We start from the raw sequence: 72,089 nt of genomic DNA on the forward strand, positions 1-72,089 counted from the left end.
ACATCTCAGATGATGGCCATGACGAAGACTTCCATAGCAGGTCGGACTGGCCAGAAATGTGGCCCTGAAGGATGTTTGCAGGTTATGGAAATGTAGCTCTCCTTAAGGAACGTGCAGTGTGTTGCCCAACACTTGGCATACGCAGAGGGACTCCGAGGGACCGACTTATGGGCCTCAATGTTGCTCAGCAGGCCCACAGAGGTCTGGAGGTACTCAGTGATCTTCAAGGGAAAAGGATGCACACCCGAGGGCCCTAGGAGTCCTAAAAAGGGTAGTTCCCCTAAAATACAGCAGACAGCGAGTAAGGCCTCATGGAAGCAGCGGCATGCCTCCCTTTCTGCACGGCTACTCAGGGCCTTTCCTCGAGGCACATACTCACGATGAGTTTCCCTTTAGCTGTAGAGCATGGCAGGCTGAGCTCCACCCCGGCCATGGAAGCACCCGGTTTAGCTAGAGGAAACTCATTACCTTCCCAGAACCATGCCTACAGTGGCTAGAGGCCTCTCAACAGCAGAAATTTCAGGTAGCATCAAGGCAGCATGAATGGAGCTTTCAACATGGGAAAGCAAGGCTAGTTCCATCAGGCCACAATTTCCATGGGCACACACAGCCTATATATCCCTTTGGATTCAAACAAGTCAAAAGAGACACAGGTTGCCCAGTGGTTCCTTCCCTGAATCAACTCCTCGAAGCAGGGTGTTCTGCATCTAGTGAACTGCATCAACCAAGGAACACCCTAGCTAGGCCTCGGGCCTGAGGCTCTTCAACAGCCTGCAGCGTTACACGAAGAACTGGGCTTTAGATAGAGTTGGAAGCAAGCCGACTTTCTCCTGCAGGCAGGGTGAATTCAGACAAGAGATCCTAGATGGAATGCAAATCCAAGGGTTTTTGTCAGTTCAGCTCAGACTAGGGCAATGAGTCAGACTTCCACAGCAAGTTGGACGTGCCAAAACAGTGTTCGTGAACCTGTGGGCGTACTGGGGATCTCAAGCTGTCCCAAGAAAGAGTGCAACCTGTTGCCCTACATTCGGCATACACAGAGTGACTCCGAAGGGCTACCGGGACTGGATGTTGCTTAGCAGCCCAGGGAGGCCTGGGGGTACTCCCAACTCAGGCCGGGAATACGGTGCCGACCCGAGTCTCTTAGGTATCCTAAAAAGGGTACTGCGGTTAAGATAATGCAGAAAAGCAGCTGCAGCCTGATGGAAACTGCTGCACGCCTCTGCTTCTGCAGGGCAATTCAGGGCATTACCTACAGGCAAGTGTTCTTGCTGAGTTTCCCGTTAGCGACACAGCATGGTAGGATAGTGAACTTCTCCTCGAGCAGAGTGACTTCAGGTATGAGATCCTCGAAAAATTGTAAGCAAACGGTTTTCTCATGGCAGCTCCCCTTAAGGAAGGTGCAGTGTGTTGCCCATCACTCGATAAACAGAGGGCCCCTCCGAGGGTCCAACATATGGGCCTCGATGTTGCTCAGCAGGCCCACAGGGGTCTGGAGGTACTCAGTAATCTTGCAGGGAAAATTATGCAAACCCGAGGGGCCCAGGAGTCCTAAAAAGGGTACTCCCGATGAAATAAAGCAGAACAGCGACTAAGACCTCATGGAAACAGTTGCGTGCCTCCCTTTCTGCCTGGATACTCAGGGCCTGTCCTCGACGCAAGTACTCACATTGAGTTTCCCTTTAGCTCTAGAGCATGGCAGGCTGAGCTCCACCCCGGTCATAGAAGCACCTGGTTTAGATACAGGAAACTCATGTTCTTCTCATAGCCAGGCGTATAGTGGCTAGAGTCCTGTCCACAGCAGTGAATTTCACGTAGCTTTAAGGAAGCATGAATGGAGCTTTCAAAATGGGAAAGCAAGGTTAGTTCCATCAGGATCCCATTTCCATGAGCACACGTACGATACAACCCTGTGCTTTACAACAAGTCAAAAGAGACACAGGTTGCCAAGTGGTTCCTTCCCTGAATCAAATCAAATCCTCTAAGCAGGGTGTTCGGCATGTAACAAACTGCCTCAACCAAGGTACACCATAGCTAGGCCTCCGGGTCTGTGCCTCTTCAAAAGCCTGCAGTATTACACGAAGAACTGGGCTTTCGTGGCAGTTGGAACACAAGCCGACTTTCTCAAGGAGGCAGGGTGACTTTAGGCAGGATGTCCTAGATGGAAAGCGAAGCGGAGGGTTTTTCTCAGTGCAGATCAGACTAGGCCAATGAGTCAGACTTCCCCGGCATGTTGGACGTGCTAGAACAGTGTTCGTAAACCTATGAGAGTGCTGGGGATTTCAAGCTTTCCCAAGCAGGAGTGGAGTGTGTTGTCCTACACTCGGCATACACAGAGTGGCTCCAGAGGGCTACGGGCATGAAAGTTGCTTTGCAGGCCCAGGGGGGCCTAGGGGTACTCAGTGTTCCTGCAGGGAATACGGTGCCCACGCGACACTCCTAGGTGTCCTGAAAAGCGTACTGCCATTAAGATAATGCAGAGTAGCGGCTACGGTCTTATGGAAACTGCTGCACACCTCCACTTCTGCTCGGCAATTCAGGGCCTTACCTTAAGGCAAGCTCTTCGCTGAGTATCCCGTTAGTGACACAGCATGGTAGGATGATGAATTTCTCCTCGAGCAGAGTGACTTCAGGTATGAGGTCCTAGAAGAATTGTAAGCAGAATATTTCCCCATAGCAGCTCTGACGACAGCCATGACGAAGAATTCCATGGCACGTCGGACTAGCCAGAAATGTGGTCCTGAGGCTGTTCGAGGGCTTTGGAAATGTAGCTCTCCTTAAGGAACGTGCAGTTTGTTGCCCATCGCTCAGCATACAGAGAGGGCCTCCACGGGACCGACATATGGGCCTCAATATTGCTCAGTAGGCCCACCGGGGTCTCGAGGTACTCAGTGATATTGGAGGGAAATGACACACACCTGAGGCACCTAGGAGTCCTGAAAAGGGTACTTCCTTTAAAATAACACAGAACGGCAACTAAGACCTCATGGAAACAGCTGCACACCTCCCTTTCTGTACGGATACTCTAGGTCTTTCTTTGAGGCAGGTATTCACGTTGAGTTTCTGTTTAGCTCTAGAGCATGGCAGGCTGAGATCTACACCCGCCATGGAAGCATCTGGTTTAGATAGAGGAAACTCATTTTCTTCCCAGAGCCAGGCCTATAGTGTCTAGAGGCCTGTCAACAAAAGTGAATTTTAAGTAGCTTCAAGGCAGCATGAAAGGAGCTTTCGAAATGGGAAAGCAAGGCTAGTTCCATCAGGACCCCATTTCCATGGGCACACGCGACACACATCCCTGTGGTTTCTAACAAGTCAAAAGAGACACAGGGTACCCAGTGGTTCCTTCCCTGAATCAACTCCTCGAAGCAGGGTGTTCTAAAGCTAGCGAACTGCCTCAACCAAGGTACACTGTAGCTAAGTCGATGGGCCTGTGGCTCTTTAAAAGCCTGCAGTGTTACACAAAGAACTGGGCTTTAGTGGTGGTCAGAACGCAAGCCGACTTTCTGCTGGAGGGAGGGTGACTTCAGGCACAAGGTCCTATATGGAATGTGAAGCCGAGTGTTTTTCTCAGTGCAGCTCACACTAGGGCCATGAGTCAGACGTCCCTGGCATGTTGGATTTTCTAGAACGGCATACGTGGAACTCTGGGAGTGCTGGGGATTTCAAGTTGTCCCATGAAGGAGTGCAGTGTGTTGCCCTATAATCGGCATACATATTCTGGCTTTAGTGGCAGTCGGAACGGAAGCCGACTTTTTCCTGGAGGCAGGGTGACTTCAGGCAGGAGATCCTAGATGGAATTCGAAGCCGAGGGTTTTTCTCAGTGCAGCTCAGACTAGGGCTATGAGGCAGACTTCCAGGGCATGTTGGACGAGCTAGAACCGGGTTTGTGAACCTGTGAGAGTGCTGGGGATTTCAAGCTGTCCCATGAAGGGCAGTGTGTTGCCTTATACTCGGCATACACAGAGTGGCAGCGAAGGGCTACGGGCCTGGAAGTTGCTTAGCAGGCACAGGGGGGCCTGGGGCGACTCACTGTTCCTGCCGGGAACGGGGTGCCCACGTGAGGCTCCTAGGTGTCCTGAAAAGCGTACTGCTGTTAAGATAATGCACAGCAGAGCTACAGCCTCAGGGAAACTGCTGCATACCTCTGATTCTACACGGAAATTCAAGGACTTAACTACAGGCAAGTGCTCATGCTGAGTGTCCTGTTCGCAACACAGCATGGTCGGATGGTGAATTTCTTCTCGATCAGAGAGATTTCAGGTACGAGGTCCTCGAAGAATTGTAAGCAGAATGCTTTCCCATGGCAGCTCTGACGATGGCCTTGACGAAGTCTTCCACGGCACATTGGACTGGCCAGAAATATGGTCCTGAGGCTTTTCGAGGGCTCTGGAATGTAGCTCTCCTTATGGAACATGCAGTGTGTTGCCCATAACTCGGCATACACAGAGGACCTCCGAGGGACCGACCTATGGGGCTTGATGTTACTCAGCAGGACCACAGGGGTCTGGAGCTACTCAGTGATCCTGGAGGGAAATGATGCACACCAGAGGGGTCTAGTAGTCCTGAAAAATGTACTTCCTTTAAACTACAGCAGAACGGTGACTAAGACCTCATGGAAAGAGCTGCATGCCTCCCTTTCTGTACGGATACTCAGGGCCTTTCCTCGAGGCAAGTACTCACATTGAGTTTCCCTTTATATCTAGAGAATGGCAGGATGAGCTCCACCCCGGCCATGGAAGCACGTGGTTTAGATAGAGGAAACTCATTTTCTTCCCACAGCCAGGCCTACAGTGGCTAGAGGCCTGTCAACAGCAGTGAATTTCAGGTAGCTTCAAGGCAGCATGCATGGAGCTTTCAAAATGGGAAAGCAAGGCTAGTTCCATCAGGGCCTCATTTCCATGGGCACACGCAGCATCCATCCCTGTGGTTTCTAACAAGCCAAAAGAGACACAGGTTACCCAGGGGTTCCTTCCCTGAATCAACTCCTCGAAGCATGGTGTTCTGCGTCTAGCAAACTGTCCCAAACAAGGTACACACTAGCTAAGCCTCCGGGCCTGTGGTTCTTCAAAAGCTTGCAGTATTACACGAAGAACTGGGCTTTAGTGACAGTAGAAACGCAAGCTGAGTTTCTCCTGGAGGCAGCATGACTTCAGGCAAGAGGTCCTAAATGGAATATGAAGCCGAGGGATTTTCTCAGTGCAGCTCAGACTAGGGCAATGAATCAGACTTCCCCGGCATTTGGACATGCTAGAACGGTGTTCGTGAATTGCTGGGAGTGCTGGGGATTTCAAGCTGTCCCATGAAGTAGGGCAGTGTGTGGCCCTATATTCGGTATACACAGAGTGGCTCCGAAGGGCTACGGGCCTGGAAGTTGCTTAGCAGACCAAGGCGGGCCTGGCGGTACTCCGTGTTCCAGCTGGGAATAGGGTTCTCACTCGAGGTTGCTAGATGTCCTGAAAAGCATACGGCCGTTAAGATAATGAAGAGCAGCGGCTACGACCTCATGGAAACTGCTGCACGCCATTGCTTCTGCATGAACATTCAGGGCCTTACCTTGAGGCAACTGCTCACGCTGAGTGTCCCGTTAGCAACACAGCATGGTAGGATGCTGAATTTCTCCTCGAGCGGAGTGACTTCATGTACGAGTTCCTCGAAGAATTTTAAGCAGAATGTTTTACCATGGGAGCTCAGACGATGGTTATGAAGAAGACTTCCACGGCACATCTCACTAGCCACAAAAGTGGTCTTGAGGCTGTTTGAGGGCTCTGGAAATGTACCTCCCCTTAAGGAAAGTGCAGTGTGTTGACCATCACTCGGCATACACAGAGGGCCTCTGAGGGCCCAACCTATGGGTCTCAATGCTGCTCAGCAGGCCCACAGCGTTCTACAAGTACTCACTAATCCTGGAGGGAAATGATGCACACCCGACGGGCCTACGAGTCCTGAAAAGGGTACTTCATTTAAACTACAGCAGAACACCGACGAAGACCTCATGGAAACAGCTGCATGCCCCCTTTCTGTACGGATACTCAGGGCGATTCCTCGAGGCAAGTACTCACGTTGAGTTTCCCTTTATCTCTAGAGCATGGCAGGCTAAACTCCACCCGGGCCATGGAAGCACCTGGTTAACATAGAGGAAACTCATTTTCTTCCCAGAGCCAGGCCTACAGTGGCTAGAGGCCTGTCAACAGCAGTGAATTTCAGGTCCTTCAAGGCAGCATGCATGGCGCTTTGAAAATGTGAAAGCAAGGCTCTTTCCATCAGGCCCCCATTTCCATGGGCACATGCACCATACATCCCTGTGGTTTCTAACAAGTCAAAAGAGACACAGGTTACCCACTGTTTCATTCCCTGAATCAACTCCTCAAAGCACGGTGTTCTGCATCTAACAAACAGCCTCAACCAAGGTATGCCCTAGCTAGGCCTCCGGGCCTGTGGCTCTTCAAAAGCCTGCAGTTTTACACGAAGAACTGGGCTTTAGTGGCAGTACGAATGCAAGTCGAATTTCTCCTGGAGGCAGGGTGACTTCAGTCAGGAGGTCCTAGATGGAATGCGAAGCCCAGAGTTTTTCTCAGTGCAGCTCAGACTAGGGCAATGAGTCAGACTTCCAAGGCATGTTGGACCTGAAAAAAACGTGTTCATAAACCTGTGGGAGTATTGGGTAAATCAAGCTGTCCCAAAAAACAGTGCAGTGTGTTGCCCTACACGCGGCATACACAGAGTGACTCCGAAGAGCTACAAGCATGGATGTTGCTTAGCGACTAAAACCCTATTGCTGATCCAAAAAAGGCACTGATAATATTCCTACGTCATGCCCTGACAGTGTCCCCAGCTAAGGGCCTGACGCTAGGCCTCACTCAGGCCCTGTGGCTCTCCCTAAGTCAGGCACTGGCGCTCTCCCTACCTGCAGCCATGATACTGGTTCTAAATAAGGCCTTGATACTCTCAGTGACTAAGGTCTTGACACTACACCTAGGTCATTTGCTGACACGATCCATAAACTTTACCCTAAACCTAGCGCTAGCAAATGTCCTGCCTCTTATGCTAAATGAAGCCCTTACTCTGTGCCTAACACAGACACTGAATTTAGGCCCAAGGCCATGACACTGTCACTAACTGAGGCCTAGATGCCCATCCTAAATCCGGCCCAGAACTGTCCCTCACTAAAGCCCTAACACTATTCCTAACTCAGCCCCTGACACGGTACCTAACAGAGGCCCAGATACTAGTCCTAACGCAGGCCCTGACACTGCGTCTAACTAAGGCCCTGCTGCCGTCAATATCTAATGTCCTGACACTATCCTGAGCTCATTTCCTGACCCATCTCTTACCACGTTCCTGAAACTGTCCCTAAGTAAGCCCTGACTCTGTCCCTAAGTGAGACCCTGAGGCTGTCCCTAACAGAGGCCCTGATAATGGCTTTAGCAAAGCCCCTGAGCCCGATCCTACCAAGGCCCTTATGCTGCTCCTAAGTCATGCCCTGATACTGTCCCTAGCTAAGGCCCTGACTCTAGAACTCACTCAAGCCCTGTCGCTCTTCCCAAGTCCGGCTCTGATGCTGTCCTTTCCTGAAGTCCTGACACTGGTCCTAAATTAGGCCCTGATGCTCTAAGTTACTGAAGTCTTGGCACTATTCCTAAGTCATGTCCTGACACTATCCCTAGACCTTAACCTAACCTTGCCTTTAACTAATGTCGAGACTCTTATGCTAACTAAATCCCTGATGCTGTCCCTAACTAAGGCCTTGAAATTAGTCCCGAGGCCGTGATGCTGCCCCTAACTGATGCCTGGAGGCTCGTCCTACCTCAGGCCCTGACACAACACCTAACTCAGTCCCTCACACTGTACCTAACAAAGGCTCTGATGCTCGTCCTAAGTCAGGCCCTGACACTGTCTCTAAGGCCCTGCGGCCATCAATATCTAACGTCGTGACATTTTCCTGAGCTAATATCCTGACCCATGTCTTACCAAGGTCCTGAAACTGTCCCAAAGTAAGCCCTGACCCTGTCCCTCAGGGTGGCCCTGAGGATGTCCCTAACAGAGACCCTGAGAATGTCTTTTATGGAGATCCTAAGGCTGATCTCACAGAGAGCCTTAAACTACTCCTATGACACGCCCTGACACTGTCCCTCACTCAGGACCTAAAGATAGGCCTCACTTGGGCCCTTTTCCCATAACTTAGTGAGGCTCTGACGCTGTCCCTACATCATCAAGCCCTGACACTGGTACTGATTAAGCCCCTGACACTGGTCCTAACTAAGGCCCTGATGCTCTCAATAACTAAGGTCTTCACGCTATCCCTAGCTCATTTCCTGACACTATCCCTGGCCTGGAATCTGACTCTGTCCTGAGCAAATTTCCTGCCTCTTATCCTCACTGAAGCCCTAATGCTCTAGTCCTAACTAGTCCTAACTAAGGTCCTGACACTGTCTCTAACTAAGGACCGGAATCTGTCCCTAATATAGGACCTGCTGCTGGCAATAACTAAAATCTGGACACTATCCTGAGTTAAGAATCTGACCCATTTCTAACCAAGGTCCTGACACTCTCCCTAAGAAAGCCCTGCCTCTGTCCCTAAGTGAAAGCCTGAGGCTGTGCCTAACTCAGGCCCTGAAGCTATGCCTACCTGAGGCCTTGAAGCTGTGACCACCTCAGGCCCTGGTCATGTCTTTAACTAAAACCCTATTGCTGACCCAACAAAGGCCCTGATGAAGCTCCTACATCATGCCCTGACAGTGTCCCCAGCTAAGGGCCTGACGCTAGGCCTCACTCAGGCCCTGTGGCTCTCCCTAAGTCAGGCTCTGACGCTGTCCCTACCTGAAGCCCTGACACTGGTTCTAATTAAGGCCCTGATACTCTCAGGGACTAAGGTCTTGACACGACCCCTAGGTCATTTCCTGACACGATCCATAAATTTTACCCTAAACCTTGCCCTCGCAAATGTCCTGCCTCTTATGCTAACTGAAGCCCTTACTCTGTGCCTAACACAGACACTGAATTTAGCCCCAAGGCCATGACACTGTCACTAACTGAGTCCTAGATGCCTGTCCTAAATCCGGCCCAGAACTGTCCCTCACTAAAGCCCTAACACTATTACTAACTCAGGCCCTGACACGGTACCTAACAGAGTCCCAGATGCTAGTCCTAACGCGGGCCCTGACACTGTGTCTAACTAACGCCCTGCTGCCATCAATATCTAAAGTCCTGACATTATCCTGAGCTAATATCCTGACCCATATCTTACCAAGGTCCTGAAACTGTCCCAAAGTAAGCCCTTACGCTGTCCCTAAGGGAGGCCCTGAGGCTGTCCCTATCAGAGGCCCTGAGAATGTCTTTAAGGAAGACCCTAATGCTGATCCTACACAGGCCCTTATACCACTCCTAGGTCATGCCCTGACACTGTCCCTCACTCAGGCCCTAAAGATAGGCCTCACTTAGGCCCTGTGGCCGTACCTTAGTTAGGCTCTGACGCTGTCCCTTCATCAAGCCCTGACACTGGTCCTAACTAAGGCCCTGATATTCTCAACAACTAAGGTCTTCACGCTATTCCTAGCTCATTTCCTGACACTATCCCTGGCCTGGAATCTGATTCTGTCCCGAGCTAATTACCTGCCTCTTATCCTCACAGAAGCCCTAATGCTCTCCCTAACTAAGACCCAGACTAGTCCTAACTACAGCCTTCACACGGTCTCTTACTAAGGCCCGAAATCTGTCCCTAAGATAAGCCCTGTTGCTGGCAATAACTAAAATACGGACACTATCCTGAGCTAATATCCTGACCCATTTCTAACCAAGGGCCTGACACTGTCCCTAAGAAAGCCCTGTCGCTGTCGCTAAGTGAAGGCCTGAGGCTGTGCCTAACTCAGGCTCTGAATTTAGTCCCAAGGCCGTGACACTGTCCCTAACTGAGGCCTAGATGCGCTTCCTAAATCTGGCCCAGAACTCTCCCTCACTAAAGCCCTAACACTATTCCTAAGTCAGGCCCTGACACGGGACCTAACAGAGACACAGATGGTAGTCCTATCTAAGGCCTTGACCCTGTCCTTAACTAAGGCCCTGCTGCCGTCAATATTTAAAGTCCTGACAGTGTCCTGAGCTTATTATGTCCTGGCCTATGTCTTACCAAGGTCCTGAAACTGTCCGAAAGTAAGCCTTGACGTTGTACCTATGTGAGGCTGTGAGGCTGTCTCTCACAGAGGCCCTGATAATGTCTTTACCAATCCCCTTAGGCTGTTCCTACCGAGGCCCTTATGCTGTTCCTAAGGCATGCCTTGACACTGTCCCCAGCTAAGGCCCTGACTCTAGGCCTCACTCAGTTCCTGTCTCTCTCCCTAAGTCAGGATCTGACACTGTCCCTACATGAAACCCTGACACTGGTTCTAAATTAGGCACTGATGCTCTAAGTAGCTATGGTCTTGACACTATCCCTACGTCATTTCCTGACGCTTTTCCTAGACCTTATCCTAACCTTGTCTCTACCTAATGTCGAGTCTCTTATGCTAACTAAATCCCTGATGCTGTCCCTAACTGAGACCCCGAATTTAGTCCCGAGGCCATGAACCTGTCTCTAACTGAGGCCTGGAGGCTGTCCCTCAACTTATCTTTAAGGCCCTCAACTTATCTTTAACTGAGGCCCTGACACTCTCCCTAATTAAGGACTGAGGCTATCTCTGACTAAGGCCCTGAGTCTGTCTTTAACTACTAGCCCCACTCTTTCCCTAACAAACGTCCTGACACATTCCCCAACTAGACCCTGACATGGTCCCTAATAACCTGAGCTGTCTCTCATTAATGCCGTGATGCGGCCCATAAATGATGTACTGCAGATGGCACGAAGGTCCAGACGATGTCACTAATGACCCAAAATGTCTCTTACTAAGGCCCTCAAATTACCTCTAACTGAGTCCCTAAAGATGTCCATAACTAAGGCCCTGACACTATCTCTAACTAAGACCCTCATGTTATCTTTAACTGAGGCCATGACAGTGTCCCTAACAAAGAACTTGACACTGTCTCTAACTAAGGCCCTGAGTCTGTCTTTACCTAACGGCCTCATTCTTTCCCCAACTACTCCCTGACGCTGCCCCTACCCAAGGCCCTGATGGTGTGCCTAATTGCCTGAGCTGTCCTTCACTAATACCCTGACCCTGTCCATAACTAACGCCCTGATGATGTCCCTAACGAACAGCCTGAAGTGTCTCTTACTAAGGCCCTCAAGTTTTTCTCTGAGGCTCTGACACTCTCCCTAATTAAGGCCTTGACACTGTAAGTAATGGCCCGATGCAACGCCTACCTGAGATGCTGATGCTCTCACTGAGACCTTGAAGTCTCTACCTGAGAAGCTGACACTGTCTGTAACTAATTTCCTGGCTTTTTCCTTAACTAACATCCTAATTTTGTCCCTAAATAACGCCCTGACACTGGTCCTACCTACGGCCCTGATGCTGACCCTATCTAAGGCCCTGACGATGTCCCTAATAGACTTAGATGTCCCTCACTGTTGGCCTAACCCTGTCCCTCACCAAGGCCCTGACCCTCTTCCTAACTAAGGCTGTGATGATGTCTCTACCTGAGGCACTGTCACTGTCTATAATAACAGCCGACTCTTTCCCTAACACCCTTATGCTGTCCCTAATAGCCTCATGTATCTCTCAATAACGCCCTGATCCTGTCCATAACTAAGGCCCTGAATATGTCCCTAGGTAAGTCTCTGATGCTGTCCCTAACTAAGGCCCTGATGCTGTCTCTACCTCAGAATCTGAAATTCTACTGTCCTGACTTTCCCTAACTAACATCCTGATGCTGCCCCTAAGTGAGGCCCTGACACTCTTCTTAACTAAGGACTTGTCGCTGTCCCTACCTAAAACCCTGACACTGTCTGTAACTAGTGACCTGACTCTCTCCCTAACTAACACCCTAGTTTGGGCCCTAACTAATGCCATGACACTGGTTCTAATTATGGCCATGATGCTGGTCTAAGGCCCTGAAGATATCCCTAATAACAGCCTGAACTGTGTCTACCTAAGGCTCTCACGTTATCTCTTAAGTGAAGCACTGACACTGTCCCTAACTTAGGCCCTGATGCTGTCCCTTATAGTCTAAGCTGTCACTAAATAATGCCCGGATCCTGTCCATAACTAAGGCCCTGAATATGTGCCTAAGTGCATCTCTGACGATGTCCTGAACAGCCTGAACTCTTTTCAAGTTATCTCTGAGGCTCTGACACTGGCCCTACCTAAGGCCTCACCCCGGGGTTGTCCCAGGCTGCTGGGCAGTTTTCTCTTGTCCGCATCTCTAGCCAGCTGCCTGCCATCGGACACTCTAAGATTATGCAATGCAGTGGTCCCACGTGGGATGTGCCTGTGTAGGCTCACCTGCGGGAGGAGAGTCATGGCCATGCCGCCCTCCAGGGGTCTGCGGCTCACGGTAGGAGCCTCTCAGCCAGTGTCTGGACACAGGGTTCTGTGTCCTTGTTTGTTCTAAATCCCTTGAAGTTACCTCTAACATTTTTAAATGGATATCCCCCCTCTGCATATTTATAATATAAGTTATTTATCACATTAAAATCCAAGAATGACATTCTTAGAATGAGCAGGAGAACACTGGATGCCCCCACAATGATCTATTACTTGGAGGATTTAAAATTCTAATGAGAAAACACTCACTCTCCTCACCCTCTTGGGCATCAGCACAAGGCAGGAATCAGCTGCATCCTTTATTTATCCCTCTGATTTTCCAGAACCTTTCCTTCCAGGAGAAATCTCTGGGCTCTTCGGGAGCTCTGAGTGGTGGCCGTCAGGTAAATCTGAGACTGAAAAGCAAGAGGAAGAGAGACAGAGGAGGAGATGAGAATCGGAGACGGGGAGAAGCAGTGGCGTCCACGTTCAATCGCAGGCTGAGAGTCTGGGTTAGTCTCCAGCGAAGCTAAGGACCACCAGGGTCTGGCCCAACTGGCCTTGTCACCTGGTGTGGGACTGGGGACAGCCAAACCCCCATGGCCACTCTCAGAGAAATCAGGGAGGTGGTAGGGCACCTCTGAGAGCCAGATGGAAAATGGTCATGCTGTGAAATAATAAGATGCCCTTTCCGAAAAGTGAAGACTGTTCTCTTGGTTTTCAAAGACTTGCAAATACTCTGTGTCCATCTGGAGGCATGCTGAAGCCTTCAGCTTTTGAGGGCAGTAATGGGAGTGCATCTGGGCTCAAAACCATCCAGCACTCACTCCCTGAGGGTGCTGAGGATGACCCGTGTCCACCCCTCGGGTGCTGTGGGGCCTGAAATCCCCTGATCACCGAGGACGGGAGGGGCCGCACAGACACTCCACTGGACCACCGGGGGCTTGGCTGCTGGGCTACAGTCCTTTATCAGATACATGGTTTGCAAACATCTTGGGCCATTTTGGATGGTGGATTATCTTATTCCTTGCTCCTTTTATACACAACTGTTTTTCATTTTGAGGAAGTCCAATTCATCTATTTTGTCTTTTGTTGCTTCTGCTTTTGGTAGATCTAAGAAATCATGACCAAATCCAAGGTCATGAAGATTTAGTCTCATGTTCTCTTCTAGGAGTTTTATAATTTTGGTTCTTGCATCTAGGCCTTTGGTCCATTTTGCGTTGATTTTGTATATGGGGTGGGGGGAGGTAAGGGTCCAACTTTACTCTTCTGCATGTGGGTATCCAGTTGTTCCAGAACCTGTGCTATTTGGGAGAAAATACCTGCAACTGACGTGACCAACAAGGGCTTAATTCTTTTTCTTTTTTTTTAACATCTTTATTGGGGTATAATTGCTTTACAATGGTGTGTTAGTTTCTGCTTTATAACAAAGTGAATCAGTTATACATATACATATGTTCCCATATGTCTTCCCTCTTGCGTCTCCCTCCCTCCCACCCTCCCTATCCCACCGCTCCAGGCTGTCACAAAGCACCGAGCCAATATCCCTGTGCCATGCGGCTGCTTCCCACTAGCTATCTACCTTACTACGTTTGTTAGTGTGTATATGTCCATGACTCTCTCTTGCCCTGTCACAGCTCACCTTTCCCCCTCCCCATAACCTCAAGTCTGTTCTCTAGTAGGTCTGCATCTTTATTCCTGCCTTACCCCTAGGTTCTTCATGACATTTTCTTTTCTTAAATTCCATATATATGTGTTAACATATGGTATTTGTCTTTTTCTTTCTGACTTACTTCACTCTGTATGACAGACTCTACGTCTATCCACCTCATTACAAATAGCTCAATTTCGTTTCTTTTTATGGCTGAGTAATATTCCATTGTATATGTGTGCCACATCTTCTTTATCCATTCATCCGATGATGGGCACTTAGGTTGTTTCCACCTCGGGCTATTGTAAATAGAGCTGCAATGAACATTTTGGTACATGACTCTTTTTGAATTTTGGTTTTCTCAGGGTATATGCCCAGTAGTGGGATTGCTGGGTCATATGGTAGTTCTATTTGTAGTTTTTTAAGGAACTTCCATACTGTTCTCCATAGTGGCTGTACCAATTCACATTCCCACCAGCAGTGCAAGAGTGTTCCCTTTTTTCCACACCCTCTCCAGCATTTACTGTTTCTAGATTTTTTGATGATGGCCATTCTGACTGGTGTGAGATGATATCTCATTCTAGTTTTGATTTGCATTTCTCTAATGATTAATGATGTTGAGCATTCTTTCATGTGTTTGTTGGCAGTCTGTATATCTTCTTTGGAGAAATGTCTATTTAGGTCTTCTGCCCATTTTTGGATTGGGTTGTTTGTTTTTTTGTTATTGAGCTGCATGAGCTGCTTGTAAATTTTGGAGATTAATCCTTTGTTGGTTGCTTCATTTGCAAATATTTTCTCCCATTCTGAGGGTTGTCTTTTGGTCTTGTTTATGGTTTTCTTTGCTGTGCAAAAGCTTTGAAGTTTCATTAGGTCCCATTTGTTTATTTTTGTTTTTATTTCCATTACTCTAGGAGGTGGGTCAGAAAGGATCTTGCTGTGATTTATGTCATAGAGTGTTCTGCCTATGTTTTCCTCTAAGAGTTTGATAGTTTCTGGCCTTACATTTAGGTCTTTAATCCATTTTGAGCTTATTTTTGTGTATGGTGTTAGGGAGTGATCTAATCTCATACTTTTACATGTACCTGTCCAGTTTTCCCAGCACCACTTATTGAAGAGGCTGTCCTTTCTCCACTGTACATTCCTGCCACCTTTATCAAAGATAAGGTGTCCATATGTGCATGGGTTTATCTCTGGGCTTTCTATCCTGTTCCATTGATCTATCTTTCTGTTTTTGTGCCAGTACCATACTGTCTTGATTACTGTAGCTTTGTAGTATAGTCTGAAGTCAGGGAGCCTGATTCCTCCAGCTCCGTTTTTCGTTCTCAAGATTGCTTTGGCTATTCGGGGTCTTTTGTGTTTCCATACAAATTGTGAAATTTTTTGTTCTAGTTCTGTGAAAAATGCCAGTGGTAGTTTGATAGGGATTGCATTCAATCTATAGATTGCTTTGGGTAGTAGAGTCATTTTCACAATGTTGATTCTTCCAATCCAAGAACATGGTATATCTCTCCATCTATTTGTATCATCTTTAATTTCTTTCATCAGTGTCTTATAATTTTCTGCATACAGGTCTTTCATCTCCTTAGGTAGGTTTATTCCTAGATATTTTATTCTTTTTGTTGCAATGGTAAATGGGAGTGTTTTCTTGATTTCACTTTCAGATTTTTCATCATTAGTATATAGGAATGCCAGAGATTTCTGTTCATTAATTTTGTATCCTGCCACTTTACCAAATTCATTGATTAGCTCTAGTAGTTTTCTGGTAGCATCTTTAAGATTCTCTATGTATAGGATCATGTCATCTGCAAACAGTGACAGCTTTACTTCTTCTTTTCCGATTTGGATTCCTTTTATTTCCTTTCCTTCTCTGATTGCTGTGGCTAAAACTTCCAAAACTATGTTGAATAAGAGTGGTGAGAGTGGGCAACCTTGTCTTGTTCCTGATCTTAGTGGAAATGCTTTCAGTTTTTCACCATTGAGGATGAGGTTTGCTGTGGGCTTGTCATATATGGCCTTTATTATGTTGAGGAAAGTTCCCTCTATGCCTACTTTCTGCAGGGTTTTTATCATAAATGGGTGTTGAATTTTGTCAAAAGCTTTCTCTGCATCTATTGAGATGATCATATGGTTTTTCTCCTTCAATTTGTTAATATGGTTTATCACATTGATAGATTTGCGTATATTGAAGAATCCTTGCATTCCTGGAATAAACCCCACTTGATCATGGTGTATGATCCTTTTAATGTGCTGTTGGATTCTGTTTGCTAGTATTTTGTTGAGGATTTTTGCATCTATGTTCATCAGTAATATTGGCCTGTAGTTTTCTTTCTTTGTGACATCCTTGTCTGGTTTTGGTATCAAGGTGATGGTGGCCTTGTAGAAGGAATTTGGGAGTGTTCCTCCCTCTGCTATATTTTGGAAGAGTTTGAGAAGGATAGGTGTTAGCTCTTCTCTAAATGTTTGATAGAATTCACCTGTGAAGCCATCTGGTCCTGGGCTTTTGTTTGTTGGAAGATTTTAAATCACATTTTCAATTTCAGTGCTTGTGATTGGTCTGTTCATATTTTCTATTTCTTCCTGATTCAGTCTTGGCAGGTTGTGCATTTATAAGAATTTGTCCATTTCATCCAGATTGTCCATTTTATTGGCATAGAGTTGCTTGTAGTAATCTCTCATGATCTTTTTTATCTCTGCAGTGTCAGTTGTTACCTCTCCTTTTTCATTTCTAATTCTATTGATTTGAGTCTTCTCCCTTTTTTTCTTGATGAGTCTGGCTACTGGTTTATCTATTTTGTTTATCTTCTCAAAGAACCAGCTTTTAGTTTTATTGATCTTTGCTATTGTTTCCTTCATTTCTTTTTCATTTATTTCTGATCTGATTTTTACGATTTCTTTCCTTCTGCTAGCTTTGGGTTTTTTTTGTTCTTCTTTCTCTAATTGCTTCAGGTGCAAGGTTAGGTTGTTTATTCGAAATGTTTCCTGCTTCTTAAGGTAGGTTTGTATTGCTATAAACTTCCCCCTTAGAACTGCTTTTGCTGCATCCCATAGGTTTTGGGTCGTTGTGTCTCCATTGTCATTTGTTTCTAGGTATTTTTTGATTTCCTCTTTGATTTCTTCAGTGATCACTTCATCATTAAGTAGTGTATTGTTTAGCCTCCATGTGTTTGTATTTTTTACAGATCTTTTCCTGTAATTGATATCTAGTCTCATGGCGTTGTGGTCAGAAAAGATACTTGATACAATTTCAATTTTCTTAAATTTACCAAGGCTTGATTTGTGACCCAAGATATGATCTATCCTGGAGAATGTTCCATGAGCACTTGAGAAAAATGTGTATTCTGTTGTTTTTGGATGGAGTGTCCTATAAATATCAATTAAGTCCATCTTGTTTAATGTATCATTTAAAGCTTGTGTTTCCTTATTTATTTTCATTTTGGATGATCTCTCCATGGGTGAAAGTGGGGTGTTTAAGTCCCCTACTATGAATGTGTTACTGCCAATTTCCCCTTTTATGGCTGTTAGCATCTGCCTTAGGTATTGAGGTGCTCCTATGTTGGGTGCATAAATAGTTACAATTGTTATATCTTCTTCTTGGATCGATCTCTTGATCATTATGTAGTGTCCTTCTTTGTCTCTTTTAATAGTCCTTATTTTAAAGTCTATTTTTTCTGATAATGAGAATTGCTACTCCAGCTTTCTTTTGGTTTCCATTTGCATGGAATATCTTTTTCCATCCCCTTACTATCAGTCTGTATATGTGTCTAGGTCTGAAGTGGGTCTCTTGTAGACAGCATATATAAGGGTCTTGTTTTGGTATCCATTCAGCTAATCTGTGTCTTTTGGTGGGAGCATTTAGTCCATTTACATTTAAGGTAATTATCGGTATGTACGTTCCTATTCCCATTTTCTAAATTATTTTGGGTTCGTTATTGTAGGTCTTTTCCTTCTCTTGTGTTTCTTGTCTAGAGAAGTTCCTTTAGCATTTGTTGTAAAGCTCGTTTGGTGGTGCTGAACTCTCTCAGCTTTTGCTTGTCTGTAAAGGTTTTAATTTCTCCATCAAATCTGAATGAGATCCTTGCTGGGTAGAGTATTCTTGGCTGCAGGTTTTTCTCCTTCATCACTCTCAGTATGTCCTGCCACTCCCTTCTGGCTTGTAGGGTTTCTGCTGAGAGATCAGCTGTTAACCTTATGGGGATTCCCTTATGTGTTATTTGTTGTTTTTCCCTTGCTGCTTTTAATATGCTTTCTTTGTATTTAATTTTTGACAGTTTGATTAATATGTGTCTTGGCATATTTCTCCTTGTATTTATCCTGTATGGGACTCTCTGTGCTTCCTGGCCTTGATTAACTATTTCCTTTCCCATATTAGGGAAGTTTTCAACTATAATCTCTTCAAATATTTTCTCAGTCCCTTTCTTTTTCTCTTCTTCTTCTAGAACCCCTATAATTCAAATGTTGGTGCGTTTAATGTTGTCCCAGAGGTCTCTGAGACTGTCCTCAGTTCTTTTCATTCTTTTTTCTTTATTCTGCTCTGCAGTAGTTATTTCCACTATTTTATCTTCCAGGTCACTTATCCGTTCTTCTGCCTCAGTTATTCTGCTATTGATCCCATCTAGAGTACTTTTAATTTCATTTATTGTGTTGTTCATCATTGCTTGTTTCATCTTTATTTCTTCTAGGTCCTTGTTAACTGTTTCTTGCATTTTGTCCATTCTAGTTCCAAGATTTTGGATCATCCTTACTATCATTATTCTGAATTCTTTTTCAGGTAGACTGGCTATTTCCTCTTCATTTGTTAGGTCTGGTGCATTTTTATCTTGCTCCTTTATCTGCTGTGTGTTTTTCTGTCTTCTCATTTTGCTTATCTCACTGTGTTTGGGGTCTCCTTTTTGCAGACTGCAGGTTTGTAGTTCCCGTTGTTTTTGATGTCTGTCTCCAGTGGCTAAGGTTGGTTCAGTGGGTTGTGTAGGCTTCCTGGTGGAGGGGACTAGTGCCTGTGCTGTGGTGGATGAGGCTGGATCTTGTCTCTCTAGTGGGCAGGTTCACGTCTGGTGGTGTGTTTTGGGGTGTCTGTGGCCTTATTATGATTTTGGGCAGCCTCTCTGCTAATGGGTGGGGTTGTGTTCCTGTTTTGCTAGTTGTTTGGCATAGGTTGTCCAGCACTGTGGCTTCCTGGTTGTTGAGTGAAGCTGGGAGCTGGTGTTAAGATGGAGATCTCTGGGAGATTTTCGTCGTTTGATATTATGTGGAGCTGGGAGGTCTCTTGTTGACCAGTGTCCTGAAGTTGGCTCTCCTACCTCAGAGGCAGAGCCCTGACTCCTGGCTGGAGCACCAAGAGCCTTTCATCCACACAGCTCAGAATAAAAGGGAGAAAAAGTAGAGAGAATTAGTAAAAGTATGAGGAAAGAAAGAAGGAAAGGAGGAAAGGAAGGAAGGAAGGAAGGAAGAAAGAAAGAAGCAAAGAAGGAAAGAAGGCAAGAAGGAAAGAAAGGAGAGAGGGAGGGAGGAAGGAAGGAAGGAGGGAAAGAAGGAAAAAAGACAGACAGAAAGAAGATACAGTAAAAATAAAATAAAGTATAATAAAGTTATTGAATTAAAAAATTCTTATTTAGGAAAAAAAAAAAGGGACGGATAGAACCTTAGGACAAATGTTGGAAGCAAAGCTATACAGACAAAATCTTACACAGGAGCATACACATACACCCTCACTAAAAGAGGTAAAGGGGGAAAAATCATAAATCTTGCTCTCAGAGACCACCTCCTCAATTTGGTATGATTCGTTGTCTAAAGGAGGGAAGGAAGGAAGGAAAGAAAGAAAGAAAGAACGAAGGTAAAGTATAATAACGTTATTAAAATTAAAATTAATTATTAAGAAAAAAATTTTTAAAAAAACCATGGACAGACAGAACCCTAGGACAAATGGTGGAAGCAAGACTATACAGACAAGATCTCACACAGAAGCATACACATACACATTCACAAAAAGAGGAAAAGGGAAAAAAAAAATCATAGATCTTGCTCCTAAAGTCCACTTCCTTAATTTGGGATGATTGGTTGTCTATTCAGGTAGTCCACAGATGCAGGGTACATCAAGTTGATTGTGGAGCTTTAATCCGCTGCTTCTGAGGCTGCTGGGAGAGATTTCCCTTTCTCTTCTTTGTTCTCACAGCTCACCGGGGCTCAGCTTTGGATTTGGCCCTGCCTCTGCATGTAGGTCGCTGGAGGGCGTCTGTTTTTTGCTCAGACAGGACGGGGTTAAAGGAGCCGCTGATTCGGGGGCTCTGGAGCACTCAGGCCGGCGGGGAGGGAGGGGTATGGAGTGTGGAGCGGGCCTGCGGCGGCAAAGGCTGGCGTGACTTTGCACCAGCCTGAGGCCCGCCGTGTGTTCTCCCGGGGAAAACAAGGGCTTAATTCTAAAATATACAAACAGCTCATACAACTCAAAAAAGAAAAAAAAAAAGAAAAAAAATAGGCAGAATTTTAGAAGGTCTAAATAGACATTTCTCCAAGGACATACAGATGGCCAAGAGGCACCTGAAAAGATGTTCCACATCGCTAATTATTAGAGAATGCAAATCAAAACTACAGTGAGTTATCACCTCGTAGTGGTCAAAATGGCCATCATTAAAATGTCTAGAAATAACTGCTGAAAGGGGTGTGGAGAAAAGGGAACCCTCCTACACTACTGGTGGGAATGTAAATTGATGCAGCCACTATGGAGAACTGTATGGAGGTTCCTCAAAAACTAAAAATAGAATTACCATATGAACCAGCAATCCCACTCCTGGGCAAACATCCAGACAAAACTATAATTCGAAAAGATACATGCACCCCAGCATTCACAGCAGCACTCTTCACGATAGCCAAGACACGGAAGCAACCCGAATGTCCCTCAACAGATGAATGGATATAGAAGATGTAGTACATATATACAATGGAGTATTACTCAACCATAAAACAGAATGAAATAATACCATCTGCAGCTACATGGATGGACCTAGAGATTATCATACAAAGTGAAGTAAGTCAGAGAACAACACGTACCATATCATATCACTTATATGTGGATTATAAAATGAGACCCAAATGAACCTATCTACAGAACAAAACACACTCACAAATATAGAAAACAGACTTGTGGTTGTCAAGGGGAAGACAGGGGAGAGGGATGGATTGGGAGTTTGGGATTACTAGATGCAAATTATTATATATAGGATGGATAGACAAGGTCTTTCTGCACAGCACAGGGAACTGTATTCAATACCCTGTAATTAACCATAATGGAAAAGAATATGAAAAATATGTAAATATGTATGTTTGTATATATGAATCACTTTGCTGTACGGTAGAAATTAACACAACATTGTAGGAGCACGGACACTCCCGTCAGACTCAAGGTGACATCTGGAGCCAGGACAGAGGCCTGGCCTCTCTGTGGGCAGGTGAACCCACACTGCACAGGCCCTGGTGCAGTGCCCGTTCTGTGGGGTCAGCTGTGTGCACGCAGGTCAGCCAGTGTCTGTGTGTCTCAGCCTGTAACCACAGACCACACTGTCCTGCTCTGTTCACAAGAGCGAGGCCAATGGAGGGACCACAGGGGTGGGAACAAAGCCGGGTCATGGTCCAGTTGGGTGAGAAGGGGTCCAAGGAGCGAGAGCCCGGATGCCCTTGCCTGGTGAGACGAGAGCTGACATCCACCCTCTGGGCAGCTCCTCTCCCCATGTCCCGAGGTAAGGCTGCCTTTCCTGCACCCTGGGCAGTGTCATGCCTGTGTATAGAGCAGGACGCACAGCAGTGTACACAGCAGGCCTGATGCCTGTCCTTGCCATGTACTTGGGGGCTTGATGAGGGTGGAACATCCCGACAGGACACGGGCCAAACTCGGGAAGGATGTAGGGGTGAAGCCTTTGGGAGCCTCTGGAGGGGATCCTCACCTGCCTGCACAGGTGGACTGAGGACACTGACCAAGGGTGGGCAGGTGGGGAGACCCAGAAGGGTCCTAGGACTTCCCAATATAAAGGACTTCCCTTTCTTCCCTGTTGTGGATGACTTGGATGTGGTAGAAACAGCGGGATTTTGGAAGTTCAATTTTCCACATCATTCCACCAAAAAAAAACTGTTAGAAATAATAAATGAATTCAGTAAAGACACAAAATCAGTACACACAGCTCAACTGCATTTCTAAATACTAATAATGGACCAACAGAAAGAGAAAAAAAACCCTATTTCCAACTGCATCAAAAAGAACAAAATACCAAGGAATAAATTTAACTGAGGATGTGAAAGACCTGAAAACTTTAAGACACTCATGAAGACATTGAAGAAGACAGAAGTCGGTGGAAAGACTCCCCGTGCTCATGGAATGCAAGAATTACTGTTGCTAAAATGTCCGTTCTACCCAAAGCGGTGCACACAGGGAAGGCAGGCCGTCCTGAAGTTGCAATGGTGTTTTTCACAGAAATGGAGCAAATCCTCCTAAGATGTGTGTGGAGCCACAAAGGACCCCGAACAGCCAAGGCGACCCTGAGAAAGGAGGACGGGCCGCAGGCATCTCCCTCCCTGACTTCACACTTCATCACGAAGCTACAGTCCCCAAGACAGTGTGGAACTGGCTCAAAACAGGGGCACAGACCAGAGGGACGGGACGGAGAGCCCAGAACCCACCCCGCACGGTGGTGGGGGGGAGGGGGCCATTAAGTTACGACAAGGTGGCCAGGGACACACTGAGAGGAAGGGCAGCCCCACGGTAAACGGTGCAGGGAAGACTGCACACCCCATAACCAATGCGGCTCCACCGCACACCAGCCTGACCAAAAACCCAGCTTTGCACACCAAGCCCTTCCTGGGTCGCATGAAGACGGAATCCCGCAGCCGCCAGTCGCCCCCAGGAAGTTTCTCCCCACTGTTCCTCACTGTCTCCTCACCTGTTCCTCCAGCGTCTCCTGCATCCTCAGGAAACCCAGCTCCCGTCAGCGTGGACGCAGCCCCACGTTGTCCTGAAGCTGAAACCCCAGCGAGTCCTTGAGGAGACCGAGCACCCGTCAGCAACCACAACCCTGCGGTGCCTGAGTAGACACAACTCCCCTCAGCTGCGCTCAGAGCTGGGTCCACGGGGAATGCGCATGCGCTGTGGGTCAGAGAGGGGGGATCAGCGCCACACTGTGGTCGCTGCGGGAAGTGCAGGCCGCCCCTCCCTCACGGGTCACTGGAGACAGCGAGTCATGTGTGACCCAGGACTAGTCCTGTCCTTCCTGGAGGCCTCAGAGAGATGGGGAGGGAGGAAGGGGAAGAGGGCGGATTCTGCTTAAACCTAACTCTAACCCCGACCACTCTCACCACTTTCATTCAACATGGTCGAGGAAGTCCTAGACATAGTAATTACATGAGAAAAAGAAATAAAAGGAATCCAATGGCAGAGGAAAAAGTAAAACTGTCACTGTTTGTAGATGAGATGATGTTTTATATTTCATTTATTTATTTATTTATTCATTCATTTATTCTGGTTGCGCTGGGTCTTAGTTGTGTCAGGTGAGCTCCTTAGTAGCGGCAGACAGGCTCCTTAGTTGTGGCATGCGAACTCTTAGTTGTGGCATGCATGTGGGATCTAGTTCCCTGACCAGGGATCGAACCCAGGCCCCCTGCATTGGGAGCGCGGAGTCTTAACCACTTTACCACTAGGGAAGTCCCGACATGATGTTTTTTATAGAAAATCCTAAAGATGACCCTCCAAAACAAATAGAATTCATTGGAAAATACAGTTAAGTTGCAGGATACAAAATTAACCTATAGAAATCAGTTGCATTCTATCCACTGGCAACAAACTTTCAGAATGAGAAATTAAGAAAGCAAACCCATTGACAATGGTATTAACAAAAATGAAATACCTAGGAATACATCTAACCCAGGAGGTAAAACACCAGTACTCAGAAAACTGGAAGACACTGATGAAAGAAATTGGAGACGACACAGTCAAATGGACAGATATAATGTGTTCATGGATTGGAAGAATTCATATTGTTAAAATGATTCCACACCCCAGAGCAATCTAGAGATTTGATGCCATTCTTATCAAAATACCAGTGGAATTTTATGAGAACTAGAACAAAGAATTCTAATATGTGTAAGGAAACAGAAAAGAACCTGAATAGTCAATACGATCTTAAGAAAGAAGCAGAAACTTGGACATATCACACTCTCTGTTTCAAACTATACTACATATCTAGAATAATCAAGACAGTATGGTATAGGAACAAAAGAAATACACAGAGATCCGTAGAACAGAATTGAGAGCCCCAAAATAAACACAGGCATATATGGTCAATTCATCTATGACAACGGAGGTGAGACTATACAATGGGGAAAAGACAGCCTCTTCAATGAATGGTGGTGGGAAAACTGCACAACTACATGCACAAGAATCAAACTGGAATCCTTTCTTATACCACCTACACAAGCCACCTCGAAATGAATCAAATACTTCAATGTAAGACCTGAAGCCATAAAGCTCCTCAAAGAAAACATAAGCAGTCTGGTCTTTGACATCTATCTTAGCAATATTTTCTGGATCTGCCTCCCCAAGCAAGGGGAACAAAAGCAGAATAAACCAATGGGACTCCACCCAACTTTAAAGTTTTTCAATGGCAAAGGAAACCATCCACAAAATGAAGAGGCAGCCTACCGAATGTGAGAAAATAGTTGCAAACAATATGTCTGAAAAAGGGTTCATATCCAAAATAGATGAAGAACCACACAACTGAACCTTCAAAAACCAAAAACCCAATTAAAACTTGGGACCGAACATTTTTCCAAAGAGGACGTACAGATGGCCAAGAGACATATGAAACTATGACCAAATCACTTATCATCAGGGAAACGCACATCAAAAGAACAATGAGATTATCACCTCACACCTAAAAACTTGGCTATCGTCCAAAAGACAACAAATAAGAAGGCTTGGCGAGGATGAGGAGAACCCTCATGCATTCTCTTGGGAATGTTCATTGGTGCAGCCACTATGGAAAACAGTACAGAGGTTCCTCAAGAAATTAAAAATAGAACTACCATATGATTCAGGAATTACACTTGGGGGTATCTTTCTGAAGGAAACAAAAACACGAATTCAAAAAGATATACACAGGGAGATCAGCTCGGTGCTTTGTGACCACCTAGAGGGGTGGGATAGGGAGGGTGGGAGGGAGGGAGACGCAAGAGGGAAGAGATATGGGAACATATGTATATGTATAACTGATTCACTTTGTTATAAAGCAGAAACTAACACACCATTGTAAAGCAATTATACTCCAATAAAGATTTAGAAAAAAATATAAGAAAACAAAGAATACGGGAATGCATCTAAATCACATCTACAATGGACACTTAGGTTTATCTCGTATGTCTGAACCACAGTTACTCCTTTTTGACAGTCAAATGCATTCCCCCCCTCAATGCCAAAGCAGATGTACAATTCATATCCAAAAGACCACAAAACAGGCCATTTTGGGCAGTAAAATTTAAATTAAACCATGCATAAGCCAGAGTGACTTCCTCACACCTCAAAATGTGAAGAGTTTTTTTCCCTTTTGATTACAAGTCTTTCAATAGAAAGCATTGATGATCAAAATGTCAATCCCTCAGTGCCAGAATGATTCAGCTGTTTGGCCCACGTGTAGATCATGTCCCTCAGCGCTAGGCCTTCTTTATATTTGCCTAGTTAATCCACATTGGGGGAATACTGAGCAGGTATCGTGAACATGCTCAGAGGAATGTTAATGAGAAAATGCTTTATACATTTTATTATTCATACCCAATTGTCACACAAGCATTGCACATGTGCTTTTAGCAGTAGACCTAAAGCAAACAGTGATACATCATGAGTAGTTACATTGTCATAACTTCACTAGGTAATTTTCCTTTCCTCTTAAACATCAGGGCAAAATGAAGCCAACACAGTAACTTTCATTAGTACACACTTCCATACAGAGGTGTCATTTATCCAATTGTTCCAAGTCCTAAGTAGCTTGAGGGGAAGGACTTCCCTGTGTCTGGAAAACACAGATCAAAGCCAGTAACAAAAACAAACAAAAACATTATAACCATATTCACCAGTTCACTCAGTAACCAATCCTTCTGTTAACTTCTTATGAAGCCATCCGATTCTCCATTAAGATTTTTCATTTCTTACCCAGTGTGGCATTATGATATGACATTTATCAGAGACCTGTGCTTGCCAAAAGGTCCTTCACATAGATCTTCTTGAAGATGGAGCACTTTTGCAAAGTGTTAGAGCACAACAGTAACTATCTATGAATCACATAAAGACTTAAAAGGTCATGGTTAAACACTTGATCACAATGTAAATGACAAAACAAACCATTATTGCTTTTACATACAACATTTAGAAATAACTAGAATTATGACCGATAAAATTTTACCAGGACATACAAGCTTTTTAGGAATTCCATGTAATTTAACATACTAATCAAACATTTCTCTCTGAGATGGCTCAAGGGCCTTCGAAAGCAGCTCAAAGTTAGCTGGAGATCAAAAGAACTATTAGAATTGGCCAAACAACACTTATTCACTGAACAAAAGTAAAGAGATTTCGAACAAAAATACAGATCACAGACATAGGCAAAGGAACTCACAAGCTGTTCACAATCAAAAGCAGCATTCCAAGGAAACTTTGGAGGGAGAAACCAAATCCAGGCTTGCCCTAACCCACTTCCAACAAAATCCATCTTAGAAAATCCTGGTCATGCACAACTCTTTCCTCAGTGTTCCCTTTGCACAAATGTTCATCACCTTCTGTATCCATCTTATGTTGCCCCTTATTTTTTTCCTCATTCAGACACAAGCAGCTCTACTACAAAGGGACTTTCTTTTCTCTTTATACCGTCAGCCTGTTACCTAGCTACTCAGTTTCTTTATTACGTAGCTTCATAAATGCTTGAACATATGGAACTTCTTTTGTCTTTCTCTTCCTGTGACAAAAGAACTCTAGCTGAATGTGGTATAGTCATTTAGGCTCCCACTCAAAGACCACCATTCCTCATTTCTCAACAATGTATCCATACATATGCCAGACAAATTACAATAGAATTTCATTCTTTTCTTAGTCTTAGGTTTACAACTATAGGTTGACCAGTCTGCCAGGATTTTGCCCATTGGCTATCACATGGAACTGAAGAAGAAGCACTTCTTATGCTTGAACCATAGAACACCCACACACGGACAAAAACAAAACAAAATCCTAAACACCAACGGAAGCCTCAAACCAAAGGAACCAGAAACCAAACTGAAACCAAAAACCAAACAGCACAAGACTCAAATCATCTTCCAAGTCTCAACTTAGCCTGTGACCTCTGTCCAAGGGGTGCACCTTCCAAATGAGATTTCCTGGAATGAAAAGTCACCCAAATGGGAACCAAGGTTCCCCCAAATGTACAGGGTTAAAAGGACCTCAGACTGCATGCCAGGGGAGTTACCACACGCTGGCTGAGGTGCTGAAACATCCCAAATGCTATTTTCCTGGTGCCCCAAAATAATCCCTGGGAGTAGGACATTCAGGGCAGCCCAGGCAGGAGGAAGAGAGAAACGTCCTCACGGTAAAGATGGCCTGGGCAGTTGCTAGGGGGGTCCCTCTTCCACCATCTATTCCTGCCCCAGAGTTCTAACTGCTGGGATGATTGGGACACAGCCTTTCCAGGCAAGGGTCCCAGGCGGTCTGGCCTCTAAAGGAATTCTCCAACCCTACACTCTCTCGAAAGAGGCTGGCGTGGAGAAAATCTCAGTGTCCGGTAGAGTCAGGGGACCCACAGGGGCCATCCCCAAGTCAGCCCCACACTGGGTACTAAATTTGTTGTCAAAAACTAGACCTCTGTGCACCAGTGCCAAATAGAATCTCAGAGACAGAGGTCTGCAAGAAGTAGAAAAGAATAGCTTTACTGCTTTGGCAGCCAAAGGGGGACACAGAAAACTCGTGCCCTCAAAAACCTTGTGTCCCAATGTGGGAGGATCTGGTGAGGAGTATTACAGCAATGGTTTAAGGACACAGTTGCTCCTAAGGATTAGTGGGTGTACAGGGCCTTAATTCCCTTTAATCTGGCCTCAGATGTTCTCTTGATGAGCTTCTCTGAAATAAAGAAGACTAAAATCTTCTATTTTGTGGGGGCTTTAAGTTGGTAAAGAGTCCAAAGATACTCATACCTGTATCCCTTGAGGCAAAACCAGGATCCTGCCCCAAGGCTGCACTATTGTTTCTTGATGGTTCCTCCATTGTCGCTGCTTGCCCTCCCTTCCCTGGTTAGCAACTGTTCCAATCTACCCTTTGGAACTCAGGGAAGGTCCTGGAGGCTCTAGCCTAAATAAGGCCCTGACACTACACCTAACTCAGACCCTGATACTCTCTCTAACCAAGGCCCTGACACTACTCCTAACTCAGTCCCTGACACTGTACCTAACAAAGGCTCTGATGCTAATCCTAAATCAGGCCGTGACACTGTGTCTAACTAAGGTCCTGCTGCCGTCAATATCTAAAGTCCTGACATTATCCTGAGCTAATATCCTCACCCAGGTCTTACTAAGGTCTTACAACTTTCCCAAAGTAAGCCCTTACGCTGTCCCTAAATGAGGGCCTGAGCGTGTCTTTAATGAAGACCCTAAAGCTAATCCTACAGAGTTCCTTACACTACTCCTACATCATGCCCTGACACTGTCCCTCACTCAGGCCCTAAATACAGCCCTCACTTAGGCCCTCTTGCCGTACCTCAGTTAGGCTCTGACGCAGTCTCTTTATCAAGCCCTGACACTGGTCTTGATTAAAGACCTGACACTAGTCCAGATTAAAGCCCTGACACTGGTCCTAACTAGGACCCTGATGCTCTCAATAACTAAGGTCTTCACGCTATCCCTAGCTCATTTCCTGATACTACCCCTGGCTTGGAAGCTGACGGTGTCCCGAGCTAATTTACTGCCTCTTATCCTCACTGATGACTTAACGCTCTCCCTAACTAAGGCCCAGAATAGTCCTAACTAAGGCCCTGACACTGTCTCTAACTACGGCCCGGAATCTTCACGAATATAGGCCCTGCTACCAGCGAAAACTAAAACCCGGAAACTATCCTGAGTTAATATCATGACCCATTTCTAACCAAGGTCCTTACAGTGTCCCTAAGAAAGCCCTTTTGCTCTCCCTAAGTCAGGCACTGACGCTGTCCCTAACTGCAGCCATGATTCTGGGTCTAAATAAGGCTCTGATACTCTCAGTGATTAAGGTCTTGACACTAACCCTAGGTCATTTCCTGACATGCTCCATAAACTTTACCCTTAACCTATCCCTACCAAATGTCCTGCCTCTTATGTTACATGAAACCCTTATCCTGTGCCTAACACAGACACTGAATTTAGGCCCAAGGCCATGACACTGTCACTAACAGAGGCCTAGATGCTCGTCCTAAATCTGGCCCAGAACTGTCCCTCACTAAAGCCCTAACACTATTCCTAACTCAGGCCCTGACACGGTACCTAACAGAGGCCCAGATGCTAGTCCTAACGCAGGCCTTGACACTGTGTCTAACTAAGGCCCTGCTGCCGTCAATATCTAAAGTCCTGACATTAGACTGAACTAATATCCTGACCCATGTCTTACCAAGGTCCTGACACTGTCCCAAAGTAAGACCTGACGCTGTCCCTAAGTGAGGCCCTGACGCTGTCCCTAACTGAGACCCTGAGGCTGTCCCTAACAGACGCCCTCATAATAGCTTTAGCAAAGCCCCTGAGGATGATCCTACTGAGGCCCTTGTGCTGCTCCTAAGTCAGGCCCTGACACTATCCCTGGCAAAGGCCCTGACACTAGGCCTTACATAAGCCCTGTCGCTCTTCCGAAGTCGGGCTCTGACACTGTCCCTACCTGTAGCCTTGACACTGGTCTTAAATTAGGCCCTGATGCTCTAACTAATAAGGTCTTGGCACTATCCTTAGGTAATGTCCTGACACTATCCCTAGACCTTAACCTAAACTTGCCTTTAACTAAAGTCGAGCCTCTTATGCTAACTAAATCCCTGATGCTGTCCCTAACTAAGGCCCTGAAATTAGTCCCGAGGTGGTGACGCTGTCCCTAACTGAGGCCTGGAGGCTCATCCGAACTCAGGCCCTGACACTACACCTAACTCAGTCCGTGACAATGTACCTGACTAAGGCTCTGAGGCTCATCCTAAGTCAGGCCCTGACACTGTCTTAAGGCCCTGCGGCCATCAATATCTAAAGGCCTGACATTATCTTGAGTTAATATCTGACCCATGTCTTACCAAGGTCCTGACACCGTCTCTAAGAAAACCCTGTCGCTGTCCCTAAGTGAAGACCTGAGGCTGTGCCTAACTGAGGCCCTAAAGCTATGCCTAACTGAGGCCTTGACATTTTGACTAGCTCAGGCTCTGATCATGTCTTTAACAAAGACCCTATTGCTGATCCAACAAGGCCCTGATGCAGCTCCTACATCATGCCCTGACAGTGTCCCCAGCTAAGGGTCTGATGCAAGGCCTCACTCAGACCCTGATGCTCTCCCTAAGTCAGGCTGTGATGCTGTCCCTACCCGAAGCCCTGACACTGGTCCTAAATAAGGCCCTGATAGTGTCAGTAACTACGGTCTTGACACTATCCCTAAGTCATTTCCTGACACGATCACTAAACTTTACACTAACCCTGTCTCTCGCAACTGTCCTCCCTCTTATGCTAACTGAATACCTTATGTTGTGTCTAACTCAGGCCCTGAATTTAGTCCCAAGGCCGTGACACTCTCCCTAACTAAGGCCTAGATGGTCGTCCTAAATCCGGCCCTGACACTGTCCCTTACTAATTCCCTAACATTATTCCTAACTCAGGCCCTGACACGGTACTTAACAGAGGCACAGATGCTAGTTCTAAGGCAGGCCCTGACACTGTCTAACTAAGGCCCAGAATCTGTCCCTAATATAGACCCTGCTACCAGCAATAGCTAAAATCCGGACACTATCCTTAGCTAATATCCTGACCCATTCCTAACCAACGTCCTGACACTGGTCCTAAGAAAGCCCTGCCACTGTCCCTAAGTGAAGACCTGAGGGTGTGCCTAACTAAGGCCCTGAATCTAGGCCTAACTGAGGCCTTGACACTGTGACTAACTCAGACCCTGATCATGTCTTTAACTAAGACCCTATTGCTGACCCAACAAAGGCCCTGATGGAGCTCCTACATCATGCCCTGACAGTGCCCCCAGCTAAGGGCCTGACAGTAGGCCTCATTCAGGCCCTGTCACTCTCCCTATGTCAGGCTCTGATGCTATCCCAACCTGAAGCCCTGACACTGGTCATAAATAAGGCCCTGATAGTGTCAATAACTAAGGTCTTGACACTATCCCTAGGTCATTTCCTGACACGTTCCCTAAACTTTACCTTAACCCTGTCCCTTGCAACTGTCCTGCCTCTTAAGCTAACTGAAGCCCTCGTGCTTTGAATACCTCAGGCCCTGAATTTAATCCCAAGGCTGTGACACTGTCCCTAAATACGGTCTAGATGCTCATCCTAAATCCGGCCCTGACACAGTGCCTAACTAAGGCATTATTGGTTCTGATGTATCAGCTATGACTTTTTTTTCCAATGGACTGCACACACTTACTAAAGTAAAATAAAAACATTATTTTTAATTGATATAAATAAATGAATAACTGCAAGAGATAGATTTAAGAGTGGATTTGGACCTGGCAGTTCTGGTGGCTCACTCTCTTGCAGTGTGGTCTGGTCTCTCTCCAATCCTTTGTCCTGTAAATGCCTTTGGGTGGCCCCGTTCACAGGAACAGTCTCTCTCACTGCATCCAGGGCTTCCAGAAACTGCAGGCGACACTCACTCAATGTCCATTTTAACAGAAAAGAAGAGGTTCAGTTAAGGTCAGGTACTGTGGTCACCCATCCAGGGCTTTGGCTGTCCTCCCTTGATGGCAGGAAGCTCTTCCACTAGCTAAAGTAGCAACTTTGCTGTTGGTGGTAAACTCAAGACTCTTGCTTTGGGCATCACATTCGAGGCTGGCCCTCATTGCCTGTGTACCTCAAAAGGCACCCAGACTTCATTTGTGTCCCAGGGAATTGGCAGCCCAAGAGTCACTCCTGCCCTCTGTCTATATTAATCACCCATCTCCACAGAACACATCTGCTCATTTTCCTGTCTCTGCTCTCTCCTTTACAGAGAACAGAAACCAAATGGTAGGTGGTAAGGAAACTGTTACTCAATGGAACAGGGTCTCATGGATTATTCTATACCATGGAAGCCACAGTGGGCTGGCTTTCTGGAGAACACAGGCACTGGGTCCAGGATGCACATGGCTTCTGGAGACCATGCTGCCTCTGTGGGAAAACAACAGCTGGGAGGCCACTTGCTCCCATAACTTTGATTTTTCATGAGCATGAATGTGAAAGGTTTGCAAAAACCCGAAGGCCAAAGGATTGCAGGACCATGGTCTGCTGTATGCTGAGGGTGGACAGGGCCACACTCAATGTCTGGAGGCTTATTTCCTCTCAGAAGGCTGGGAGGCTATGAGTGAGGAGGCCCTTTTCTCAATCATGTGGATGTAGGGAACTGAAACATCCCGAGGGGCCGTCTACGCTACCCAGGTAGCTGTTCAATTGCCCAGCAGCGAGGTCAGCTGAGTGATTGGCCACAGGGGCTTGACAGGGCCCAAGCAGGCCTGAGCTGGAGGACCACAGATGCCTGCCTGGGTGGTCAGCGGTCAAGGAATATTCTGAGGTTTTATTACCTACTACTTCCCACTCAAATGGGACGAAGGATGCAGCCAGTCCTGAAGGGCACCGCCAGCCCTCAAGAAGGCAGCATATGGGAGCTGGCAGCACTACAGCCTTGCATGCATGCCAACACATCCCACTGAGCACACTGCGTGTCAGAGCTGGGCTGGAACCTGGGTCTAGCCCCACACTCCCCATGTTGGCGGCGGGGACCTTCCCGACTTCTGAGGCATCCCACAACCACAGACTGAGGTTAAGGTGGAGCTGAAACAGTCAGCAACCAGAGCAGACATTTCTTTCAACTTTTTTTGAGTCCAGGATGCAGAGAGGAAGCAGAGGTTGAGCAGAAAACCAACAGTCCAGCTTCACCCCACGTCACTTGCACCAGGAGAGTCCTGTCCATCGTGGAGGCTCAGATAGACGAGAGAGCGGAAGTCGAAGCAGGCCCATTAGATAGTAAACACTAGGTGTGTAAAGTATGAATACTTTCTGGTTTTCTTTTTATTTACAGGAAAGTTCATTTTTCAATCATTAAGATATGCTATTAGTAAAATAAATAGATTAAAATTGTGTATACCTTTTCAATCGCCCCTCACTAAATGTGAATTCTGTAGAAGGTACACATCTTCTGAAATCTCTTCTTACAGGAGTCGCAGATTTAATTACTAAAAGCTGGCTGGAATCAACACAGGTGACTTTGCAGTTTTAGGATTGCCTGGGTCCGTGGCTTGCTGGGCTGCAGTTCCTACTTTCCACCTCTGTAAGATGCAGGTGGAGAAGCAACGGTGAGACCTGTCTCTCTATTAGCTGTACAGCTAGGACTTTGAGGTACTTACCCTGTGCAGTATGTGGTAGCAGAAGCACGGGTCACAGCAGGAACAGAGTACTTGGTCTCGGCCCTTAGATGACCCACAGTGGACATTAGATACTCAGCCAACAACCAGAAAAGAGAGTCCACACATCTTACCTCCCTTCTACGAACACGTGCCGCTCAGGAACACAGGACACAGAAACTGGGCAGACATAGAGTTTAAATGCAGAATCTCTGGGACTTCCCTGCTGGTCCAGAGGTGAAGACTCAGGGCTTCCACTGCAGGGGGGCAGGTTCAATCCTTGGTGGGGGAACTAAAATCCCGCATGCTGCATGGCCCGGCCTAAATGAATAAATACACAAAAGCAGAATTTCTGTTCTCAAGGTGCTGGTTGATGGGGGAGGCAGAGAATAATTCCTGTGCCCCTCCCCAGAGTGGTAGTGCCAGAGCCAGCCACAGTCGAGGATCCCTATGGGGGATGCAGGGTGGGAGGGGCAGCCGCAGGAGGAGGAGAGGTGGTGAGGAAGGGAAGGGACCCAGGGCTCCGGCCAGCGAGGCTGCCTCACAAGGCAGGCCTGGGAGACACTGTGTGGACAGGACCACAGGCCCCCTGAGGACGGGGGCTGAGCTGCTGGTGGGACCAACGGGGAGGCCCTGATAGAGGGTTGGGAGGCTCCAGGATTTAGAGCGAGCCCTGGACCCCTGTGAGGACGATGCAGGGGAGCGAGGCCCTGCAGAGAGCAGCAAGGAAAGGGTGCACACATCCAAGCAGACGCCAGAACAAGATCGCACCAGGGGACCATGTACAGGCAGTAGATGAGATTGGGTGACTGTTGGGCAGGTGCGGTGGGATGGCACCCACGCGGAGTGGGGGGGCACATCACGGGGAGCGTCTAGGAGCAGAAATCTGGGGAGAGAGGAGGGAGGGCAGATACGATGAGATTGGCTGTATAGGTCAAGCCATAGTGACAAGTGTCCAGACGGTCTGCCTGAGTGCAGAGTTGGCCTCCCACTCTCTCACTGTGCGCCCCAAGTAGGCTCAAGCCTCTTCTGTCAAGGCTGTCAGACTCCTGCCCCCCCAGCAGCTCATAAAAAGTGTAGCTAGTAGATCTCATTACAACCCCCAGGAACTGCACGATCATATGAGTTGCCACTGTGGGAACACAGGTGCTTCAGATCTATACTCCACACCAATTCCATTTACCAACTATAATTTCTGTCTGGAACTATTTTTCTTGGGGTGATTCCACTGTGTCTGTCTTCAACCTTTAATTGTACATAATAACTTTTAACCAGTCTGTAGTTAAAGACTAAAGAATGATTTTTCACTGGGAATTAGCCAGTGATTTAGGAAGTCCCTTGGGAATTTAAACATTGGTGGGTGTTCCTATCTGCAAGCAGTTCCTCTACAGGCCTAAACGCCTTCTGCCACAGAGCAACGGCCACGTTACGTGGTTAGCTAAAGATATCAGGCAGAATCCGCTTTCACAGAACAACTTGCATCTGGAATGTCCCCCAAATCCCAGGCCCACCTTGCCCCAGGCCCTGTACTCCACCAAGACTGCAGGCACATGGAGAGAGAAAGCTTTGCCTGCCCGTCCTGTTCTAGGACAACAGTTCCAGGATCCATTCCTCTACCTATCAGCCAGCCAGGTGGCCCCAGAGGAAACTTACAACTATTGGAAAGGATAGACAGACAGAAAATGACAGTGTGGTATGACAAGTGCTATGACATGGAACATTCAGGGGAACAACTAAGCCAACAGGAGGCCAAGGGGCTGTGGTGGGCAGGCCAGACCAGGGCGCGGGGTGGGGAGCCTCCTTGAGGAGAAACGCTGTTTCCTTGAAGAGCGACAGGTGTTTGTTTGGCCGGCAGTCACCAAACAAGAGAATAACCAGCAGGGGACGCTGAGGGGAAAAACAGGCACCATGAAAAAGCAACTGCTGCCACAGCTAAGGAAATCAAATCTCCAAAAAAAGAGTGCAGTGTGCTGCCCTACACGCGACATACACAGAGTGACACTGAAGGGCTACGTGCCTGGATGTTGCTTAGAAGGCCCAGGGGGTCCTGGGGGTACTCAGTGTTCCTGCCGTGAATAGGGTGCTGACGCGAGGCTCCTAGGTGTCCTGAAAAGCGTACTGCCTTTAAGATAATGCAGAGCTGTGGCTACGGCCCCATGGAAACTGCTGCACACCTCTGCTTTTGCACGGCAATTCAGGGCCTTACCTCGAGACAAGTGCTCATGCTCAGTGTCCCGTTAGCGACACAGCATGGTAGGATGGTGAATTTCTCCTCGAGCAGAGTGACTACAGGTACAAGGTCCTAGAAAAATTGTAAGCGGAATGTTTGCCCACGGCAGGTCAGACGACGGCCATAACGAAGACTTCCATGGCATGGCGGACAGGCCAGAAATGTGGTCCTGAGGTTGTTCGAGGAATCTGGAAATGCAAATCTACTTAAGGAACGTGCAGTCTGTGGCCCATCACTCGGCCTACATTGAGGGCCTCCGAGGGACCAATCTATGGACCTCGATGTTCCTCAGAAGGCCCACAGGGGTCTGGAGGTACTCAGTGATCCTGGAGGGAATTGACGCACACCCAAGGGGCCTAGGAGTCCTGAAAAGGGTACTTCCTTTAAAATGCAGAACACCTACTAAGACCTCATGGAAAAAGCTGCATGCCTCCCTTTCCCTACGGATACTCAGGGCATTTTCTCGAAGCAAGGGCTCACGTTGAGTTTCCCTTTAGCAATAAGCATGGCAGACTGTGCTTCACCCCGGCCATGGAAGCACCTGGTTTAGAGAGAGGAAACTCATTTTCTTCCCAGAGCCAGGCCTACAGTGGCTAGAGACCTGTCAACAGCAGTGAATTTCAGGCTGCTTCAAGGCAGCATGAATGGAGCTTTCAAAATGGGAAAGCAAGTCTAGTTCCATCAGGCACCATTTCCATGAGCACTCGCAGCATACGTCCCTGTAGTTTCTAACAAGTCAAAAGAGACACAGGTTACCCAGTGGTTACTTCCATAATCAACTCCTGAAAGCAGGATGTACTGCATCTACTGAACTCCCCCAACCAAGATATGCCTTAGCTAGGCCTCTGGGCCTGTGGTTCTTCAAATACCTGCAGTATTACATGAAGAACTGGGCTATAGTGGCAGTCGGAAAGCATGCCGACTTTATCCTTGAAACAGGGTGAATTCAGGTAGGAGGTCCTAGATGGAATGTGAAACCGAGTGTTTTTCTAAGTCCAGCTCAGACTAGGGCAATGAGTCAGAATTACATGGCATGTTGGACATGCTAGAATGGTTTACCTGAACCTGTGGGAGACTGGGGAAATCAAGCTGTCCCAAAAAAGAGTGTAGTGTGTTGCCCTACACTCAGCATTAACAGAGTGACTCCGAAGGACTACGAGCCTGGAAGTTGCTTAGCGGGCCCGGGGGAGTTGAGGGTGCTCACTGTTCCTGCCGGGAACAGGGTGCCCACGCGAGGCTGCTAGCTGTCCTGAAAAGCGTACTGCCGTTAAGATAATGCAGAGCAGCAACATTGGCCTCAGGAAACTGCTACACGCCTCGGCTTCTGCACGGACATTCAGGGCCTTACCTTGAGGCAAGCGCTCATGCAGAGTGTCCCGTTAGCGACACAGCATGGTAGGATGCTAAATTTCTCCTCGAGCAGAGTGACTTCAACTACGAGGTCCTAGAAGAATTGTAAACAGAATATTTTCCCATGGCAGCTCGAACAACGACCATGACGAAGACTTCCATGGAATGTCGAACTGGCCAGAAATGTGGTCTGAGGCTGTTCGAGGGCTCTGGAAATGAAGTTGTCCTTCACGAACAAGCAGTGTGTTGCCCATCACTCGGCATACACAGAGGGCCTCCGAGGGGGAGACATACGGGCCTAGACATTGCACAACAAGCCCACAGGGGTCTGCAGGTACGCAGTGATCCTGGAGGGATATGATGCACACGCAAGGGACCTAGGAGTCCTCAAATGTGTACTTCCTTTAAACTGCAGCAAAACAGCGACTAACACTTCATGGAAACAGCTGCACGCGTCCTTTCTGTATGGATACTCAGGGCCTGTCATCGAGGCAACTACTCACGTTGAGTTTTCCCTTACCTGTAGAGCATTGTAGGCTGAGCTCAACACCGGCCATGGAAGCACGTCGTTTAGATAGAGGAAAATCATTTTCTGCCCAGAGCCAGACCTACAGTGGCTAGAGGCCTGTAAACAGAAATGAATTTCAGGCAGCTTCAGGGCAGCATGCATGGACCTTTCAAAATGGGAAAGCAAGGCTACTTCCATTAGGCATCCATTTCCATGGGCACACGCACCATACATCCCTGTGGATTCTAACAAGTCAAAAGAGACAGAGGTTACCCAGTTGTTCCTTCCCTGAATCAACTCCTCGAAGCAGGGTGTTCTGCATCTACCAAAATGGCTCAACCAAGGTATGCCCTAGCTAGGCCTCGGGCCTGAGGCTCTTCAAAACCCTGCAGTGTTACATGAAGAACCGGGCTTTATTGGCAGTCGGAAAGCAAGCCAACTTTCTCCTGGAGGCAGGGTGACTTCAGGCAGGAGGTCCTAGATGGAATGCGAAGCCGAGGGGTTTTCTCAGCGCAGCTCAGACTAGGGCAATGGGTCAGACTTACCAGGCATGTTGGACATCCTAGAAGGGTCTTCGTGAACCTGTGGGAGCGCTGGGGATTTCAAGCTGTCCCATGAAGGAGGGCAGTGTGTTGCCCTATCCTCGGCATACACAGAATGGCTCTGACGGGTTACGGGCCTGGCAGGTGCTTAGCAGGCCCAGGGGGTTCTGGGGGTACTCACTCTTCTTGACGGTCATAGGGTGCCCAAGCGAGGCTCCTAGGTGTCCTGAAAAGCGTACTGCCTTCAAGATAATGCAGAGCAGCGGCTATGGCCTCATGGAAACTGCTGCGCGCCTCCGCTTCCGCACGGCAATTCGGGCCTTACGTTGAGGCAAGTGCTCACGCTGAGTGTCCTGTTAGCGACACAGCACGGTAGGATGTTGAATTTCTCCTCGAGAAGAGTGACTTCAGGTACGAGTTCCTAGAAGATCTGTAAGCAGAGTGTTTTCCCTAGGCAGCTCAGACGACGGTCATGACGAAGACTTCCAAGCACGTCGGGCTGTCCAGAAATGGGGTCCTGAGGCAGTTCGAGAATTCTGGAAATGTAGCTCTCCTTAAGGAACCTTCACTGTGTTGCCCATCAGTCTGCATACACAGAGGGCCTAAGAGGAACCGACCTATGGGCCTCGATGTTGCTCAGCAGGCCCACAGGGGTCTGGAGGTACTCAGTGATCCTGGAGGGTAATGATGCACACCAGAGGGGCCTAGGTGTCCTGAAAAGGGTACTTCCTTTAAACTACAGCAGAACAGCGACTAAGACCTCATGGAAACAGCTGCACGCCTCCCTTTCTGTACGGATACTCAGGGCCTTTCCTCGAGGCAAGTACTCACATTGAGTTTCCTTCCCTTTAGCTCTAGAGCATGGCAGGCTGAGCCCCACCCAAGCCATGGAAGCACCTGGTTTAGATAGAGGAAACTCATTTTCTTCCCAAAAGCAGGCGTACAGTGGCTAGAGGCCTGTCAACAGCAGTGAATTTCACGTAGCTTTAAGGCAGCATGAATGGAGCTTTCAAAATGGGAAAGCAAGGCTAGTTGCATCAGGCCCCCATTTCCATGGGCACACGCAGCACACATCCCTGTGGGTTTCTAACAAGTCAAAATGGTTACTGGTGAGCCAATGGTGCCTTCCCTGAATCAACTCCTCGAAGCAGGGTATTCTGCATCTAGCAAACTGCCTCAATCAAGGTACGCCGTAGCTAGGGCTCGGGCCTGTGGCTCTTCAAAAGCCTTCAGTGTTACACGAAGAACTGGGCTTTAGTGGAAGTCGCAATGCAAGTCGACTTTCTCCTGGTGGCCGGGTGACTTCAGGCAGGAGGTCCTAGTTGGAATTTGAAGCCGAGGGGTTTTCTCACTGCAGCTAAGACTAGGGCAATGAGTCAGACTTACCACGCATGGTGCACGTGATTAAAGGGTGTTCTTGAAACTTTGGGAGTGCAGGGGATTGCAAGATGTCCCATGAAGAAGCGCAGTGTGTTGCGCTACACTCGGCATAAACAGACAGGCTCCGAAGGGATACGCGCCAGGACGTTCCTTAGCAGGCCCGGGGGCGGGGGGGGGGGGGGCTGGGGTACTCAGGGATCCTGCCGGGAATTCGGTGCCCACGCGAAGCTCGTAGGTGTCCTGTAAAGCCGTTAAGATAACGGAGAGCGGCGGCTACGGCCTACTGGAAACTTCTGCACGCCTCCGCTTCTGCACGGCCTTACCTTGAAGCAAGTGATCACGCTGAGTGTCCCATTTGCGAAACAGCATGGTAGGACGGTGAATTTTTCCTTGAGCAGAGTGACTTCAGGTACAAGCTCCTCGAAGAATTGTAAGCAGAACGTTTTCCCATGGCAGCACAGACGACAGTCATGACGTAGACTTCCATGGCACGTTGGACTGGCCAGCAATGTGGTCCTGAGGCAGTTCGAGAATTCTGGAAATGTAGCTCTCCTTAAGGAACATTCAGTGTGTTGCCGAACACTCGGCATACACAGAGTGGCTCCGATGGGTTACGGCCCTTGCAGTTTCTTAGCATGCCCAGGGGGTCCTGGGGGTACACACTGTTCCTGCCGGGAATAGGGTGCCCACGCGAAGCTCCTAGGTGCCCTGAAAAGCGTACTGCCGTTAAGATATTGCAGAGCAGTGGCTACGGCCTCATGGAAACTGCTGCACACCTCTGCTTTTGCACGGCAATTCAGGGCCTTACCTCGAGACAAGTGCTCATGCTCAGTGTCCCGTTAGCGACACAGCATGGTTGGATGGTGAATTTCTCCTCGAGCAGAGTGACTACAGGTACGAGGTCCTCCAGGAATTGTAAGCGGAATGTTTGCCCATGGCAGGTCAGACGACGGCCATAACGAAGACTTCCATGGCACGGCGGACAGGCCAGAAATGTCGTCCTGAGGATGTTCGAGGGATCTGGAAATGCAACTATACTTAAGGAACGTGCAGTGTGTGGCCCAGCACTCGCCCTACACAGAGGGCCTCTGAGGGACCGACCTATGGGCCTCGATGTTGCTCAGAAGTCCCACAGGGGTCTGGAGGTACTCAGTGATCCTGGAGGGAATTGACGCACACCCGAGGGGCTTAAGAGTCCTGAAAAGGGCACTTCCCTTAAAATGCGCAGAACAGCTACTAAGACCTCATGGAAACAGCTGCACGCCTCCCTTTCTGTACGGATAGTCTGGGCATGTTCTCGAAGCAAGTGCTCACGCTGAGTTTCCCTTTAGCTCTAGTGCATGGCAGGCTGAGCCCCAACCAGGCCATGGAAGCACCTGGTTTAGCTACAGGAAACTCATTTTCTTCCCGGAGCCAGGCCTACAGTGGCTAGAGACCTGTCCACAGCAGCGAATTTCAGGGAGCTTCAAGGCAGCATGCACGGAGTTTTCAAAATGGGAAAGCAAGGCTACTTCCATTAGGCATCCATTTCCAAGGGCACACGCAACATACATCCCTGTGGTTTCTAACAAGTCAAAAGAGACACAGGGTACCCAGTTGTCCCTTCCCTGAATCAACTCCTCGAAGCAGGGTGTTCTGCATCTACCAAAATGCCTCAACCAAGGTATGCCCTAGCTAGGCCTCGGGCCTGAGGCTCTTCAAAAGCCTGCAGTGTTACATGAAGAACCGGGCTTTATTGGCAGTCGGAAAGCAAGCCGACTTTCTCCTAGTGGCAGGGTGACTTCAGGCAGGAGGTCCTAGATGGAATGCAAAGCCGAGAGTTTTTCTCAGTGCAGCTCAGACTAGGGCAATGAGTCAGACTTATCAGGCATGCTGCACGTGCTTAAAGGGTGTTCTTGAAACTTTGGGAGTGCAGGGGATTGTAAGATGTCCCATGACGAAGTGCGGTGTGTTGCGCTACACTCAGCATAAACAGACAGGCTCCGAAGGGATATGCGCCAGGACGTTCCTTAGCAGGCCCAGGGGGGCCTGGGGTACTCAGGGAACCTGCTGGGAATTCGGTACCCACGCGGAGGTCCTAGGTGTCCTGAAAAGCCGTTCAGATAACGGAGAGCAGCGGCTACGGCCTCATGGAAACTTCTGCAGGCCTCTGCTTCCGCACGGCCATTCAGGGCCTTACCTTGAGGCAAGTGATCACGCTGAGTGTCCCGTTAGCGACACAGCTAGGATGGTGAATTTTTCCTTGAGCAGAGTGACTTCAGGTACAAGTTCCTCGAAGAATTGTTAAGCAGAACGTTTTCCCATAGCAGCACAGACGACGATCATGACGTAGACTTCCACGGCACGTTGGACTGGCCAGCAATGTGGTCCTGAGGCAGTTCGAGAATTCTGGAAATGTAGCTCTCCTTAAGGAACATTCAGTGTGTTGCCGAACACTCGGCATACACAGAGGACCTCCGAGGCACCAACTTATGAGCCTCGATGTTGCTCAGCAGGGCGACAGGTGTTTGGAGTTACTCAGGGATCCTGGAAGGAAATGGTACACACACGAGGGGCCTAGGACTCCTGAAAGGGGTACTTCCATTACAGTACAGCAGAAAAGTGACTAAGAGCTCATGGAAATAGCTGCATGCCTCCCTTTCTGTACGGATACTCAGGGCCTGTCCTCGACGCAACTACTCACGTTCAGTTTCCCTTGACCTCTAGAGCATGGCAGGCTGAGCTCCACCTCGGCCATGGAAGCACCTGGTTTAGATAGAGGAAACTCATTTTCTTCCCTGAGCCAGGCCTACAGTGGCTAGAGGCCTGTCAATAGCAGTGAATTTCAGGTAGCTTCAAGACAGCATGCATGGAGCTTTCAAAATGGGAATGCAAGGATAGTTACATCAGGTCCCTATTACCAAGGGCACATGCAGCATACATCCCTTTAATTTCTAAGAAGTCAAAAGAGACACATGTTTCCACTGGTTAGTTCCCTGAATCAACTCTTCGAAGCAGGGTGTTCTGCATCTACCAAAATGCCTCAACCAAGGTATGCCCTAGCTAGGCCTCGGGCCTGTGGCTCTTCAAAAGCATGCAGCATTACACGAAGAACTGGGCTTTAGTGGCAGTCGGAATGCAAGCCGACTTTCTCCTGGTGGCAGGGTGACTTCAGGCAGGTGGTCCTAGGTGGAACTGGAAACTGAGGGTTTCTCTCAGTTTAGCTCAGACTAGGGCATTCTGTCAGAGTTAGCTGGCATGTTGGCGGTTGTAGAAGGGTGTTCGTGAATCTGTGGGAACGCTGGGGATTTCAAGCTGTCCCGTGAAGGAGTGCACTGTGTTGCCCTATACTCGGCATACACAGAGTAGCTCGGGAGGGCTACGGGCCTGCCAATTGCTTAGCAGGCCCACGGGGTCCTGGGAGTACTCACCGTTCCTGCCGGGAATAGGGTGCCTACGAGAGCCTCCTAGGTGTCCTGAAAAGCGTACTGCCATTAAGATAATGCAGAGCAGCGGCTACAGCCTCACGGAAACTGCTGCATGCCTCTGCTACTTCAGGAAAATTCAGGGCCTTACCCTGAGGCAAGTTCTCATGCTGAGTGTCCCATTAGCGACACAGCATGGTAGGATGCTGAATTTCTCCTCGAGTAGAGTGACTTCAGGTACGAGATCCTCGAAGAATTCTAAGCAGACTGTTTTCCCACGGCAATTCATACGATGTCCATGACGAAGAACTCCATGGCACGTCGGACTGGCCAGAAATGTGGTCCTCAGGCTGTTCGAGGGCTGTGGAAATGTAGCTCTCCTTAACGAACATGCAGTGTGCTGCCAATCACTGGGCATACATAGAGGGCCTCCGAGGGACCGACCTATGGGTGTTGATGTTGCTCAGCAGGCCCACAGGGGCCTGGAGGTACTCAGTGATCCTGGAGGGAAATGATGCACACCCGAGGGGCCTAGAAGTCCTTAAAAGGGGACTTCCTTTAAACTACTGCAGAACATCGAGTAAGACCTCATAGAAGCCGCCAAATGGCTCCCTCTCTGTATGGTACTCAGGGCCTTTCCTCGAGGCAACTACTCACATTCAGTTCCCCTTTATCTCTAAGCATGGCAGGCTGAGCTCCACCCTGGCCATGGAAGGACTTGGTTTAGATAGGGGAAACTCATTTTCTTCCGAGAGTCAGGCCTACATTGGCTAGGGGCCTGTCAACAGCAGTGAATTTAAATTACCTTCAAGGCAGCATGAACGGAGCTTTCAAATTGGGAAAGCAAGGCTAGTTCGATCAGGCCCCCATTTCCAACGGCACAGGCAGCATACATCCCTGTGGTTTCTAACAAGTCAGAAGAGACTCAGGTTACCCAGTGGTTTCTTACCTGAATCGACTCCTCGAAGCAGGGTGTTCTTCAGAGCAAACTGCTTCAACCAAGGTAGACCCTGGCTAGGGCTCCGGGCCAGTGGCTCTTGAAAAGCCTGCAGTGTTTCACAAAGAACTGGTTTAAGTGGCAGTCAGAACGCAATCTGACTTTCTCCTGGAGGCAGGGTGACTTCAGGCAGGAGGTCCTAGATGGAATGAGAAGCCGAGGGTTTTTCTCAGTACAGTTCAGATTAGGGCAATGAGTCAGACTTCCCCGGCACATTGGACGTGCTAGAACGGGTTTCGAGAACCTGTGGGAGGATTTGGTAAAGCAAGCTGTCCCAAAAAACAGTGCAGTGTGTTGACCTACACGCGGCATACACAGAGTGACTCCGAAGGGCTATGGGCCTGGATGTTGCTTAGCAACTAGGACCCTATTGCTGATCCAACAAAGGCACTGATTCTGCTCCGACATCATGCCCTGACAGTGTCCCCAGCTAAGGGTCTGACGCTAGGCCTCACTCAGACCCTGTTGCTCTCCCTAAGGCAGGCACTGATGCTGTCCCTACCTGACATCCTGACACTGGTCGTAAATAAGGCCCTAATACTGTCAGTAACTAAGGTCTTGACACTATCCCTAGGTCATTTCCTGACACGATCCCTAAACTGTACCCTAAACATGTCCCTCACAACTGTCCTGCCTCTTAAACTAACTGAAGACCTTATGCTGTGGCTAACTCAGGCCCTGAATTTAATCGCAAGGCCGTGACACTGTCCCTAAATACGGTCTAGATGCTCATTCTAAATCCGGCCCTGACACAGTGCCTAACTAAGGCATTATTGGTTCTGATGTATCAGCTATGACATTTTTTTCCAATGGACTGCACACACTTACTAAAGTAAAATAAAAACATTATTTTTAATTGATATAAATAAATGAATAACTGCAAGAGATAGATTTAAGAGTGGATTTGGACCTGGCAGTTCTGGTGGCTCACTCTCTTGCAGTGTGGTCTGGTCTCTCTCCAATCCTTTGTCCTGTAAATGCCTTTGGGTGGCCCCGTTCACAGGAACAGTCTCTCTCACTGCATCCAGGGCTTCCAGAAACTGCAAGTGACGCTCACTCAATGTCCATTTTAACAGAAAAGAAGAGGTTCAGTTAAGGTCAGTAACTGTGGTCACCCATCCAGGGCTTTGGCTGTCCTCCCTTGATGGCAGGAAGCTCTTCCACTAGCTAAAGTAGCAACTTTGCTGTTGGTGGTAAACTCAAGATTCTTGCTTTGGGCATCACATTCGAGGCTGGCCCTCATTGCCTGTGTACCTCAAAAGGCACCCAGACTTCATTTGTGTCCCAGGGAATTGGCAGCCCAAGAGTCACTCCTGCCCTCTGTCTATATTAATCACCCATCTCCACAGAACACATCTTGCTCATTTTCCTGTCTCTGCTCTCTCCTTTACAGAGAACAGAAACCAAATGGTAGGTGGTAAGGAAACTGTTACTCAATGGAACAGGGTCTCATGGATTATTCTATACCGTGGAAGCCACAGTGGGCTGGCTTTCCGGAGAACACAGGCACTGGGTCCAGGATGCACATGGCTTCTGGAGACCATGCTGCCTCTGTGGGAAAACAACAGTTGGGAGGCCACTTGCTCCCATAACTTTGATTTTTCATGAGCATGAATGTGAAAGGTTTGCAAAAACCCGAAGGCCAAAGGATTGCAGGGCCATGGTCTGCTGTATGCTGAGGGTGGACAGGGCCACACTCAATGTCTGGAGCCTTATTTCCTCTCAGAAGGCTGGGAGGCTATGAGGGAGGAGGCCATTTTCTCAATCACATGGATGTAGGGAACTGAAACATCCCAAGGGGCCATCTATGCTGCCCAGGTAGCTGTTCAATTGCCCAGCAGCAAGATCAGCTCAGTGATTGGCCATAGGGACTTGACAGGGCCCAAGCAGGTCTGAGCTGGAGGACCACAGATGCCTGCCTGGGTGGTCAGCGGTCAAGGGATATTCTGAGGTTTTATTATCTGCTACTGCCCACTCAAATGGGATGAAGGATGCAGCCAGTCCTGAAGGGCACCGCCAGCCCTCAAGAAGGCAGCATATGGGGGCTGGCAGCGCTACAGCCTTGCATGCATGCCAACACGTCCCACTGAGCACACTGTGTGTCAGAGCTCGGCTGGAACCTGGGTCTAGCCCCACACTCCCCATGTTGGCAGAGGGGACCTTCCCAACTTCTGAGGCATTCCACAACCACAGACTGAGGTTAAGGTGGAGATGAAACAATCAGCAACCAGAGCAGACATTTCATCTTCTTTAGAGTCCAGGATGCAGAGAGGAAGCAGAGGTGGAGCAGAAAACCAACAGTCCAGCTTCACCCCACGTCACTTGCACCAGGAGAGTCCTGTCCATCGTGGAGGCTCAGATAGACGAGAGAGGGGAAGGTGAGGCAGGCCCATTAGATAGCAAACACTAGGGGTGTAAAGTGTGAGTACTGTCTGGTTTTCTTTTTATTTACGGGAATGTCTATTTTTCAATCATTAAGATACGCTATTAGTAGTATAAAAAGATAAAAATTGTATATCCCTTTTCACACACCCCTCACTAAATGTGAATTCTGTAGAAGGTACACATCTTCTGAAATCTCTTCTTACAAGAGTCATGGATTTACTTACTAAAAGCTGGCTGGAATCAACACAGGTGACTTTGCAGTTTTAGGATTGCCTGGGTCCGTGGCTTGCTGGGCTGCAGTTCCTACTTTCCAACTCTGTAAGATGCAGGTGGAGAAGCAACGGTGAGACCTGTCTCTCTATTAGCTGTTCAGCTAGGACTTTGAGGTACTTACCCTGTGCAGTATGTAGTAGCAGAAGCACGGATCACAGCAGGAACAGAGTACTTGGTCTCGGCCCTTAGATGACCCACAGTGGACATTAGATACTCAGCCAACAACCAGAAAAGAGAGTCCACACATCTTACCTCCCTTCTACGAACATGCGCCGCTCAGGAACACAGGACACAGAAACTGGGCAGATATAGAGTTTAAATGCAGAATCTCTGGGACTTCCCTGCTGGTCCAGAGGTGAAGACCCAATGCTTCCACTGCAGGGGAGCAGGTTCAATCCTTGGTGGGAGAACTAAAATCCCGCATGCTGCATGGCCCGGCCTAAATGAATAAATACACAAAAGCAGAATTTCTGTTCTCAAGGTGCTGGCTGATGGGGGAGGCAGAGAATAATTCCTGTGCCCCTCCCCAGAGTGGTAGTGCCAGAGCCAGCCACAGTCGAGGATCCCTATGGGGGATTCGGGGTGGGAGGGGCAGCCGCAGGAGGAGGAGGGTTGTTGAGGAAGGGAAGGTTCCCAGGGCTCCGGCCAGCGAGGCTGCCTCACAAGGCAGGCCTGGGAGACACTGTGTGGACAGGACCACAGGCCCCTGAGGACCGGGGCTGAGCTGCTGTTGGGAACAAGGGGTCGGCACTGATACAGGGCTGGGAGGCTACAGGGTTTAGAGCGAGCCCTGGGCCCCTCTGAGTATGATGCAGGGGAGCGACGCCCTGCAGAGAGCAGCTAGGAAAGGCTGCATGGATCCAAGCAGACGCCAGAACAAGATCTCACCAGGGGACCATGTACAGGCGGTGGACGAGATTGGGTGACTGCTGGGCAGGTGGGGTGGGATGGCAGACAGGGGGCACATCACGGGGAGAGCCTAGGAGCAGCGATCTGGGGAGCGAGGAGGGAGGGCAGATACGATGAGATTGGCTGTATAGGTCAAGCCATAGTGACAAGTATCCTGATGGTCTGCCTGAGTGCAGAGCTGTCCGCCCACTCTCACTGTGCACCCCAAGTTGGCTCAAGCCTCTTCTGTCAAGGCTGTCAGACTTCTGCCCCCCCCAGGAGCTCATAAAAAGTGTAGCTAGTAGATCTCATTACAACCCCCAGGCACTGCATGATCATATGAGTTGCCACTGTGGGAACACAGGTGCTTCAGATCTATACTCCACACCAATTCCATTTACCAACTATAATTTCTGTCTGGAACTATTTTTCTTGGGGTGATTCCACTGTGTCTGTCCTTCAACCTTTAATTGTACATAATAACTTTTAACCAGTCTGTAGTTAAAGACTAAAGAATGAGTTTTCATTGAGAATTAGCCAGTGATTTAGGAAGTCCCTTGGGAATTTAAACATTGGTGGGTGTTCCTATCTGCAAGCGATTCCTCTACAGGCCTAAACGCCTTCTGCCACAGAGCAACGGCCACGTTACGTGGTTAGCTAAAGATATCAGGCAGAATCCGCTTTCACAGAACAACTTGCATCTGGACAGTCCCCCAAACCCCAGGCCCACCTTGTCCCAGGCCCTGTACCCCACCAAGACTGTGGGCACATGGAGAGAGAAAGGTTTGCCCTGCCCGTCCTGTTCTAGGACAACGGGTCCAGGATCCATTCCTCTACCTGTCAGCCAGCCAGGCGGCCCCAGAGGAAATTTACATCTAGTGGAAGGGACAGAGAGACAGAAAATAACAGTGTGGTGTGACAAGTGCTATGACACGGGACATTCAAGTGAACAACTAGGCCAAGAGGGGGACCAAGGGGCTGTGGTGGGCAGGCCAGACAAGGGTGTGGGGTGGGGAGCGTCCCCAAGGAAAGACGCTGTTTCCTTGAACAGCTACAGCTGTTGGTTTGGCTGGCAGTCACCAGACCTGAAAAGAAACAGCAGGGGACGTGGAGGGGAAGAACAGGCACCATGAAAAAGCAACTGCTGCCACAGCTGAGGAAATCAAGCTGTCCCAAAAAAAGAGTGCAGTGTGCTGCCCTACACGTGACATACACAGAGTGACTCAGAAGGGTTACGGGCCTGGATGTTGCTTAGCAGGCCCAGGGGAGCCTGAGGGTACGCAGTGTTCTTGCAGGGAATACGGTGCCCACGCGAGGCTCCTAGGTGTCCTGAAAAGCGTACTGCCGTTAAGATAATGCAGAGCAGCGGCTATGGCCTCATGGAATCTGCTGCGTGCCTCAGCTTCTGCACGGCAATTCAGGGCCTTACCTTGAGGCAAGTGCTCACGCTGAGTGTCCCGTTATCGACACAGCATGGTAGGAGGCTGACTCTCTTCTCGAGCAGAGTGACTTCAGGTATGAGATCCTCGAAGAATGTTGAGCAGAGTGTTTTCCCATGGCAGCTCAGATGGTGACCATGACAAATACTTCCATGGCATATCGGACTGGCCAGAAATGTGGTACTGAGGCAGTTTGAGGGCTATGGAAATGCAGCTCTCCTTAACGAACGTGCAGTGTGTTGCCCATCACTCGGCATACACACAGGGCCTAGGAGGGACCGACCTATGGGCCTCGATGTTGCTCAGCAGGCCCAGAGGGGTCTGGAGGTACTCAGTGATCCTGGAGGGAAATGATGCACACCGGAGGGGCCTAGGATTCCTGAAAATAGTACTTCCTTTAAAATAGAGCAGAACAGTAAGACCTCATGGAAGCCGCTAAATGCCTCCCTTTCTCTACGGTACTCAGGGCCTTTCCTCGAGGCAAGTACTCACGTTGCATTTCCCTTTATCTCTAGAGCATGGCCGGCTGAGCTCCACCCCAGCCATGGAAGAACCTGGTTGAGATAGAGGAAATTCATTTTCGTCCCAGAGTCAGGCCTACATTGGCTACGGGCCTGTCAACAGCAGTGAATTTTAGGTAGCTTCAAGGTATCATGCATGGAGCTTTCAAAATGGGAAAGCAAGGCTAGTTCCATCAGGCCCACATTTCATGGGTACAAGCAGCATACATCCCTGTGGTTTCTAACAAGTCGAAAGAGACACAGATTACACACTGCTTCCTTCCCTGATTCAACTTCTCCAAGCAAGGTGTTCTGCATCTAGTGAACTACGTCATCCAAGGAACCCCCTAGGTGGAACTCTGGGCTTGTGGCTCTTTAAAAGCCTGCAGTGTTACACAAAGAACTGGGCTTTAGTTCAAGTAGTAACGCATGCCGACTTTATCCTGGAAGCAGTGTGAATTCAGGTAGGAGGTCCTAGATGGAATGCGAAGCCGAGGGTTTTTCTCAGTGCAGCTCAGATTAGGGCAATGAGTCAGACTTACCAGGCATGTTGGACGTGCTAGAACTGTTTACCTGAACCTGTGGGAGTACTGGGGAAATCAAGCTGTCCCAAAAAAGAGTGCACTGTGTTGCCCTATACTCAGCATACACAGAGTGACTCCGAAGGGCTACGAGCCTGGAAGTTGCTTAGCAGGCCCAGGGGGGGCTGGGGGTACTCACTGTTCCTGCCGGGAACAGGGTGGCCACGCGACGCTCCTAGGTGTCCTGAAAAGCGTCCTGCCGTTAAGATACTGCAGAGCAGCGGCTACGGCCTCATGGAACCTGCTGCACGCCTCCACTACTGACTGGCAATTCAGGGCCTTACCTCGAGGCAAGTGCTCTCGTTTAATGTCCCATTAGTGACACAGCATGGTAGGATGCTGCTTCCTACCTGAGTATAGTGACTTCAGGTACGAGGTCCTCGAAGAATTCTAAGCAGAGTGTTTTCTCATGGCAGCTCAGACGAGAGCCATGATGAAGACTTCCATGGCACCTTGGACTGGCTATAAATGTGGTCCTGATGCTGTTCGAGTGCTCTGGCAATGTAGCTTTCCTTAAGTAATGATCAATGTGTTGCCCATCACTCGTCAAACACAGAAGACCTCCAAGGGACCTATGGGCCTCGATTTTGCTCAGCAGGCCCACGAGGTCTGGAGGTACTCAGTGATCTTGGAGGGAAAATGATGCACACCCAAGGGGCCTAGGAGTCCTGAAAAGGTACTTCTTTAAAATATGGCAGAACCCCGATGAAAACCTCATGGAAACAGCCGCATGCCTCACTTTCCACATGTCTACTCAGGGCCTTACCTCGAGGCAAGTACTCAAGTTGAGTTTCTATTTAGCTCTAGAGCATGGCAGCCTGAGCCCCACCCAAGCACTGGAAGAACTCTGTTTAGCTAGAGGAAACTCACTTTCTTTGCAGAGCCATGCCTATAGCGGCTAGAGTTCTGTCAACAGCAGTGAATTTCACGTAGCTTCAAGGCAACATGAAGGGAGCTTTCAAAATGGGAAAGCAAGGCTAGTTCCATCAGGCCCCCATTTCCATGGGCACACACAGCATACATCCCTGTGCTTTCTAACAAGTCAAAAGAGACACAGATTACACACTGTTTTCTTCCCTGAATGAAAATCTCCAAGCAAGGTGTTCTGCATCTAGTGAACTACATCAACCAAGGAACGCCCTAGGTAGGAATTCAGGCCTGTGCCTCTTCAAAAGCCTGCAGTGTTACTCGAAGAATTGATCTTTAGTTGCAGTAGGAACGCAAGCCGACTTATTCTTTGAGGCAGTGTGACTTCAGGTAGGAGGTCTTAGATGCAATGCGAAGCCAAGTGTTTTTCTCAGTGCAGCTTAGACTAGGGCAATGAGTCAGACTTCCACAGCATGTTGCACATGCTAGAAAGGTGTTCGTGAAACCGTGGGAGTATTGGGTAAATCAAGCTGTCCCAAAAAACAGGGCAGTGTGCTGCCCTACACACGGCATACACAGAGTGACTCTGAAGGGCTATGGGCCTGGATGTTGCTTAGCAACTAGGACCCTATTGCTGATCCAACAAAGGCCCTGATGCAGCTCCTACATCATGCCCTGACAGTGTGCCCAGCTAAGGGCATGATGGTAGGCCTCAATCTGTCCCTGTCGCTCTCACTAACTCAAGCACTGACGCTATCCCTACCTGAAGCCCTGATCTTGGTCCTAAATAAGGCCCTGATACACTTAGTGCCTAAGGTCCTGACACGATCCCTAAACTTTACCCTAACCCTGTCCGTAGCAACTGTCCTGCCTCTTAGGCTAACTGAAGCCCTTATACTGTGAATACCTCAGGCCCTGAATTTGGTCCCAAGTCCGTGACACTGTCACCAAGGCCTAGAAGGTCGTCCTAAATCTGGCCCAAACCTGTCCATAACTAATGCCTTAACAACATTCCTAACTCAGTCCCTGACACGGAAACTAACAGAGGCCCAGATGCTAGTCCTAACGTAGGCCCTGACACTGTGTCTAACTAAGGCCCTGCTGCCAAATATCTAAAGTCCTGACATTACCCTGAGCTAATATCCTGACCCATGTCTTGCCAAGGTCCTGAAACTGTCCCAAAGTAAGCCCTGACTCTGTCCCTAAGTGAGGCCCTGTGGTTGTCCCTATCAGAGGACCTGAGAATGTCTTTAACGAAGACCCTAAGGCTGATCCTACAGAGGCCCTTATACAACTCCTATGTCATGCCCTGACACTGTCCCTCACTCAGGCCCTAAAGATAGGCCTCACTTAGGCCCTGTTGCCGTACCTTAGTTAGGCTCTGATGCTATCCCTATATCAAGCCCTGACACTGGTCCTGATTAAGGCCCTGACACTGGCCCTAACTAAGGCCCTGATGCTCTCAATAACTAAGGTCTTCATGCTATCCCTAGCTCATTTCATGACACTATCCCTGGCCTGGAACCTGACTCTGTACCGAGCTAATTTCCTGCCTCTTATCCTCACAGAAGCCCTAATGCTCTCCGTAACTAAGGCCCAGACTAGTCCTAACTAGGGCCCTGACACTGTTTCTAACTATGGCCCGGAATCTGTCCCTAATATAGGTCCTGCTGCCGGAAATAACTAAAATCCAGACACTATCATGAGTTCAGAATCTGACCCAATTCTAATCAAGGTCCTGACACTATCCCTAAGAAAGCCCTCCCTCTGTCCCTAAGTGAAGGCCTGAGGCTGTGTCTAACTGAGGCCCTGAAGCTTTCCCTAACTGAGGCCTTGACGCTGTGACCACCTCAGGCCCTGATCATGTCTTTAACTAAGACCCTATTGCTGACCCAACAAAGGCCCTGATGCAGGTCCTACATCATGCCCTGACAGTGTCCCCAGCTAAGGGCCCGACGCTAGGCCTCACTCAGGCCCTGTGGCTCTCTCTAAGTCAGGCTCTGACGCTGTCCTTACCTGAAGCCCTGACAATGGTTCTAATTAAGGCCCTGATACTCTCAGTGACTAAGGTCTTGACACTACCTCTAGGTCATTTCCTGACACGATCCCTAAACTTTACCCTAAGCCTGTCCCTAGCAACTGTTCTGCCTCATATGCTAACTGAAGTCCTTATGCTGTGAATACCTCAGACCCTGAATTTAGTCCCAAGGCCGTGACACTGTCCCTAACTAAGGCCTAGATGCTCATCCTAAATCCGGCCCTGACACTGCCCCTAACTATGGCCCTAAAACTCTTGCTAACTCAGGCCCTGACACGGTACCTAACACAGACCCAAATGCTAGTCCTATCTACGGCCTTGACACTGTCCCTAACTTAGGCCCTGCTGCTGTCAACATTTAAAGTCCTGACAGTATCCTGAGCTTATTATATCCTGGCCCATGTTTTATTAAGGTCCTGAAACTGTCCCAAAGTAAGCCTTAACGCTGTCCCTACGTGAGGCTGTGAGGCTGTCTCTCACATAGGCCCTGATAATGTCTTTAACAAACCCCTTATGCTGTTCCTACCGAGGCCCTGATGCTTTTCCTAAGTCATGCCCTGACACTGTCCCCAGCTAAGGCTCTGACTCCAGGCCTCACTCAGTCCCTGTCGCTCTCCCTAAGTCAGGCTCTGACGCTGTCCCTACCTGAAGCCCTGACACTGGTTCTAAATTAGGCACTGATGCTATAAGTAGCTATGGTCTTGACACTATACCTACGTCATTTCCTGACGCTATTCCTAGACCTTAACCTAACCTTGTCTAGCCAATGTCGAGTCTCTTATGCTAACTAAATCCCTGATGCTGTCCCTAACTAAGACCCTGAATTTAGTCCCGAGGCCATGAACCTGTCTCTAACTGAGGTCTGGAGGCTGTCCTTAACAAAGGCCCTCAACTTATCTTTAACTGAGGCCCTGACACTCTCCCTAATTAAGGACTGAGGCTGTCCCTGACTAAGGCCCTGAGTCTGTCTTTAACTACTGGCTTCACTCTTTCCCTAACAAAGGTCCTGACACATTCCCTAACTAAGACCCTGACACGGTCCCAAATAACTTGAGCTGTCCCTCATTAATGCCGTGATGCGGCCCATAAATGATGTACTGAGCCGGCATGAAGGTCCAGACGACGTCACTAATGACCCAAAATGTCTCTTACTAAGGCCCTCAAATTACCACTAACTGAGGCCCTAAAGATGTCCATAACTAAGGCCCTGACACTATCTCTAACTAAGACCCTCAAGTTATCTTTAACTGAGGCCATGACAGTGTCCCTAACAAAGAACCTGACACTGTCTCTAACTAAGGCCCTGAGTCTGTCTTTACCTAACGGCCTCACTCTTTCCCCAACTACTCCCTGACGCTGCCCCTACCCAAGGCCCTGACGGTGTGCCTAATTGCCTGAGCTGTCTTTCACTAATACCCTGACCCTGTCCATAACTAACGCCCTGATGATGTCCCTAACGAACAGCCTGAAGTGTCTCTTACTAAGGCCCTCAAGTTTGTCTCTGAGGCCCTGACACTCTCTCTAATTAAGGCCTTGACACTGTCTGTAAGTAATGGCCTGATGCAGCTCCTACCTGAGATGATGATGCTCTCACTGAGACCTTGAAGTCTCTACCTGAGAAGCTGACACTGTCTGTAACTAATTTCCTGGCTTTTTCCTTAACTAACATCCTAATTTTGTCCCTAAATAATGCCCTGACCACTGGTCCTAACTACGGCCCTGATGCTGACCCTATCTAAGGCCCTGACGATGTCCCTAATAGACTTAGATGTCCCTCACTGTTGGCCTGACCCTGTCCATCACCAAGGCCCTGACCCTCTTCCTAACTAAGGCTGTGATGATGTCTCTACCTGAGGCACTGTCACTGTCTATAATAACAGCCGACTCTTTCCCTAACACCCTGATGCTGTCCCTAATAGCCTCATGTATCTCTCAATAACGCCCTGATCCTGTCCATAACTAAGGCCCTGATGCTCTCTCTATGTAAGACACTGACACTATCTATAATAATGCCCTGACTCTTTCCCTAACTAATACCCTGATGCTATCGCTAATTGAGGCCCTGAAGATGTCCCTAATACGCTTAGGTGTTCCTCTGTATCACCCTGATCCTGTCCATAACTAAGGCCCTGAATATGTCCCTAGGTAAGTCTCTGACGCTGTCCCTAACTAAGGCCCTGATGCTGTCTCTACCTCAGAATCTGAAATTCTAATGGCCTGACTCTCCCTAACTAACATCCTGATGCTGCCCCTAAGTGAGGCCTCGACACTCTTCTTAAGTAAGGACTTGCCGCTGTCCCTACCTAAAACCCTGACACTGTCTGTAACTAGTGACCTGACTCTTTCCCTAACTAACACCCTAGTTTTGGCCCTAACTAACGCCCTGACACTGGTTCTAATTATGGCCATGATGCTGGCTCTAAGGCCCTGAAGATATCCCTAAGTAACATCCTGAACTGTGTCTAACTAAGGCTCTCACGTTATGTCTAAGAGAAGCACTGACACTGTTCCTAACTTAGGCCCTGATGCTGTCCCTTATAGTCTAAGCTGTCACTAAATAATGCCCGGATCTTGTCCATAAGTAAGGCCCTGAATATGTCCCTAAGTGCATCTCTGATGATGTCCTTAACAGCCTAAACTCTCTTCAAGTTATCTCTGAGGCTCTGACACTGGCCCGTCCTAAGGCCTCACCCCGGGGTTGTCCAAGGCTGCTGGGCAGCTTTCTCTTGTCCACATCTCTAGCCAGCTGCCTGCCATCGGGTACTCTAAGATTCTGCGATACAGTGGTCCCACGTGGGATGTGCCTGTGTAGGCTCACCTGCGGGAGGAGAGTAATGACCACTCCGCCCTCCAGGGGACTGCGTCTCAGGGTAGGAGCCTCTCAGCCAGTGTCTGGACACGGGGCTCTGTGTCCTTGTTTGTTGTAAATCCCTTGAAGTTACCTCTAACATTTTTGAATGGATATCCCCCCCTCTGCATATTTATAATATAAATTATTTACCACATTAAAATCCAGGAATGGTATTCTTAGAATGAGCAGGAGAACACTGGATGCCCCCACAATGATCTATTACTTGGAGGATTTAAAATTCTAATGAGAAAACACTCACTCTCCTCACCCTCTTGGGCGTCAGCATAAGGCGGGAATCAGCTGCATGTTTTATTTATCCCTCTGATTTTCCAGAACCTTTCCTTCCAGGAGAAATCTCTGGGCTCTGCGGGAGCTGTGAGTGGTGGCCGTCAGGTAAATCTGAGACTGAAAAGCAAGAGAAAGAGAGACAGAGGAGGATATGAGAAGCGGTGACGGGGAGAAGCAGGGGCGTCCACGTTCAATCGCAGGCTGAGAGTCTGGGTTAGTCTCCAGGGAAGCTAAGGACCACCAGGGTCTGGCCCCACTGTCCTTGTCACCTGGTGTGGGGACTGGGGACAGCCAAACCCCCATGGCCACTCTCAGAGAAATCAGGGAGGTGGGAGGGCACCCCTGAGAGCCAGATGGAAAATGGTCATGCTGTGAAATAATAAGATGCCCTTTCTGAAAAGTGAAGACTGTTCTCTTGGTTCTCAAAGACTTGCAAATACTCTGTGTCCTTCTGGAGGCATGCTGAAGCCTTCAGCCTTTGAGGGCAGTAATGGGAGTGCATCTGGGCTCAAAACCATCCAGCACTCACTCCCTGAGGGTGCTGAGGATGACCCGTGTCCACCCCTCGGGTGCTGTGGGGCCTGAAATCCCCTGATCACCGAGGACGGGAGGGGCCGCACAGACACTCCACTGGACCACCGGGGGCTTGGCTGCTGGGCTACAGTCCTTTATCAGATACATGGTTTGCAAACATCTTGGGCCATTTTGGATGGTGGATTATCTTATTCCTTGCTCCTTTTATACACAACTGTTTTTCATTTTGAGGAAGTCCAATTCATCTATTTTGTCTTTTGTTGCTTCTGCTTTTGGTAGATCTAAGAAGTCATGACCAAATCCAAGGTCATGAAGATTTACTCTCATGTTTTCTTCTAGGAGTTTTATAATTTTGGCTCTCGCATCTAGGCCTTTGGTCCATTTTGCGTTGATTTTGTATATGGGGTGGGGGGAGGTAAGGGTCCAACTTTACTCTTCTGCATGTGGGTATCCAGTTGTTCCAGAACCTGTGCTCACTGTTTGGGAGAAAATACCTGCAAATGATGCAACCAACAAGGGCTTAATTCTAAAATATACAAACACCTCATACAACTCAAAAGAGAAAAAAAAATCAAAAAAAAGGCAGAAATTTAGAAGGTCTAAATAGACATTTCTCCAAGGACATACAGATGGCCAAGAGGAACCTGAAAAGATGCTCCACATCGCTAATTATTAGAGAATGCAAATCAAAACTACAGTGAGTTATCACCCCATAGTGGTCAGAATGGCCATCATTAAAATGTCTAGAAATAAATGCTGGAAGGGGTGTGGAGGAAAGGGAACCCTCCTACACTACTGGTGGGAATGTAAATTGATGCAGTCACTATGGAAAACAGTATGGAGGTTCCTCAAAAACTAAAAATAGAATTACCATATGAACCAGCAATCCCACTCCTGGGCACACATCCAGACAAAACTATAATTCGAAAAGATACATGCACCCCAGCATTCACAGCAGCACTCTTCACGATAGCCAAGACACGGAAGCAACCTGAATGTCCCTCAACAGATGAATGGATATAGAAGATGTGGTACATATATACAATGGAATATTACTCAGCCATAAAACAGAATGAAATAATGCCATCTGCAGCTACACGGATGGACCTAGAGATTATCATACAAAGTGAAGTAAGTCAGACAGAGAACAACAAATAACATATGATATCACTTATATGTGGATTATAAAATGAGACCCAAATGAACCTATCTACAGAACAAAAACACACTCACAAATATAGAAAACAGACTTGTGGTTGTCAAGGGGCAGACAGGGGAGAGGGATGGATTGGGAGTTTCGGATTAGTAGATGCAAATTAGTATATATAGGATGGCTAGACAAGGTCTTCCTGTACAGCACAGGGGACTGTATTCAATACCCTGTAATTAACCATAATGGAAAAGAATATGAAAAATATGTATATACGTATGTTTGTATATATGAATCACTTTGCTGTACAGTAGAAATTAACACAACATTGTAGGAGCACGGACACTCCCGTCAGACTCAAGGTGACCTCTGGAGCCAGGACAGAGGCCTGGCCTCTCTGTGGGCAGGCGAACCCACACCGCCCAGGCCCTGGTGCAGTGCCTGTTCCGTGGGGTCAGCTGGGTGCACGCAGGTCAGCCAGTGTCTGTGTGTCTCAGCCTGTAACCACAGACCACACTGTCCTGCTCTGCTCACAAGAGCGAGGCCAATGGAGGGACAACAGGGGTGGGAACAAAGCCGGGTCATGGTCTGGCTGGGTGAGAAAGGGTCCAAGGAGCGAGAACCCGGCTGCCCTTGCCTGGTGAGCCGAGAGCTGACGTCCACCCTGTGGGCAGGCCCTCTCCCCACGTCCCGAGGTAAGGCTGCCTTTCCTGCACCCTGGGCAGTGTCATGCCTGTGTATAGAGCAGGACGCACAGCAGTGCACGCAGCAGGCCTGATGCCTCTCCTTGCCATGTACTTGGGGGCTTGCTGAGGGTGGAACATCCCGACAGGACACGGGCCAGCCCCGGGGAGGATGTAGGGGAGAAGCATTTGGGAGCCTCTGGAGGGGATCCTCACCTGTCTGCACAGGTGGACTGAGGACACCGACCAAGGGTGGGCAGGCGGGGAGACCCGGAAGGGTCCTAGGACTTCCCAATATAAAGGACTTCCCTTTCTTCCCTGTTGTGGATGACTTGGATGTGGTAGAAACAGTGGGATTTTGGAAGTTCAATTTTCCACATCATTCCACCAAAAAAAACTATTAGAAATAATAAATGAATTCAGTAAAGACACAAAATCAGTAGACACAGCTCAACTGCATTTCTAAACACTAATAATGAACCAACAGAAAGAGAAAAAAAAAACTATTTACAACTGCATCAAAAAGAACAATATACCAAGGAATAAATTTAACGGAGGATGTGAAAGACCTGAAAACTTTAAGACACTCATGAAGACACTGAAGAAGACACAAGTCAGTGGAAAGACTCCCCGTGCTCATGGAACGCAAGAATTACTGTTGCTAAAATGTCCGTTCTACCCAAAGCGGTGCACACAGGGAAGGCAGGCCGTCCTGAAGTTCCAACGGTGTTTTTCACAGAAATGGAGCAAATCCTCCTAAGATGTGTGTGGAGCCACAAAGGACCCCGAAGAGCCAAGGCGACCCTGAGAAAGGAGGACGGGCCGCAGGCATCTCCCTCCCTGACTTCACACTTCATCACGAAGCTACAGTCCCCAAAACAGTGCGGAACTGGCTCAAAACAGGCGCACAGACCAGAGGGACGGGACGGAGAGCCCAGAACCCACCCCGCACGGTGGGGGGGGGGCCGTTAAGTTACGACAAGGGGGCCAGGGACACACTGAGAGGAAGGGGGGGGCCGTTAAGTTACGACAAGGGGGCCAGGGACACACTTTGCTTTACAAAGCACCATTGTAAACCACGGTAAACGGTTTGGGGAAGACTGCACACCCCATAACCAACGCGGCTCCACCGCACACCAGCCTGACCAAAAACCCAGCTTTGCACACCAAGCCCTTCTTGGGTCGCACGAGGACGGACCCCCTCAGCCGTCGGTCGCCCCCAGGAAGCTTCTCCCCACTGTTCCTCACTGTCCCCTCACCTGTTCCTCCAGCGTCGCCTGCGTCCTCAGGAAACCCAGCTCCCGTCAGTGTGGACGCAGCCCCACGTTGTCCTGAAGCCGAAACCCCAGCGAGACCTTCAGGAGACCAAGCGCCCGTCAGCAACCACAACCCGGCGGTGCCTGAGGAGACACAACTCTCCTCAGCTGCGCTCAGAGCTCGGTCCACGGGGAACACGCATGCGCTGTGGGTCAGAGAGGCGGGATCCGCGCCACCCTGTGGTCGGTGCGGGAAGTGCAGGCCGCCCCTCCCTCATGGGTCACTGGAGACAGCGACCCTGCCGGCAGAACTGCTGAACCCATTAAATTGTGGAAATTCAAACAAATGAAGACAATATCCCATAGCTTCTCCAAAGTAGTTAAGGAACAGTGAATTGGAAACCATATGGAATAAAATGAATGTAGACACAAGCTTTACAACTTACACCAAATTCACTCAAAATGATTCAGAGACAAGTTTTAAATGCAAAACTATTCAAAATTACAGGAGAAAACATAAAAGAAAATTGATATGAGCTTGGGCTTCGTCATGTCCATCACAAGCTTTGTGGTTTTAACACACAACACAAAAAAGCAGTCCAGAAAGAAAAACAAAGGATTCTGTGGACTTTATAAAATTAAGCATTTCTACTGTGTGAAAAACCTCATTCAGAAAATCGAAAGTCTACACATACTGGGGGGAAAAACTGCAAACATATCTAATAAAGAATTTGTCTCAAAATATACAAAGAACTACAACACAACCCCATTAAAAATAGGGAAAGCTCTAAATACACACCTGGGCAAAGAAGGTACAGAGATAGTATACAACACTATGCCCAGGACTGGGGGGCAGAGAAACCGTGGTCCAGTTCAACTCCCTGAGTCATGTGTGACCCAGGACTAGTCCTGTCCTTCCTGGAGGTCTCAGACAAATGGGGAGGGAGGAAGGGGAAGAGGGCGGATTCTGCTTAAACCTAACTCTAACCCCGACCACTCACACCACTTTCATTCAACATGGTCTAGGAAGTCCTAGACATAGTAATTACATGAGAAAAAGTAATAAAAGGAATCCAATGGCAGAGGAAAAAGTAAAACTGTCACTGTCTGTAGATGAGATGATGTTTTATATTTCATTCATTTATTTATTTATTTATTCATTTATTTATTCTGGTTGCGCTGGGTCTTAGTAGTGGCAGGTGAGCTCCTTAGTTGCGGCAGGCAGACTCCTTAGTTGTGGCATGCGAACTCTTGGTTCTGGCATGCATGTGGGATCTAGTTCCCTGACCAGGGAACAAACCCAGGCCCCTTGCATTGGGAGCACGGAGTCTTAAGCACTGGACCACTGGGGAAGTCCCGACATGATGTTTTATATAGAACATCCTTAAGATGACCCTCCAAAACAACTACAATTCATTGGAAAATTCAGTTAAGTTGCAGGATACAAAATTAACCTATAGAAATCAGTTGCATCTCTATCCACTGGCAACAAACTTTCAGAATTAGAAATTAAGAAAACAAACCCATTGACAATGGTATTAACAAAAATGAAATACTTAGGAATACATCTAACCCAGGAGGTAAAAGACCCGTACTCAGAAAACTGGAAGACACTGATGAAAGAAATTGGAGACGACACAAACAAACGGACAGATATAATGTGTTCATGGATTGGAAGAATTCATGTTGTTAAAATGATTCCACATCCCAGAGCAATCTGGAGATTTGATGCCATTCTTAACAAAATACCAATGGAATTTTATGAGAACTAGAACAAAGAATTCTAATATGTGTAAGGAAACAGAGAAGAACCTGAATAGTCAATACGATCTTAAGAAAGAAGCATAAACTTGGACATATCACACTCCCTGTTTCAAACTATACTACATATCTAGAATAATCAAGACAGTATGGTATAGGAACAAAAGAAATACACAGAGATCCATGGAACAGAATTGAGAGCCCCAAAATAAACATAGGCATATATGGTCAATTCATCTATGACAACAGAGGTGAGGCTATACAATGAGGAAAAGATAGCCTCTTCAATGAATGGTGGTGGAAAAACTGGACAACTACATGCACAAGAATCAAACTGGAATCCTTTTTATACCACCTACACAAGCAGCCTCAAAATGAATCAAATACTTCAACGTAAGACCTGAAGCCATAAAGCTCCTCGAAGAAAACATAAGCAGTATGCTCTTTGACATCTCTCTTAGCAATATTTCCTGGATCTGCCTCTCCAAGCCAGGGGAACAAAAGCAGAATAAACCAATGGGACTCCACCCAACTTTCAAGCTTTCCAATGGCAAAGGAAACCATCCACAAAATGAAGAGGCAGCCTACCGAATGTGAGAAAATAGTTGCAAACAATATGTCTGAAAAGGTGTTCATATCCAAAATAGATGAAGAACCACACAACTGAACCTCCAAAAACAAAAAAAAAAACAATTAAAACTTGGGACCGAACATTTTTCCAAAGAGGACGTACAGATGGCCAAGAGACATATGAAACTATGACCAATATCACTTATCATCAGGGAAATGCACATCAAAAGGACAATCAGATTATCACCTCACACCTAAAAACTTGGGTATCGTCCAAAAGACAACAAATAACAAGCCTTGGCGAGGATGAGGAGAACCCTCATGCATTCTCTTGGGAAAGTTCATTGGTGCAGCCACTGTGGAAAACAGTACAGAGGTTCCTCAAGAAATTAAAAATAGAACTACCATATGATGCAGGAATTACACTTGGGGGTATCTTTCTGAAGGAAACAAAAACACGAATTCAAAAAGATATACACAGGGAGATCAGCTCGGTGCTTTGTGACCAAAAAGAGGGGTGGGATAGGGAGGGTGGGAGGGAGGGAGATGCAAGAGGGAAAAGATATGGGAACATATGTATATGTATAACTGATTCACTTTGTTATAAAGCAGAAACTAACACACCATTGTAAAGCAATTATACTCCAATAAAGATTTAGAAAAAAATATAAGAAAACAAAGAATACGGGAATGCATCTAAATCACATCTACAATGGACACTTAGGTTTATCTTGTATGTCTGAACCACAGTTACTCCTTTTTGACAGTCAAATGCATTCCCCCCCTCAATGCCAAAGCAGATGTACAATTCATATCCAAAAGACCACAAAACAGGCCACTTTGGGCAGTAAAATTTAAGTTAAACCATGTATAAGCCAGAGTGACTTCCTCACACCTCAATATGTGAAGAGTTTTTTTCCCTTTTGATTACAAGTCTTTCAATAGAAAGCACTGATGATCAAAATGTCAATCCCTCGGTGCCAGAATGATTCAGCTGTTTGGCCCAGGTGTAGATCATGTCCCTCAGCGCTAGGCCTCCTTTATATTTGCCTAGTTAATCCACATTGGGGGAATACTGAGCAGGTATCGTGAACATGCTCAGAGGAATGTTAATGAGAAAATGCTTTATACATTTTATTATTCATACCCAATTGTCACACAAGCATTGCACATGTGCTTTTAGCAGTAGACCTAAAGCAAACAGTGATACATCATGAGTAGTTACATTGTCATAACTTCACTAGGTAATTTTCCTTTCCTCTTAAACATCAGGGCAAAATGAAGCCAACACAGTAACTTTCATAAATACACACTTCAATACAGAGGTGTCACTTATCCAATTGCTCCAAGTCCTAAGTAGCTTGAGGGGAAGGACTTCCCTGTGTCTGGAAAACACAGATCAAAGCCAGTGACAAAAAAAACCAAAAACATTATAACCATATTCACCAGTTCACTCAGTAACCAATCCTTCTGTTAAATTTTTATGAAGCCATCTGATTTTCCATTAAGATTTTTCATTTCTTACCCAGTGTGGCATTATGATATGAAATTTATGGGAGACCTGTGCTTGCCAAAAGGTCCTTCACATAGATCTTCTTGAAGATGGAGCACTTTTGCAAAGTGTTAGATCACAACAGTAACTATCTATAAATCACATAAAGACTTAAAAGGTCATGGTTAAACATTTGACCACAATGTAAATGACAAAAGAAACCATTACTGCTGTTACATACAACATTTAAAAATAACTAGAATTACGACTGATAAAATTTTACCAGGACATACAAGTTTTTTCGGAATTCCATGTAATTTAACATATTAATCAAACATTTCTCTCTGAGATGGCTCAAGAGCCTTCGAAAACAGCTCAAAGTTAGCTGGAGCTCAAAAGAACTGTTAGAATTCGCCAAACAACACTTATTCACTGAAGCAAAGTAAAGAGATTTCGAACAAAAATACAGATCTCAGCCAGGCAAAGGAACTCACAAGCTGTTCGCAATCAAAAGCAGCATTCCAAGGAAACTTTGGAGGGAGAAACCAAATCCAGGCTTGCCCTAACCCACTTCCAACAGAATCCATCTTAGAAAATCCTGGTCATGCACAACTCTTTCCTCAGTGTTCCCTTTGCACAAATGTTCATCACCTTCTGTATCCATCTTATGTTGCCCCTTATTTTTTCCGCATTCAGACAACCAGCTCTACTACAAAGGGACTTTCTTTTCTCTTTGTACCATCAGCCTGTTACCTAGCTGCTCACTTTCTTTATTATGTAGCTTCATAAATGCTTGAACATATGGAACTTCTTTTGTCTTTCTCTTCCTGTGACAAAAGAACTCTAGCTGAAGGATAGTATAGTCCTTTAGGCTCCCACTCAAAGACCACCATTCCTCATTTTTCAAGAACGTATCCATACACTGGCCAGACAAAATTACAATAGAATTTCATTCTTTTCTTAGTCTTAGGTTTTCAACTATAGGTTGCCCAGTCTGCCAGGATTTTGCCCATTGGCTATCACATGGAACTGAAGAAGAAGCACTTCTTATGCTTGAACCATAGAACACTCACACACGGACTAAAACAAAACAAAATCCTAAAAACCAACGGAAGCCTCAAACCAAAGGAACCAGAAACCAAAAACGAAACAGCACAAGACTCAAATCATCTTCCAAGTCTCAACTTAGCCTGTGACCTCTGTCCAAGGGGTGCACCTTCCAAATGAGATTTCCTGGAATGAAAAGTCACCCAAATGGGAACCAAGGTTCCCCCAAATGTACAGGGTTAAAAGGACCTCAGACTGCATGCCAGGGGAGTTACCACACGCTGGCTGAGGTGCTGCTACCTCTCGAATGCTATTTTTCTGGTTCCCCAAAATAATCCCTTGGAGTAGGACATTCGGGGCAGCCCAGGCAGGAGGAAGAGAAGAACGTCCTCAAGGCAAAGACGGCCTGGACAGCTGCTAGGGTGGTCCCTCTTCCACCATCTATTCCTGCCCCAGAGTTCTAACTGCTGGGATGACTGGGACACAGCCTTTCCAGGCAAGGGTCCCAGGTGGTCTGCCCCCTAAAGGAATCCTTACACTCTCTCGAAAGTGGCTGGCGTGGAGAAAATCTCAGTGTCCAATCGAGTCAGGGGACACACAGGGGCCATCCCCAAGTCAGCCCCACATTGGGTACTAAATTTGATGTCGAAAACTTGACCACTGTGCACCAGTGCCAAATCGAATCAGAGAGAGACTGGTTTGGAGGAAGTAGAAAAGAATAACTTCACTGCTTTGTCAGCCAAAGGGGGACAAAGAAAACTCGTGCCCTCAAAAACCGTGCGACCCAATGCAGGAGAATCTGGTGAGGAGTTTTACAGCAATGGTTTAAGGACGCAGTTGCTCCTAAGGTTTAGTGTGTGTACAGGGCCTTTACTCCCTTTAATCTGGCCTCAGATGGTCTCTTGATTAGCCTCTCTGAAATAAAGAAGACTAAAATCTTCTATTTTGTGGGCCTTTTAGGTTGGTAAAGAGCCCAAAGATAAGCTTCCCTGTATCCCTTGAGGCAAAATCAGGATCCAGCCCCAAGGCTGCACTATTGTTTCTTGATGCTTCCTCCCTTTTCTCTGCATCCCCTCCCTTCCCTGGTTAGCAACTGTCCGAATCTGCCCTTTGGAAATCAGGGAGGGTCCTGGAGTCTCTAGACTAAATAAGGCCCTGACACTACACCTAACTCAGACCCTGATACTCTCCCTAACCAACGCCCTGACACTACTCCTAACTCATTCCCTGACACTGTACCTAACAAAGGCTCTGATGTTAATCCTAAATCAGGCCCTGACACTGTGTCTAACTAAGGCCCTGCTGCCGTAAATATCTAAAGTCCTGACATTATCCTGAGCTAATATCCTCACCCATGTCTCACTAAGGTCCTGAAACTGTCCCAAAGGAAGCCCTTACGCTGTCCCTAAAATAGGCCCTGAGCGTGTCTTTAACGAAGACCCTAATGCTGCTCCTACAGAGGCCCTTATGCTGCTCCTAAGGCATGTCCTGACACTGTCCCTCACTCAGGCCCTAAAGATAGGCTTCACATAGGCCCTGTGGCCGTACTTCAATTAAGCCGTGATGCTGTCCCTACATCAAGCCCTGACACTGGTCTTGATTAAAGACCTGACACTGGTCCTGATTAAAGTCCTGACACTGGTCCTAACTAGGACCCTGTTGCTCTCAATAACTAACGTCTTCATAACTAACTAACTAAATGATACCTAGATCATTTCCTGACACTACCCCTGGCCTGGAACCTGACTCTGTCCCGACCTAATTTCCTGCCTCTTATCCTCACTGATGACCTAATGCTATCCCTAATTAAGGCCCAGACTAGTCCTAACTAAGGCCCTGACACTGTCGCTAACTAAGGCCCAAAATCTTCACTAATATAGGTCCTGCTACCGGCAATAACTAAAATACGACACTATCCTGAGCTAATATCCTGACCCGTTTCTAGACAAGGTCCTGACACTGTCCCTCAGAAATCCCTGTTGCTCTCCCTAAGTCAGGCACTGATGCTGTCCTTACCTGCTACCATGATACTGGTTCTAAATAAGGCCCTGATACTCTCAGTGACTAAGGTCTTGACACTATCCCTAGGTCATTTCCTGACACGATCCATAAACTTTACCCTAAACCTAGCCAAAGCAAATGTCCTGCCTCTTACGCTAATTGAGGCCTTACTCTGTGCCTAACACAGACACTGAATATAGGCCCAAGGCCGTGACACTGTCACTAATGCCTAGATGCTCGTCCTAAATCGGGCCCAGAATTGACACTCAATAGAGCCCTAACACTATTCCTAACTCAGGCCATGACACGGTACCTAACAGAGGCCCAGATGCTAGTCCTAACGCAGGCCCTGACACTGTCTCTAACTAAGGCCCTGCTGCGGACAATATATAATGTCCTGACACTATCCTGAGCTCATTTCCTGACCCATCTCTTAACAAGTTCCTGAAACTGTCCCAAAGTAAGCCCTGACGCTGTCCCTAAGGGAGACCCTGAGGCTGTCCCTAACAGAGGCCTTGATAATGGCTTTAGCCAAGCCCCTGAGGCCGATCCTACCCAGGCCCTTATGCTGCTCCTAAGTCATGCCCTGATACTGTCCCTAGCTAATGCCCTGAAACTAGGCCTCACTCAAGCTCTGTCACTCTTCCCAAGTCCGGCTCTGATGCTGTCCCTACCTGAAGGTCTGACAATGGTCCTAAATTAGGCCCTGATGCACTATGTAACTGAAGTCTTGGCACTACTCCTAGGTCATGTCCTGACACTATCCTTAGACCTTAACCTAAACTTTCCTTTAACTAATGTCGATCCTCGTGCGCTAAATAAATCCCTGATGCTGTCCCAAACTAAGGCCCTGAAATTAGTCCCGAGGCTATGAACCTCTCCCTAATAGAGGCCTGGAGGCTCCTCCTAACTCAGGTCCTGACACAACACCTAACTCAGTCCTTGACACGGTACCTAACAAAGGCTCTGACGCTGTCCCTACCTGAAGCCCTGACACTGGTTCTAATTAAGGCCCTGATACTCTCAGTGACTAAGGTCTTGACACTACCCCTAGGTCATTTCCTGACATGATCCCTAAAATTCACCCTAAGCCTGTCCCTTGCAACTGTCCTGCCTCTTATGCTAACTGAAGCCCTTATGCTGTGCCTAACTCAGGACATGAATTTAGTCTCAAGGCCGTGACACTGTCCCTAACTGAGGCTTACATGCTCTTCCTAAATCTGGCCCAGAACTGTCCCTCATTAAGCCCTAACACTATTTCTAACTCAGGCCCGCACACGGTACCTAACAGAGGCCCAGATGCTAGTCCTAATGGAGGCCCTGACACTGTGTCTAACTAAGGCCCTGCTGCCGTCAATATCTAAAGTCCTGACATTATCCTGAGCTAATATCCTGACCCATATCTTACCAAGGTCCTGAAACTGTCCCAAAGTAAGCCCTTACGCTGTCCCTAAGGGAGGCCCTGAGGCTGTCCCTATCAGAGGCCCTGAGAATGTCTTTAACAAAGACCCTAATGCTGATCCTACAGAGGCCCTTATACTAATCCTAAGTCATGCCCTGACACTGTCCCTCACTCAGGCCTAAAGATAGGCCTCACTTAGGCCCTGTTGTCGTACCTTAGTTAGGCTCTGACGCTATCCCTACATCGAGCCCTGACACTGATCCTAATTAAGGCCCTGACACTGGTCCTAACTAAGGCCCTGATACTCTCAATAACTAAGGTCTTCATGCTATCCCTAGTTCATTTCCTGACACTATCCCTGGCCTGGAAGCTGACTCTGTCCCAAGCTAATTTCCTGCCTCTTATCCTCACAGAAGCCCTAATGTTCTCCCTAACTAAGGCCCAGACTAGTCCTAACTAGGGCCCTGACACTGCCTCTAATTAAGGCCCGGAATCTGTCCCTTATATAGGCCCTGCTGCTGGCAATAAGTAAAATACGACAGTATCCTGAGCTAATATCCTGACCCATTTCTAACCAAGGGCCTGACACTCTCCCTAAGAAAGCCCTGTCATTGTCCCTAAGTGAAGGCCTGAGGCTGTGTCTAACTCAGGCCCTGAACGTGTCTTTAACTAAGACCCTATTGCTGACCCAACAAAGGCCCTGATGCAGCTCCTACATCATGCCCTGACAGCGTCCCCAGCTAAGGGCCTGACGCTAGGCCTCACTCAGGCCCTGTGGCTCTCCCTAAGTCAGGCACTGGTGCTGTCCCTACCTGTAGCCATGATACTGGTTCTAAATAAGGCCCTGATACTCTCAGTGACCAAGGTCTTGACACTATCCCTAGGTCATTTCCTGACACGATCCATAAATTTTACCCTAAACCTTGCCCTCGCAAATGTCCTGCCTCTTATGCTAACTGAAGCCCTTACTCTGTGCCTAACACAGACACTGAATTTAGCCCCAAGGCCATGACACTGTCACTAACTGAGTCCCAGATGCCCGTCCTAAATCCGGCCCAGAACTGTCCCTCACTAAAACCCTAACACTATTACTAACTCAGGCCCTGACACGGTACCTAACAGAGGCCCAGATGCTAGTCCTAACGCGGGCCCTGACACTGTGTCTAACTAAGGCCCTGCTGCCATCAATATCTAAAGTCCTGACATTATCCTGAGCTAATATCCTGACCCATATCTTACCAAGGTCCTGAAACTGTCCCAAAGTAAGCCCTTACGCTGTCCCTAAGGGAGACCCTGAGGCTGTCCCTATCAGAGGCCCTGAGAATGTCTTTAATGAAGACCCTAATGCTGATCCTACAGAGGCCCTTATACTAATCCTAAGTCATGCCCTGACACTGTCCCTCATTCAGGCCTAAAAATAATCCTCACTTAGGCCCTGTTGTCATACCTTAGTTAGGCTCTGACGCTATACCTACATCAAGCCCTTACACTGGTTTCTAACTGGTTTCTTACGACTGGTTTCTAAGTTTCTAATGACTGAAAGGACAGAGGATTGCAGGGCCATGGTCTGCTGCATGGGTGTTGTGTCAGGGCCACACTCCAATGTCTAGAGGATTACTACCTCTCTTGGCAGCCTATGAGCCTGTGAGCGGGAGGCCTTTTTCTCAGCCACATGCATGTTGGTGGTTGAAACTTCTCAAAGGAATGTCTACACTGCCCGGGTAGCTCTTGAACTGCCAGGCATCATCGTCAGCTCCGTAGCTGTACATGAGGGCCTGATAATGCCCAGGCTGGACTGAGCTAGAGGATCACAGATGCCTGCCTGGATAGTCAGAGGTCGAGGGCTGTCCTGCCTGAGACTTGATCATCTATTCATGCCCACTCAGATGGGACAAAGGATGCCTCCAGTGCCAGGAGGGCCCCAGCAGCCCTCAAGAAGGCAGCATCTGGGGCTGGCAGGTCACTGCACCCAGTCCTGTATAAATCCACACATGTCCACTGAGTGCCCTCCTGTCTGGGCTGTGCTGGAACCTGGGGCTGCCCAGGCAGAGTAGGGCCAGCATCACCCTTCCCGGATAGGAGGGCAGAAGGAAACCATGAATGACTTCTGACACCCTCCCCAATCCTTGACAGAGTTTGAGTTGAATAAGAAACAGTCCCAGACAAGAACAGACATTTCATTCTTCTCTCAGAGCCCAGAACTGGGGGAAGGGAAGCCAGAAAAACAGTTCTTCACCTCAGCTCCCTGACTCCTGTTTGACCCTGGGCAAGTCCTATCCATCCTGGAGGCTTCACAGAGAAGGAGAGGGGAGGGCAATGAGGGCCAATTGTGCTTAAACCTAACTCTAAACTTTACCCTAAGAACCCTAACCTCTAACCGTAACCCCCTAACAACCCTAGCCCCAGACCCCTACACCCTCGCCACTGACCCCTAAACTCTAATCCCTGACCCTTTAACCACAACCCTCTACCATGACTCTCCAACGATGACCCATAACCCTAAACCGTGACCACTGAACCCTCACACTGACTCAGCCCCAGGCCTAAAGCCTGGCCTAGTGGGCGCCGAGGAATGACTGAATGAACTCTCAAATAAACCGAGGAATTAAATCTTCCCGACCATGAATTTAGCAATGGTTTCTTAGATTTGACAGTAAAGCATAAGAAATGAAAGAAAAAAATAGATAAATTGGATTTCCTCAAAATTACAAACCTTTGTGCATCAAACAAGGCTATCCAGAAAGTAAAAAGACAGCCCACAGAATGGAAGACAATATTGGCACATGATATATCTCATAAGACTCTTTACCTAGAATGTACCCAGGACTTTTCCAACTCATCAACAAAAAGACAAACAATACAATTTTTGAAACAGACAAATAACTTGCATGGACTGCTCTCCAGGCAACACATACAAATGGTCAACAAGAACATGAAAAGATGTCAATGTCAGGAGTCATGATGAAAATGCAAAGTAAGGCCACAGTGTGATGCCCCTTCACACACACTAGAATAAAAATAAATTTTAAAATAAATTTTAAAATATGTAAATAAAAATAACAAATGTTGGCAACAATGCAGAGAAATTGGAACCCTTAAAAGTTACTTGTGGAGATGTACAATGGTGCAGTCTATGTGTACAAACCTTTAGCATTTACTCAAAGATATAAAATATAATTACCATGTGGTTCAACAACCCCACTCCTAGATATATAACAAAAAAATGGAAAACAGGCATTCAAACAAAAACTTGTACACCAGTTATTCATAGCAACACTGTTCACAATAGCCCAGGGCAGGGAAGATTTAAATGTCCATCAGCAGGTAAATGGATAAGCAAAATAAGGTAGATCCATAAGCTGCATTATTCTGTCATATAAAGGAATAAAGTAAAATTATACAGCCACTGTGGAAAACTGTATGGTGGCTCCTCAAAAACATGGAAAATGTATGATCCCTTGATTCCACTCCAGGCTGTACACCCGGAATATTAGAAAGCAAGGACTGGAACAGATATCTGTACCCCATATTCATAGCAACATTATTCACAATAGCCAAAAGGTGGAAGCAACACAACACATCCTTCAACAGATGAATGGATAAGTACAGTGTAGTATATATGCAATGGAATATGATTCAACCTTTAAAACTAAGGTAATCCTCACACATGCTACAATGTGGATGAACCTTGAAGTCATTATGCTAAGTGAAACCAGACAGACACGAAAAGGACAAACGTTCTATGATTCCACTAGTATGAGGTATCCAGATAAGTCAAATCCAAAGACAAAGTAGAATAAGGTTGCCAGGGGTTGAGGGGAGTTAGCATTTAATGGCTACGGTTTCACATGGGGAAAATAAAGTTCTGGAGATGGATGGTGAGGATATTTTTACAACAATGTGAATGTACTTAAGGCCACAGAACTCTATACTTACAAATGGTTGAAATGGGGCTTTCCTCGTGGCACAGTGGTTAAGAATCCGCCTGACAATTGCAGGACACACGGGTTCAAGCGCTGGTCCTGG

The 72,089-nt window shown here is 47.6% G+C and overlaps 2 long non-coding RNA genes across 4 annotated transcripts; both read right to left on the reverse strand.

The window, feature by feature from the left end:
• Nucleotides 1-777: 777 nt before the first annotated feature.
• LOC137218235 (uncharacterized) lies at nt 778-45,348 on the reverse strand. 3 transcript variants are annotated; one of them, XR_010940556.1, is made up of 13 exons: nt 44,968-45,348; nt 44,010-44,301; nt 43,212-43,421; nt 43,067-43,111; nt 42,340-42,401; nt 38,280-42,182; nt 37,747-37,851; nt 37,225-37,320; nt 35,853-36,064; nt 31,778-33,967; nt 22,971-23,173; nt 12,666-12,811; nt 778-6,623 (listed from the first exon to the last, which is right to left on the reverse strand). It is a non-coding gene; the product is annotated as an uncharacterized lncRNA (long non-coding RNA). The 3 variants fall into 3 exon arrangements; XR_010940557.1 differs by having other exon boundaries at nt 12,675-12,811; nt 38,280-42,401; XR_010940555.1 differs by having other exon boundaries at nt 38,280-42,401.
• A 4-nt stretch (nt 45,349-45,352) lies between these two features.
• On the reverse strand, nt 45,353-59,928 carry LOC137218239 (uncharacterized). Its single transcript, XR_010940561.1, has 4 exons — nt 59,794-59,928; nt 56,139-56,284; nt 49,033-49,437; nt 45,353-47,154 (listed from the first exon to the last, which is right to left on the reverse strand). It is a non-coding gene; the product is annotated as an uncharacterized lncRNA (long non-coding RNA).
• Between the last annotated feature and the right edge of the window lie 12,161 nt (nt 59,929-72,089).

Source organism: Pseudorca crassidens, unplaced genomic scaffold (assembly GCF_039906515.1).
Source record: "Pseudorca crassidens isolate mPseCra1 unplaced genomic scaffold, mPseCra1.hap1 Scaffold_64, whole genome shotgun sequence".
NCBI classification, from domain to species: domain Eukaryota; kingdom Metazoa; phylum Chordata; class Mammalia; order Artiodactyla; family Delphinidae; genus Pseudorca; species Pseudorca crassidens.